The 61,029-nt window shown below is 38.2% G+C and overlaps 2 protein-coding genes across 4 annotated transcripts; both read left to right on the plus strand.

The window, feature by feature from the left end:
* Positions 1-20,160: 20,160 nt before the first annotated feature.
* perp (p53 apoptosis effector related to pmp22) lies at positions 20,161-35,742 on the plus strand. Its single transcript, XM_030155508.1, has 3 exons — positions 20,161-20,549; positions 27,350-27,490; positions 33,137-35,742. Exons 1-3 carry the CDS (start codon positions 20,345-20,347, stop codon positions 33,346-33,348), a joined length of 558 nt encoding a protein of 185 aa, XP_030011368.1. The 5' UTR covers positions 20,161-20,344; the 3' UTR covers positions 33,349-35,742.
* A 10,128-nt stretch (positions 35,743-45,870) lies between these two features.
* tnfaip3 (tumor necrosis factor, alpha-induced protein 3) lies at positions 45,871-58,995 on the plus strand. 3 transcript variants are annotated; one of them, XM_030156076.1, is made up of 10 exons: positions 45,871-46,072; positions 46,263-46,430; positions 48,812-49,196; positions 52,838-53,028; positions 53,230-53,371; positions 53,802-53,972; positions 54,128-54,308; positions 54,957-55,951; positions 56,139-56,344; positions 56,713-58,995. In XM_030156076.1, the coding sequence occupies exons 3-10, from the start codon at positions 48,890-48,892 to the stop codon at positions 56,992-56,994; spliced, it is 2,475 nt and encodes an 824-aa protein (XP_030011936.1). In that variant the 5' UTR covers positions 45,871-46,072; positions 46,263-46,430; positions 48,812-48,889; the 3' UTR covers positions 56,995-58,995. The 3 variants fall into 3 exon arrangements, with proteins under 3 accessions (XP_030011936.1, XP_030011934.1, XP_030011935.1); XM_030156074.1 differs by lacking the exon at positions 46,263-46,430; XM_030156075.1 differs by lacking the exon at positions 45,871-46,072 and having other exon boundaries at positions 46,115-46,430.
* Positions 58,996-61,029: the final 2,034 nt, after the last annotated feature.

The following is a 61,029-nucleotide window of genomic DNA, read 5'->3' on the forward strand; positions in this document are numbered from 1 at the left end:
AATTCATACCTTCAGTCTTCACTTTGCCTCACAGTAAGTGTTCCGCTCTTTAGGTAAACATGAAAACATGACTTTGACTTGAGTAGCAGTTCAAGGTTGAACCAAAGTTTTGGGGTGTCACGTGATCATGTGACGTCATGACGTCTCGGTCCGTGAACATTTCTGTCCGCCATTGCCTGGCTTCGCAGCAAAGAACCGTCTCCACACGCGAGGAAACTCAATTAAACAGGGTAAGTGCTTGAATTTGTGTTGTCTAGTGGTGACATATTTGTTTTTGATGAAATTAACATTAGGTCAAAGAACCGGGAACTACTTTGCAGACGACTGGGTGTTTTGTGCCGGAGTATGAACTGCTAAGCTAGCTAATATTGCCGTCTCCAGTTGTTGCTAATATTTTGCGGTCGCGTAAGTTAAAAAAAACTACCAAACATATTATAATATTCGTGTCTAGATAGTGCTTAATTCAGCTGAAGAGGCCTGCCAGTGTCTGGACTTACTTTATCGATGGCGGAGTCGCAGCCCCGCACAGGTAAACAGCTGCAGCCAAGCCAAAGTATAGACTGGAGGAGAGGGGGTGCTCCGGGGACAGACTTTGCCGAGCGGAGGCCGAAATGCGTGACTTACACATCCATAGTTTTAGTAGGCAGAGAACAAGGTAAGGTGCTTTTTACCAGTTCACTGTATTTTAGCGGAGGTGATGCGCAGCCCTCCGTCGTGTCCGTGACTTCGTACTCGAGAGCTTGTTGCGGACCTAGGGTGATAAGTAGAGGAGGGGTAATGTTTCTGCCTCATGGCATGGACAGGATCGGACTTTCTGTCTGTGTTTAAGTTAACGCGTACATGGGATTGTACTGCGATGCTACAGAAACGACGAGAGGAAGAAAGCGCGGGGGGATGCGAAAAGTGAAGGAGCACCCACTTTTGAACCCGCACGTGAACGCTACGGGTTGGACATGCAGCACCTGACACATTCAGTCTGTGCCAGGGCTGATCATGACCATCCTACTCAACAGGGACGTTCACAGGTAGACCTGAGGTGTCCCTCAAGACCTGCCCCTCTGGCCTCGGTGCCCATCTGGCGATCTTTTTTTTTTTTTTTTTTCCCTCATTCAAAGAAGACAATAGAGTCCGCATCAACATGATATTATAATCATATTTTAACATTAAGTTAAATCCAAATAATTCCCAGTGCCTCCTGTCCTTCCCCAGTCCTCCTCCTCTCTCCTGCTCTGCTTGTGTTCACTCATGCTACTCAGTAGCTCTGCTGTTGCTGATCACACATCGCATGGCCTTGACTTTTTCCAAGAGACAAACTGGTAAGAATAGCGGTGCCTGTGACTTACAACTGTTTGTCCTGTTCTCCACAAGTTTGGCTGGTTAGTGTAGCCAGTAGCCCATCACTATCGCGTGTCAGCTGATTGGCTGTGGCAAGTGGAGAGGTCACAGAGGTCACGGCCGGTGATGCTAATTCAGTGCATTTGATAATGTGAGGAGAGATGGAGGGGCCAACCAGCAAATCGACGAAAATCCTCTGCTACTTATTTGCATGAAAACTTGTGAGTACCCGGTATATTTCCAGAGTCACAAATCTATAATAGCCTATTAATCCAAACTGTGTCTAAAAGTGCGTATTGTTGTGGTGTCAGGCTGAACAGAGGCAGTGGAGTTTGTAGTTTGTGGGGAGTGGACCAGAGGAGCAGATCAGAGGTGAGCACCCAGACACTAGGCTTCATGTTACATTGGCATTGATTGGAGTATTACACATAATATTAAAGTTAATTCAAATCCCCTTTTTTGGAAATTATTGGAATGTGAAGTTTCAGATTATTAAATTATTGTCAGAGTCATTGTTTGTCATTATAATAAGTTACACAAGCATGAAAAAAATCTGTATGTCTACAACGTAGGTGTCCAACATGTGGCCTGGGGACCAAATCCGGCCCACCAAAGGGTTCAATCCGGCCCCTGGGATGAATTTGTGAAATGCAAAAAATTACACTGAAGATATTAATTATCAAGGATGTTCAAATCATTTTAGGTCATTTCAGTCTAAAGTGGATCAGACCAGTAAAATGCTATCATAATAACCTGTAAATAATGAAAACTGTCAATTTGTTTCTTTTTTTTTTTTAACATAAAAAAAGTAAAATTACACAAAAAAGTTTAAATTTACAGACGAGCTGTTTACAAAAAATGTGAATATCTGAAATGTCTTAAGAGAAGTATGTGGAATTTTAATAATATTCTCCCTGTTAATTAATGTTTTGTGTATTTGTAGATCCACTGCGATCTCTAAGTTGTGATTCACTTGTATAAATGATAAACTGAGGTGTAATATTGTTAACATTGCACTTATTTTACTAACAAATTTTCAGGTTGTTCATATTTGTTCATGTTATGTTCAAGTACAATTCGTAGATGTAAACATTTTCATTACAGAATTTACTTTTTTCACTCAAAAGTTCTTATCCTATTATTTTTATTATTTTACTGGTCCGGCCCACTTTGTATTAAGCATATGTGGCCCCTGAACTAAAATGAGTTTGACACCCCTGGTCTACAATGTTCATTGTAGTGTGCAATTTGATGTTTCTTAATCATCAATTGCAGCAAAATGCCAAGAAAGGAAAGAGTAAAGAAACAGAGGGAAAGAGACTTGCAGCAGGCAGCCCAGAGTACCAGCTCTCTTTTGTCCTGGATCAATCCAAATGTCCGTCCTTATGCACAGTTGTGTCAGTTGTGCAGTCCTAGATTGGTTCTATGATATTGGTTTGTTCAGGCTGATAGAGGTTGTTCAGTAAATTAGTGATTGTCATGGTTATGTGACTCAGTTTTGGCTTTGTAGATTTTTACACGGTTGGGTGATTCATAATCCTCCTCTAGTCTTTTTTTTGCTCCTGGACACTTAAGGCCTATGCTCATTGTACTTTACAAGTAGAATGTTTTTTGTTTTTTTTCTAGTTATTTGGTGTGAAGAGTGTAAGACCATTGCGGTAGCAGTACATTGTTTTGTAGAATGCTAACATATGTGTAATACTGAATAAACAGTGATGGCAAGTTATTGCGGACCAGTATTTCTGAAAACACTGCAGATCAGGATTGTCGGACTTGGGAGACGGGTGCCCTTTTTCGTTGGCTGAGGACCTGCCCCTCTAAATGTCTATGCACACCACTGCTACTCAAGATTCAGTGTTCAAATATGCGAATTTTGGGATAGGGCACATGCGTGCAGGGTATGGGTTGGGTCTGGGTGGGGATCAGACAGAACATGAACCAGCTCGGGTAGGGTTGTGTTGGATTTTTTGTGCTTGTTGTAAACTCTTGCACCCTGTGAACCTAAAGATAGGAGAGGCTGCAATGCACATTTTAAATCCAGTGTCCGTTTTGCTACGATGGCTATATTTTCTGTTACAGTCCCTTAAAAACCTTTCAAATGTTGTTAAGTTATTGTATACTACTTTTTTTAATTTATGTATTTATCTATTACATATTTTATGTGTAGCAATAGTGAGAGAAATGATTGATGAAAGAGAAACACTACATACATATGTCAGAGATAGTTTAAAGACCACAACTTGTAGCTATGGGAATAATAATCACTGCCTCCTGAAAAATACATATTATTTCCTTTGTATTTACAGGTGTCCTCTTTCTGGAATCATTCACCGCAGCAGACTTTGGTAGGTGATCCACATGCACACCAAGCAGTGAATATTATTTGTATGTATGAGGGTGACAGTGGTGCAGATGGTAGAGCAGGTTGTCGGGGGTTCGATTCCCAGCTCCGGCAGATGCAGACTGTCATTGTGTTCTTGGGCAAGACACTTCACCCACTGCCTGTGTGAGTGTAATGAGAGCGTGAATGTGTGGTGGCCGGAAGGGCTGATGGCGCAGACTGGTTACCTTGCTTCCATCAGCCACCAAGTATGGAGTGAATGAAAAATAACTACAGTGTAGCACTTTGAGAAACTTGTAATACAGGCTTGTAAAGCACAATGCAAGTGTATTATTATTATTATGAATGTGAAAATAATTATGCCTTACACTAAGGCTGTGCAATTAATCGAAATTCAATTACGATTTCGATTATTACACTCAACGATTACAAAAATTATATAATTGGGAAAAAACGATCATTAATTTTGAGTTTTAATTCATGCACACGCAAGCTACCATGAGCTGCTGGGCCCCGCCCCCCTCTAAGCTACAGCTTCCAGCTAGCTGGCAGGTCCCCCCCGCCAGGACAGTTGTACCTAGCGGTCTGGAAACATGGCAGGAGAATCACAGCAGAAGCGCTTGGTAAACAAAAAAGGCAAGTCCAATTCAACTGTATGGAATCACTTTGGGTTTGATGAAGAAGATGAAGAGCAAAAACTCATCACATGCAAAAAGTGTTTGGTAGTTGTGTCCGCACCGACAGCTAACACAACAGACCTTTTGAACCATCTAAAGTTGAACCACCGCCACCTTTATGATAATCTGATGAAAAACCAAAACACAAAAAAACAACTCCGTCTACAACTTTGTCCGCAATGCAATCTTCAATCTCCGAATCTCTTTACGCTGCAACTCCCTACCCCTCCAAATTGGAGAGACACCAAAAGATAACAGACTCCATTGGTCATTACCTGGTTAAAGGTATGTGCTCCATTAACACCACAGACAACTGGGGCTTCAGACATATGGTGAAAACACTGGACAAACACTGTGTTTTGCCTTCAGGACATCATTTTACACCAGCTGACACTACGTTGAACATACTTGAATTTATAATTTGCACTTCACGTGAGATGTTTTTTTTTTTTTATTGCTATGGCAAATCTATAGCAGTTTAATTACAGTACACTATTTGTTTACAAAAGGGGACATACTTAAATTTACAGTATACTTATTTGCATTCAAAGTTTTTTTTGTTTCGTACACAAGTGAAAATACTTTGTTTTAGTGTTTAAAAGCTTTATTTATGTTTATGTATATTTTACATTGTTTTGCAAGAAAAAAATAAACAACTTTAAGGTTAACAAATAATAGTTTTTAGTAATCGTGATTTCAATTATTGCTAAAATAATTGTGATTATTATTTTTTTCTATAATCGAGCAGCTCTACCTTACACTTGTATTCCACTTTTCAAACCTGTGTCACAAGCTTCTCAAAGTGCTACACTGTAGTCATTATTCTTTCAGTCCATACTTTGTGATGGTGAGCTACTATTGCAGCCACAGTTGCCAGGGGCAGACCGATCAAAGCGAGGCTGCCATTTTGCGCCATCCATCTCTGTCCATCACCAACCACTAACTCACACACTACATTCATACAAGCAGTGGGTGAGGTGTCTTGCCCAAGGACACCACGAATATGAATGACTAAACTGATACAGAAATTCATCTCTCAAGTTACAGGTTTACGCACACTATATAAACATAAAATTAAATTAATATTTAGCCAGTTTAATGAATGTCATCTTCCTACTGAAGAAGTAACCACCAATAGGCATAAATATTTAAACTATATATGTAGAAGTATGATCCTGCATAATGAAAATTGTATTAAGTTGCAAATGGCTGAGGTGGATCTTTTTGTATGTTTCTTTCCTAGTTTGAAGTGAATGTGGAAATGCAAAGACTGTGGTACTTCTGTTTCACGAAGATCTGAACTTCTTAAACATTATAAGCTTGAGCACAGACACTATGGACGTCGCTATTCCTATCCTTGCATCTATTTTAATTGTCCATGTACCTGCAAGACTTGGAAGGCACTTTTGACTCATTTGTCCAGATTTCATCAGCCTTCTTCACAAACTGAAGCGACCATATTGAAATGCCTCATATGCAGCTACAATCAAACCTCAATGTTAAAAGACTACTTTAAACATATTTCACGTCATCTTCTGAACAGTGAAACAGTAGTTTGTGTCTGTCAGGGCTGTTTGTACAAAACAAATATTTATGCTTCGTTTTGAACACACAAAAGCAGAAATCAAAAGGACTGTTCAGTGAATGACTTAAAACCTGGAATTCTTGAAAAACTAACTACATGTCCTGATGAAACAAATGGTTCTGATCATAGCATTTTTTCCTGAGCCCTCAGATGATTTCAGTACCGAAGATTTCAATGATACGTCTTTTGATGGGGAACATTTAATTGACTTGACACATAACGTTGAGCTCAAACTAGCCTTTCTCTTGCTGAAGCTGGAACATATTTATCTTGTTTCTAGTGTTGCTGTTGATGAACTTTTGCAAGAGTTTGACAATTTGATAAGTACTTCTTCTGTCCCTCTTATCCATCAAAGTATAGTTCCGCACTTGCGGAATGGTAACAGTCATGTAGATGAAACAGTTGTAAAAGACTTAGTATTTGCTCTTTGTAAATCACATCCAATTACAGCCTCTCTTGGAAGTCAAGGCCCTCTTTTCACTGCTTGGAAGAGAAAGGCATACTATAAAAAACATTTTGATTTTGTTGAACCAGTGCAAATTGTACTTGACCCCCAAAACAGAAAATCATTTCAATACATCTCTTTACTAAAATCCTTACAGCAGATTTTAAGTTGTGAAACATTTTTGGATATTGCCATTAATTTGAAATATCCCCATCAAATTCAGTCTGGTAAAAGTCAGTTCAAGTCATTTTATGATGGGAATAATTACAAAGAAAATTTGCAATTGTCAAAAGAGTGTGCTATTTCACTTTTTTTGTATGTAGATGATTTTGAAATTTGTAATCCTCTCGGTACCTCCAGAAAAAAATATGAGGTCTGTGAGGTATATTGGACATTGGGAATCTTACCTGCTAGCTGTCACTCCTCACTGTCTAATATATATTTAGCTGCACTTATTCATAGTGAGGATGTTAAATGTTACGGTTATGAAACTGTATTGAAGCCCTTGGTACAGGAACTTATTATATTAGAACAACAAGGACTGTTTATTGCCAAATTGGGGAAAAATGTGAAAGGCTTTGTTCATTGTGTTTCAGCAGACAATCTGGGAGCACACAGTATTGCAGGATTTGTGGAAAATTTTTCTGGCAGATACTTATGCAGATTTTGTACTGCAGAAAGTTCAGATATTCAAAAAAAAGAAGTGAACTCAGGAGCATTTTGTTTGAGAAGCAAAGAAATTCATGCATCTTGTCTTAAAGCTATTGAAGAAAATTTATTGGCTAATCATTTTGGTGCAACAAGGAAGTGTGTGCTGTCAGAAAATCTGTCATATTTCAATTTGACACAGAGTTTTCCCCCTGATGTTGTTCATGATTTGTTTGAAGGGATCATACCTGTTGAGATTGCTCTTTGTCTTACTGTATTAATTTCCAAAAAATATTTTACAATATCCAATTTGAATGAAGCAATAACATCATTCCCTTTTAAATGGACTGATAAGACAAACCGTCCCCATCTTGTGCCCCAAACCTACACAATAAAGAGATCAGTTGGAGGAAATGCGCATGAAAATTGGAGCCTTTTAAGATTTCTTCCTCTTTTAATCGGACCCAAAGTTCCTGCCAGTGAACCTGCGTGGCAAGTAGTCTGTGAATTGAAGGACATTGTAGATCTTGCTGTTGCGCCTTTTCACACTGAGGACTCAATTTGTTATCTAGACTTTAAGATATCAGAACACAGGACAGTATTTCAAGAACTATTCCCTCATGAAATAATTCTACCTAAACATCATTTCTTGGAGCATTATCCACAGCTGATACGTCAGTTTGAACTGCTAGTTGCACTATGGACTATGAGACATGAAGCTAAACATAGTTTCTTCAAAAGAGTAATCCGTCTTACAAATTGTTACAAAAATGTTTTGTATTCATTAGCACAAAGACACCAATTTCAGACTGCACATAATCTGCACATCTGTAGGTTTCCTAAACCGTCCTTTGAGGTCAGTGAAGTATCAACAGTACCCATTGATGTTATTAACGAAGATATAACATGGACAGTGAAACAGAAGTACCCACAAATAGAGACTATGAACCCTGCAAAAATGTTTCCTACAATGGTTTAAACTACAGGATTGGAATGGTGTTAGCCCATGGATCGCTGGCTGGACTTTCAGATTTTTGTGAAATTGTTCATATGATTGTTGAACAAGAGACTCTGCTTTTCATTGTAAAAAACTTGGATACCTGGGACATTATCGAGCTTATGACTTGGTCACTTCTACTACTAGAGTGCTAAAGCTTGTTGGCGTGCATGAACTGACAGATCATTACCCTCTAAATTACTACATGGTTGGTGGACGGCGCCTCATCTCACTGAAGAGATGCATACATGCATAAGGTTGTATATAGTATATTGGTGTGTGAATGGAATATATGTTTTTAACTGTCTATTTTGCTGCTTTACTGTTCTTTTAAATACAGTATATACAGGGTGGGGAAGCAAAATTTACAATGAACATTTAGTTGTTTTTTCTCAGCAGGCACTATGTCAATTGTTTTGAAACCAAACATATATTGATGTCATAATCATACCTAACACTATTATCCATACCTTTTCAGAAACTTTTGCCCATATGAGTAATCAGGAAAGCAAATATCAAAGAGTGTGTGATTTGCTGAATGCACTCGTCACACCAAAGGAGATTTCAAAAATAGTTGGAGTGTCCATAAAGACTGTTTATAATGTAAAGAAGAGAATGACTATGAGCAAAACTATTACGAGAAAGTCTGGAAGATACTATTAAAGAAGAATGGGAGAAGTTGTCACCCGAATATTTGAGGAACACTTGCGCAAGTTTCAGGAAGCGTGTGAAGGCAGTTATTGAGAAAGAAGGAGGACACATTTTCTATTATGTAAATTTTCTTGTGGCAAATAAATTCTCATGACTTTCAATAAACTAATTGGTCATACATTCTCTTTCAATCCCTGCCTCAAAATATTGTAAATTTTGCTTCCCCACCCTGTATATATGTGTGTGTGTGTGTGTGTGTGTGTGTGTGTGTGTGTGTGTGTGTATATATATATACAGGGTGGGGAAGCAAAATTTACAATATTTTGAGGCAGGGATTGAAAGACAGTACCAACGGAAAAAAAAATCGTAAGGACGCGGTATGAAAAAAAAATGAGATTTTGGTCCAAATTTTTTTTTGCTATAAAAAACTTCTAAATAATCGAAAAGGCATCAAATAGTCACTTGTGAGGTATTTCAGACATTTTGAAACCCTTTTGAAGAGGGTCATTTTCGACCACCGGTACAAAAAATCGTAAGGACGTGGTATGAAAAAAAATGAGATTTTGGTCCAAATTTTTTTTTGCTTAAAAAAAAATCTAAATAATCGCAAAGGCATCAAATAGTCACTTGTGAGGTATTTCAGACATTTTCAAACCCTTTTGAAGAGGGTCATTTTCGACCACCGGTACAAAAAATCGTAAGGAGGTGATACGAAAAAAAAATGAGATTTTGGTCCAAAATTTTTTTTGCTTAAAAACACTTCTAAATAATCTCAAAGGCATCAAATAGTCACTTGTGAGGTATTTCAGACATTTTCAAACCCTTTTGAAGAGGGTCATTTTCGACCACCGGTACAAAAAATCGTAAGGACGCGGTATGAAAAAAAAATGAGATTTTGGTCTAAATTTTTTTTGCTTAAAAACACATCTAAATAATCCCAAAGGCATCAAATAGTCACTTGTGAGGTATTTCAGACATTTTGAAATCCTTTTGAAGAGGGTCATTTTCAACCACCGGTGAAAAAAATCGTAAGGACGCGGTATGTAAAAAAAATGAGATTTTGGTCCAAATTTTTTTTCTTAAAAACACTTCTAAATAATCGCAAAGGCATCAAATATTCATTTGTGAGGTATTTCAGACATTTTGAAACCCTTTTGAAGAGGGTCATTTTCGACCACCGGTACAAAAAATCGTAAGGACGCGGTTTAAAAAAAAATCAGATTTTGGTCCAAATTTTTTTTTGCTATAAAAAACTTCTAAATAATCGAAAAGGCATCAAATAGTCACTTGTGAGGTATTTCAGACATTTTGAAACCCTTTTGAAGAGGGTCATTTTCGACCACCGGTACAAAAAATCGTAAGGACGTGGTATGAAAAAAATGAGATTTTGGTCCAAATTTTTTTTTGCTTAAAAAAAAATCTAAATAATCGCAAAGGCATCAAATAGTCACTTGTGAGGTATTTCAGACATTTTCAAACCCTTTTGAAGAGGGTCATTTTCGACCACCGGTACAAAAAATCGTAAGGAGGTGATACGAAAAAAAAATGAGATTTTGGTCCAAAATTTTTTTTGCTTAAAAACACTTCTAAATAATCTCAAAGGCATCAAATAGTCACTTGTGAGGTATTTCAGACATTTTGAAACCCTTTTGAAGAGGGTCATTTTAGACCACCGGTACAAAAAATCGTAAGGACGCGGTATGAAAAAAAATGAGATTTTCGTCCAAATTTTTTTTGCTTAAAAACACTTCTAAATAATCCCAAAGGCATCAAATAGTCACTTGTGAGGTATTTCAGAAATTTCGAATCCCTTTTGAAGAGGGTCATTTTCCACCACCGGTACAAAAAATCGTAAGTACGCGATATGAAAAAAAATGAGATTTTGGTCCAAATTTTTTTTTGTTTAAAAAAACATCTAAATAATCGCAAAGGCATCAAATAGTCTCTTGTGAGGTATTTCAGACATTTTGAAACCCTTTTGAAGAGGGTCATTTTCGACCACCGGTACAAAAAATCGTATGAAAAAAAATGAGATTTTGGTCCTAATTTCTTTTTGCTTAAAAAAACTTCTAAATAATCCCAAAGGCATCAAATAGTCACTTGTGAGGTATTTCAGACATTTTGAAACCCTTTTGAAGAGGGTCATTTTCGACCACCGGTACAAAAAATCGTATGAAAAAAAATGAGATTTTGGTCCTAATTTCTTTTTGCTTAAAAAAACTTCTAAATAATCCCAAAGGCATCAAATAGTCACTTGTGAGGTATTTCAGACATTTTGAAATCCTTTTGAAGAGGGTCATTTTCGACCACCGGTAAAAAAAAATCGAAAGGAGGTGATACGAAAAAAAAATGAGATTTTGGTCCAAAATTTTTTTTGCTTAAAAACACTTCTAAATAATCCCAAAGGCATAAAATAGTCACATGTGAGGTATTTCAGACATTTTGAAACCCTTTTGAAGAGGGTCATTTTCTAAAATTGGTAAAAAAAAAAAAAAAAATCATAAGGACGCCTTCTAAAAAAAAAAGAGATTTTTTTCCAAATTTTTTTTTTCTTAAAAACACTTCTAAATAATCCCAAAGGCATCAAATAGTTACTTGTGGGGTATTTCAGACATTTTGAAACCCTTTTGAAGAGGGTCATTTTCGACCACAGGTACAAAAAAATCGTATGAAAAAAAATGAGATTTTGATCCAAATTTTTTTTTTCTTAAAAACACTTCTAAATAATCCCAAAGGCATCAAATAGTTACTTGTGGGGTATTTCAGACATTTTGAAACCCTTTTGAAGAGGGTCATTTTCGACCACCGGTTAAAAAAAAAATCGTATGAAAAAAAATGAGATTTTGGTCCAAATTTTTTTTTGCTTAAAAACACTTCTAAATAATCCCAAAGGCATAAAATAGTCACATGTGAGGTATTTCAGACATTTTGAAACCCTTTTGAAGAGGGTCATTTTCTAAAATTGGTACAAAAAATCGTAAGGACGCGGTCTGAAAAAAAATGAGATTTCTTTCCAAAATTTTTTTTGCTTAAAAACACTTCTAAATAATCCCAAACGCATCAAATAGTCACTTGTGAGGTATTTCAGACTTTTTGAAACCCTTTTGAAGAGGGTCATTTTCGACCACTGGTACAAAAAATCGTAAGGAGGTGAAACGAAAAAAAAATGAGATTTTGTCGAAAATTTTTTTTGCTTAAAAACACTTCTAAATAATCCCAAAGGCATCAAATAGTCACTTGTGAGGTATTTCAGACATTTTGAAACCCTTTTGAAGAGGGTCATTTTCTAAAATTAATACAAAAAAATCGTAAGGACGCGGTATGAAAAAAAATGAGATTTCGGTCCAAAAATTTTTTTGCTTAAAAACACTTCTAAATAATCCCAAAGGCATCAGATAGTAATTTGTGAGGAATTTCAGACATTTTTGAAACCCTTTTGAAGAGGGTCATTTTCAACCACCGGTACAAAAAATCGTACAGACGCGTTATGAAAAAAAATGAGATTTTGGTCCAAAATTCTTTTTTCCTTAAAAATATTCCTAAATAATCCCAATGGTATCAATTAGTCACATGTGAGGTATTTCAGACATTTTTAAACCCTTTTGAAGAGGGTCATTGTCGACCACCGGTACAAAAAATGGTAAGGACGAGGTATGAAAAAAAATGAGATTTTGGTCCAAAATTCTTTTTGCTGAAAAACCCTTCTAAATAATCCCAAAGGTATCAAATAGTCACTTGTGAGGTATTTCAGGCATTTTGAAAAACTTTTGAAGAGGGTCATTTTCGACCACCGGTACAAAAAATCGTAAGGATGCGATTGATAAAAAATGAGATTTTGGTCCAAAATTTTTTTGCTTAAAAATACTTCTAAACAATCCCAAAGTCATCAAGTAGTCACTTGTGAGGTATTTCAGACATATTGAAACCATTTTGAAGCGCGTCATTTTCGACCATCAGTACAAAAAATCGTAAGGGCGCGTTATGAAAAAAAATGAGATTTTTGTCCAAATTTTTTTTTGCTTTAAAATTCTTCTACACAATCCCAAAGGCATCAATTAGTCACTTGTGAGGTATTTCAGACATTTTGAAACCCTTTTGAAGAGGGTCATTTTCCACCACCAATACGAAAAATCGTAAGGGCGTGATATGAAAACAAATGAGATTTTGGTCCAAAATTTTTTTGCTTCAAAAGTAATTCTAATTGATACCAAAGGCATCTATTAGTCACATGTGAGGTTTTTCAGACATTTTGAAACCATTTTGAAAGGTTCATTTTCGACCACCGGTACAAAAATCATCAGAGAGGAGGACGAGGCCGATTCAACGGCGACCGGAGAAAAGCGGCGGTCGGGTGGGACGGGGGCGGAACCGGGACATGGAAAGCGAAAAGGCCGAGACCCGTGTCTCCGCCCGAGGTGTCCCGGGAGAGCCTTGGGGCGACGGACCTTGGTCCGACCGTGAGGAGCACAAGGACAAATGGGAGGACGAGGACGAGCGGGACGAGGAGGAGGAGGAGGACGAGGAGAGCGGGGAAAGGACGAAGCGAAAAGAGGACGGGGAACGGGAGAAGGCGAGGCGAGCAACGGCCAACGACGTCTCTGCTGCGGGGCCCCGTACGAAACGACGACAAGACCTTGCTGAGCGCAAGGCGACTGGCCTCGGCTTACGACGACAACGACTCCCGCGTGAGGCATTTCGCCGTCCGAGAGGTCCCGGGAGAGATCCACCGCTGACCTCGCTCCGACTCTGACGAGGGAGAAGGAGAAGAAGGAGAAGAAGAAGAAGACGAAGAAGACGAAGAAGATACAGCAACAGAGTGGGAAAGATCATCCTCAGAAGAAGAAGAAGAAGAAGAAGATGTAGACGTAGATGTAGAAGAAGAAGGAGGAGAAGGGGAAGGAGAACAAGACGGAGGAGGAGGAGAAAGGGAGACGTTCCTGTCGAGAAACGGGTAAATAACTTGGTCCTCTACGCCGTGCGAAACGGGCCCATGGTGACGACAGCGGCAGTGGCTGCTGGAACGGGAGTGGGAGCGGGAAACAGAGCGGGAGCAGGAGTGGCGGCAGCCCTGGCCCCTGGGACCCACGGCCTCTGCGGTTTCTGACGCCCGAGACGTCGTCTCGACGTTCCGCCTCTTCCTCACGCTGGAGATAGACGAAATCATCCTGGAGGAGACGAATCGCGAGGGTCTCAGGAAACACGGAGACAGCTGGAGGCCTATGGACGAGATCGACCTGCGCACCTACGTGGGTCTGCTCGTCCTCGCCGGTGTGTACAGGTCCTGAAGCGAGGCCACTGCCAGCCTGTGGGACGCGGACAGCGGGCGATTTTCGGAGCCACCATGTCGCTCAGAGTCTTTCACCTTTACTCGAAGCTGCTGCGGTTCGACGACGGCGAGACGAGAGCGGAGAGGCACGCCTCGGACAAACTGGCGGCCGCGAGGAAGCTCTGGGACGCGTGGGCCGAGCGCTTGCCGACCCTCTACAACCCAGGCCCTCACGTCACGGTGGACGAGCAGCGGGTTCGGTTCAGAGGTCTGACGCCGATTCGAATAAAAAAAAAAAAAAAAAATAATAATAATAATAATAATAATATGAACGAATAAAACGAACGAAATGAATTAAAACAAAAGTTTTATTTTTAAATTGTTTTTTTTTTTTTTTTATTCCCATAAAATAGTTATTTTGTTTGTGTCCTTTGCCTTTCGTTCTTTCTTTCTCCCCCCCCTCGCGCTCCGCTCTCTAACATCTTTCGCCGCCGACACCCTAGGCCGATGTCCCTTTAGACAGTATATGCCAAACAAGCCAGCCAAGCACGGGATCAAGACGTGGGTAGCCTGCGATGCCAGATCCAGCTACGCTTGGAAAATGCAGGTTTACACCGGGAAGCCTGCAGCTGCCAGGGCCGCCACCGCCTCCGCTGCGACGACGGGCTCGGAGAAGGATCAGGCCGCGCGCGTGGTGTTCGACGTGACCGAGGGTCTGACGGGTCGTAACGTCACCTGCGACAATTTCTTCACTTCCTACGAGCTCGCCGTGAGGCTCCTCCGCGAGAGGAACAACACCCTGCTCGGCACGATCAGAAAGAACAAGCCCGAGCGAGGGGGTCGCAGCTTCTTCTACTTCTACTACTACTTGTACTTCTTCTTCTTCTTCCCATCCCGCAACGGATCCCGTTCCCGACAGCAAGAGGAAGAGGTGTCAGTTCTGCCCCTCCAAGAAGGACTGCATAACGCGCAAAGTCTGCCGTTGCTGCCAGAGATACATATGCGGAGGTTGCGCCATCCTGTACTGCCCGACGTGCGACGAGTCCTGCTCAGCCCCGGAGCACAGGTCAGTGTGACCCGAGTACAGATGACCGGGGTCTGTGTGACCCTGAGTACAGAGGACCGGGGTCTGTGTGACCCTGAGTACAGAGGACCGGGGTCTGTGTGACCCTGAGTACAGAGGACGATGACGGCGGGAAGAAAGAAAGAAAGAAAGAAAGAAAGAAGAGGATGTGAGGAGGCTGCCCTCTCCCGCGCTGACTTTGATACCGGGCTTTGTTTTGGAGAGCGGGCCTGTGCGACCCGGAGGAGCCCCCCCCGGAGTCTTCTCATCCGTTAGCGCGACGGACTCGCGCTTGGCCTTGGTGCCACAGCTCCCCCGCGCCGGCCCCCTCCCCCTCCCTCTCCCCCGGCGCAGCGATGACTCGCGCTCGACCTTGGAGCGCAGCGGGTCTGTGAGACCCGGCGCTAGGAGACGGGGCATGCGCTTAGTACCAAGGACAACGGGAGGGTTAAGCAAAAAAAAATTTTGGACCAAAATCTAATTTTTTTCATATCGCGCCCTTACGATTTTTTGTACCGGGGGTCAAAAATGACCCTCTTCAAAATGGTCTCAAAATTTCTGAAATACTGTATTGTATTGAAATATGAAATATGAAATATTGTATTAATTGTCAGCCTTGTAAATACAAGCTGGACTGACTGTACATATCCTGACCAAGGAAAATAAAATCCTCACTTTGTGCAGTAACCTACACCTGGCTTTTCAGCCTCTGTGTAACAGGCTGAGTACAACGGCTGAACCCAAAAGCAAGACCACGAAACAGACGTGAAGTCTAGTGTGTTTATTAAACACTTTGACAATGAGAAAAACACAACACAGAATAATTAATAACTCTGTGAAGCCACTGAGTCCGGGGGTTGACGTCTGGGCCGCGAATGGAAACGGCTGGTGACCAGCGTGGCCGAACCAGGAAAACCCCAGCGGAACCCCAACTAGGGACAAACAAAGGGAGGTCAAAAAACAGGCCAGGTCATACACAGAAAAGCAGACAGTCAAGCAACGGTACATGGGGGACGGGCAAAAACTCACGGTCAGTAATCCAGGCGAATGGTCGAAGCACAGGTAAACGGTGGAGGCTGAGGTAACAAGGGGAACAGGCAGAATCAGAGTCGGGTACACGAACCAGGTCGTAGACGAAAAGGCAGAACAGGAACGGACAGAATCGGTGGTCGAAGGACGAAACGGGTCAAAACGGGCAGACAGACTGACAGGATCCAAAACGCTGGTGAGTGAGCACAACAAGTTGTAGAACACAAACTGGCAACTAAACAGGGGAAGACTGAGGGTTTAAATACACAAGAGGGCGGGAAGACAATTGGACACAGGTGGATATAATCAGGGAGGAGTCAGGTAATCAGGGAAAAGGTGAACACGATCAGGGAGAGGAAGTAAAGACAACAGACAAGACACATGAGGGAAACTTAACAAAATAAAACAGGAAATGACAAACAAAACAGACAAGACAGACAAAGTCCAATAGCCGACATGACACTCTGTCCATAATAATATACTTTATATAGACTAAATGTCATCTAAAATTAAAGTTTATTTGCAACATAGCATAGCAATCTATTACTTGATCCAAAAAAAATTAATTTTAGCAAAAAAACTTTCCCAGTTTTGAATGTCTGGGATCACCAGAAATTTGTGACGTTAAAATGGGGTCATGAGCCAAAAAAGGTTGGAAACCACTGGGTTAGAGACACTTGTTTTTATGTTCAGTTAATGAAAGGAAAGGTTAAATAAACAGAAAAAATTATGTAGGAACTGCCACAAAAGTCACACTGGGTCTATATGTGTTAAATGTACATATTGTTAGCCTCATAGCATAATTATTGTAGGAAATTCATTAATCAGATAGGGGTAGTCATTTGTTTACCTGGTTTACTAGTTTCAGCTACTTCCTGTTGCCTTTGTCAGAAGCATTACATGATGTTGCTGTGACGTGTCTTATAGGCTGCTCAGGAGTTTGCTTGAATTAAGCAAAAGAATATCTTGAATTAAGCCAAAAAATCTGCCAATGGAACAAGAAAAAATTATCTTGTAAGATTTCTTAAAATAGGATTTTCAAGATCTATTGTCTAAAATTAAGTTCTCATATCTCACTGGAAAGTTACTCTTTAGGTGATTATGTCTTATTTTTAGTGTCATGAGATATTTTGACCAGAAATGAGAAAAATACACTTGGTAACATTTTGATTTTTTCCAGTGTAGTTATATTTGGAAGACAGTATGAACCTCTACCAGACTCATAGCATTATTGCCTAAGACATATTTGTTTCAGGACATGGCCAATGATGCAAAATGAATCAGAGTTAGGAGAGTGAAGTTACACAGATATCCCAATTTTGGCAAAAACATGACTCAGGCAATTATACTATGAGGTTTACGATATGTAGTAGCATGGGCTAAACAAAAGGATCCAAATCAACACCTTATGTACCTCCCTTTCACTTTGACCGTTCTGCACTGATAAATGAATCCGTCCACACCAAGTCACATTAAGCATCCATGCAGGTTTAGATTCATAACAATGTACTCGTTATCTTCCTCATTAGGTGGTTCTATCTTTACTGGAGAAGAATGTTGAATTCAGGACTTTTTCTGTAAGTGTTCATTTATGGGTTGAAATAAACCCTCTCCTGCTTCTGCTCAATAAAGTCTATGAAACACCTCTTGGATTAACTGGAAAATGTGGGAGCAGATCTGTCTGAACTCATGAAAAGTAGACTTTAGAGGTGGTTCTCATAGGATGGTGATGATATAGAATATGATCCATTGCTGCATTAAACTTCCAATAGAATATAAAGCCAAGGTGGGAGTGAGTCACATGCACAAACAATGAGTTAGTGTTGTGTCTTAACCTTTAAATCTCATGCAAATGCTAAGTTTCTGTGGTGAAAATCTAGACAAGTTGAGCCCCTTCTAAAAGTCAGATGAGACAATCAAGTCACTGTTCAGGTCACGCAACCAATGAGTCAAGTTGTACATGAAAGACTGAGCTCTCAACAAGCCTTTGAAAATGAATAACAGTGGAGCTCCGATATTGAAATATAGATACACATACAGACATAGATATAGGTAATTTTTTGTGTTTTTCTTCACACAAACAAATTTTACATCAAAGCTGAAAATTAAGGTTTATTTTGTGTGATTTTATGTATTTACTGCAGGACAGGGTGTCATACAGTAGTGGAGAAAGAGTTTATGGACACCTTTAAAATTTTACACTATCTCAAATATTATCATGAAATATTTGAAATAATTAGATGAAATGTAAGTAAAATCTGTTTTTATGTTTCAAAAGATGTTGCTGCATCAGAGACACAAATTATTTTTTAAAATTGTTAACAAGAAAAAATACCAAAACTAAATTCATGACAGTTTCAATGTGTCATGTGGACTGGTACCTGGAGAGGTGCCAGCTTGCCACTCGGGCACTGCCAAGTTGCCCTTAAGCAAGGCACTGAACCCCCAACTGTTCGGGGTGTGTAACCATATGGCTGCTCACTGGCTCTGACCCATTTCTACACATTTATATACAGGGTGGGGAAGCAAAATTTACAATATTTTGAGGCAGGGATTGAAAGAGAATGTATGACCAATTAGTTTATTGAAAGTCATGAGACTTTATTTGCTACAAGAAAATTTACATAATAGAAAATGTTTTTATTCTATGTGTCCTCCTTCTTTCTCAATAACTGCCTTCACACGCCTCCTGAAACTTGCGCAAGTGTTCCTCAAATATTCGGGTGACAACTTCTCCCATTCTTCTTTAATAGTATCTTCCAGACTTTCTCGTAATAGTTTTGCTCATAGTCATTCTCTTCTTTCCATTCTAAACAGTCTTTATGGACACTCCAACTATTTTTGAAATCTCCTTTGGTGTGACGAGTGCATTCAGCAAATCACACACTCTTTGACGTTTGCTTTCCTGATTACTCATATGGGCAAAAGTTTCTGAAAAGGTATGGATGATAGTGTTAGGTATGATTATGACATCAATATATGTTTGGTTTCAAAACAATTGACGTAGTGCCTGCTGAGAAAAAACAACTAAATGTTCATTGTAAATTTTGCTTCCCCACCCTGTATATATATATATATATATATATATATATACACGCATATATTGGTCCTGTTTGTGCATGTGTGTGTTGAGCATCAGTGTGTGTACAAAATAACAGAGTGAAAAAGAATTTCCTCAACGAGGGACTAATAATGACATGCCTTTCTTTCTTTCTTTCTTTCTTTCTTTCTTTTTTTTTTTTACATTGAATAATTGCATTAATTGGAAACAACAGTTTTTTCAGATACACATTTATTTATTTCATGGAATGTCCTTTAAAGTGGACAGAGTTTTTGTTTGATGTTTGTGTGTGTGTGCGTGCGTGTGTGTGTGTGTGTATGTGGGTGTGTTTTGTTTTTTTCCCTTTTTGAATAAAGCTGTGAAACTCTTGTCCACTACAGAGGACAAACATGCATTGCTGGGTCTCAGGGCAATAAAATTTTGAATAAAATATTTATTACCTCTTCTCATGAACTGATTGTGACAATGTGATTTATACCCAATAAATAAAGTGCAACTTGGACTCAGTATGTAATCATATTACCAGGTCAAAGGTGATTACTGATGAGTATAAATAGGAATAAAAAGAGAAATATGTCTGAAAACAAATTGATTCCAACTTTATATACAACAGTGGTATAAAACACTGACAAGAACCACTTTAATGTTCACTAATCCTGTTTCTTTTCATACTTTTATTACTTTTTGAGGTAATACACACATCACCATGTAAGGTTTTGAAATGATAATCTTTGTTTGTAGTGCAGTGTTTTCAGTGTAGTAGTAGTACCGCCAACATTATCCTATTGGCTGAGCTGTGCTGCCACCTAATGGTTAAATCCATACAATGCACCTCCTCACCTCTCCTGTCTCCTTTTCTGTCTTGCCTCACCCATTCACACATTAATCCAGACCTACCAGTCGCAGTTTCAGACATTTTCAACAAGTGTGCCCCCTCTAGAACTAACCTGCGTTGTTTGGGTTTGTGCGTAAATGCGCACAGGTCAGACATATCCGGTGTGTGTCTGTGGGAGTGTAATATGACACATTTGGGGCTGGGCCTGTCTGATATACACCTCTGTGTGAGCCAGGGAAGCATTACAGGTTCGGGTGGAGCTAGCTTTTGTTATCTCTTATAGTCTGTGCGTTGACTTTTCCCTCTGCGTAAAGACGCGCTGAACGCATTCACCGGACGGACTACTTCACCGCCGCTCGCCCTTTTTTTTTTTTGATCCACTCCCAGCTCCGGCTACACTGATCCTCGGTCATGTTTCGTTGTGGTATCGCCTATCCCAGATGCAGGTGGATTCTGCCCCTGCTTTTGCTCTTCGCCCTTATTTTTGACCTCATCGCCATCGCCGCTACTTCGGGATGGGTCGAGGACGAGGACGCCAAGTCTCATTACGCCAATATGTGGGATCAGTGCCGAGGCAGGAACGACCACTGGGACTGCAAGTCGCTCATGGAGTTCCGTAAGTGTCCACAGTGTTAGTTAGACCACATAAAAACACAATAACAGACGGCTCAAAACACTAAGGAACACCCGAGAAACAGTGTCCAGACTTTACGCATCCAGGCTCAGGATTTGGTTACGTGCGTATCCTCACGTCCTGACGCGGCGTAAAATGTAACATTCGCCTGTAACCTGAAGGACTCGACCTCTAGCAACAGCCAAAAAGTCCAGGCTGAAGGGAGGAGGGAGGCCTACTGTCACACACTGCCACTGAACTTTGCTCCTCTGTGGTATTCCACTTATTCTACTCTTATCACTTCTACAGAAAAACCTCCAAACAGAAAAAAATGTTTCATTCAAATGTTTAAGACTATTTTACATTTAATCAGACTGTTACACCTCAGATGAAGTCATTTTAAATTCCATCATAGTGTATTTGTGTGATTCTTGATCACATAATGAGATTAAAACACCCACAACATAAACTCACTCTCAATCCAAGTACAAAAATACAGAAAATTCCTCAACCAATTTGTAGCTGCAACACATAATATTCTAATAAAATGCATTTGTTTGAGTCAAGCCAAACATTTGCTGATATGGGAATCAGAGTATTTTTCTCCTTTTCTGTTTTTCGTGTCAGTGTCAGTCAAGTCTCTTTGTGTTTTGACCTGTAAACAAACAACCTGAATATGTCAGATCCAGCTGAGATATGGGTGACTCTGACACAAACCTGACACTTCAGGGACACAGTAGGCGATGGATTTCAAGACAATATAATCACAGACGAATATCTGGCAGTGGTGCATCTAAAAAACAGAGACACAGAGGTTAATAACACAACTAGAGGGATGTAATAATTTATCCTGTTGCAATAATCCCTATGTAAAGTCAAATAAAGGAAACACAAGACATCTAATGGTTATAATTGCTCTGGTGTCTTGTAAAATATTATAGTTTTGTAGAAAATGCACAATTTCTTGGTCAGATTTTAATAGTCATGATAATTTAATATGAGCAGTAGATGTGTCTCATATCAGAGTTTTTACTTTACAGCTACGATGGCCAAAGAGAAAAACCTTAAGAAAACAAAACTAAAAAAAATCTTGCTTTTTTTCCCATTCTGCCAGAAAAGAACAAGATTTTTTTTTTTTAGTTTTCTTAAAGTATATTTTTCAGATAGGCTCTGCCATTGCTACCACCAACACTAAATGAGCACTATATTCAAAAACTACTGCAATATTACTATGATCGTCTCTAAACATTATCAGAGTAATAAAAGTGAATTTTACACATAAAAATAGTGTGGAACCTCTGCTAGTTTTTGGATATTTGCATCCTCCACCTCAAAACAAAGAAGTATTATAGTAGTATAGTAGTAGAAGTATATAGACTCCTTTTCAGATGGCACAAATGTTTTTCAGTCTGCACATGGAGGTTCTCAGGTTGTATTTGTGCCGTTTCACACCCACGGTCACCGATAAAGACCATATTGTTACTTTATCACAATGGGGAGAAGAGAACCTGCATCAAGTAGTGATGTACAAACATTTGCCGTAGATGTTGTTTAACTAAAACAAAGATGACGCTCATGTAAGAAGTATTTTCCAGCTGCTCCTGAAGAGACTAGAGCTACATTTTGGTGTAACAAGTAGTTTGCTCTTTGTCCAGATCTGTGCGTTGCTACTGTTTTGGCCAGATCTCCTGTTCTCTCAGCAGGACTTCAGCACTTAAACAAAAGGACGAACGCAGCTGCCAGAAGAGCACTGGCTGAGACTTAGTTTGAGAACATTTTTGCCCTGCGGTTCTTCTGAGCATTCCTGCTTCTTGGCTGTGAGCTAAATACTTAAGGATATCTTTCTGGTCCAAATACTGTGGAAGTTGTCATGATTAGGACAGTAGGAATGAGCAGATGTGCTGCAAGACGTCATGGATTTTGGCGTCGTAACAGACAGACCTCCTGGTACATGTTTTTAAGCCGCTTCCGGTTCAGATGGGATCATTGTATTCCCAGGAACTGCCCGGGAACGACAAGAATGAACATGTTTTTATTTTCCAGTGACTGTGTAATAGGCAGAGCATATAATTGGTGGATGTGTGATACATAACATTTGGGTTGGGCTTCATAACTTTTCATCATTAGACAATAGAACTTTACAAACTCCAGTATTTATGTGGAACTAGATTGCTGTTCTCATTAGCAACACCAGACATTTCCCATTATGTTGTGATAAAATACACCACATTACCGCTGATATATACATCATTAGTACATTTAATTTAAATGAATTGAAACTACTGCAGCTGCAAGAGATTTTTTACAGAGATTTGCAGACTTGAGCAGGCGTCCCTAAGCGTCCTCCGATCTGCCTGTGTGAAAGTCTTTGAGAAACATCAATCCTGACTCTGAGAACAGGCCTCTGTGCTCGGCATGTGGGTCAGTGTCTGTGTATTTGTGAAGTAAGTGGGTTAAGTAAGAGTCCACAAGGCAGGCAACCCTATACTTTAGACTTCAGCAGAAACACACACAGAAGTGGTTGTGTCTGATGACAAGTTGAACCTGTTATAATGTTAAACAACTACGAGGCGTAACTTTAATCCAGAGATATTATGAAATGTGTCGATGATGAATCAGCTGCAATGTTTTCCATTTTACTGACAAATCAACCTGCCTCCGTATCTTAAATACAATCCAGTGTTAACGCTATTAGGTTTGTTCAGAGGATGTCTTTTGTTAATGAAGTCCTGTAAAACTGTTAATGGGTCCATTTAAAAGGAGAAAGTACATGGGTTTTGTCAATGTAATCAGACTAATGGGAGGTTTTCAGATTCTGCAAACAGTGCTTGAATGCATCTTTTAATGGGAACACATGTTAATATGAAAATCAACAATAGGTTCTAGTTCATTGTCTGTGCTGTAGTTTATGACCTCAAACACACCCTACCTTCCTGTTCATGCCATAAACTATGATTTAAAAAAAACACACAAAACATGAGTAAAGGTTTCACATTATGCATTGTAACTTTTACACAAATCTGTCATAATTCACCAGTGGATTCATGAGATAAAAAAAAATGCTTGTGTCATTTGAGGGAATAAACCTTTACATTTTTTTTGAGAAGTCCAACTGCGTCACCATTAACCTAGCATGGTATGTTCTTTTATGTAATGGTTCCTTTTTATTTGCAACATTTACTCATTCCTCATTCGTCAACATTTACTCATGGCTTGCTTTTAACCCTAAAAGAAAAAAAACCTACATTTTTCTCTATATTTAACCTTTCTTAAGTGATTTATCACCCCTTAGTATAATATTATCCTCTGTATTTTGTATTTTTCAGCGTAAATCTTGTATTTTCCTATATTTAATGGACTAATCGATTTGATGTTCATAAGAGTAAATTTGAAAGTTATTATATCAAAACAGAAAACTGAAGAAAATGTGACTTTTTCATCAAAGTACATTATTAACTGAACATAAAAACAAGCATCTACAACCACTGTTATTTATTAAACTACATGTGTTTTACTGGTGAATCATTGTTGCAGTAGATGACAGTGTTTCCACATTCACTATAGAGCCTCTGAAGCTCCAAATGGGTCATATCTGATGATGAAAAGCTGAGAAATTACATTTTACCTAAATTATTTAAAAGTACTGGCAGGATTAGTGGTTCAACAGTTTTAGATCAGTATGTGTTTGGTCACCAGAGGCTGTTCAGGTCTCTGAGGTTAAAGACACATATCATGAAGACGGATAAAAACAAATGGCTGTAAATGCTGCAGCTGTTATGTGCAATGTACTGTATGAGTAATATATTTATCTCTGAAGAACTGGATGAGTCTGGATTTGCAGTAATTTGACGCAGAACATGACAGTGTTTCTACCGTGGAAAAGAAAACAGTTGTGTTTCAATCTCTATGAACAAACAAGTGAACCAGTTGAACTAGTCAGGTGTGTGTCTGTGTGTATGAGAGAAATGCCTGAGGCTGAGGCAGGTGAGGCATTACTGAACATGCACACACACACACCCTAACACATAAATGTGAATAATTTAGGGCGTGGGCTGATCCAGTAACAGTAGTCTGAGTGTTCAGTAGGCTGGGCTATAGGCTCAATGTACTTAGATTATCTTGAACTGCACTTAACATAGCTTTCCATGTCAGTGAATGTTGTTTTGCATGTTTTAAAGTCTAATATGTTCCTTTTAACAGCACCACCCGGTACTTTCAATACATTTTGCATTTACATTACATACTGTAAAAGCCACACACGGTCGGTTTTAGATTTTGGGAGTGAATCTGTGGTAGAAACTCCTTATAATTACACAGGCCATGTCAGAAGAACATGCAGTACCAGATGATAAAGAAAGGGAAAATGAAGGGTGTGGCATGAGTTCAGGCAGTTTCTCTCCATCTTGCTTACATGCAAACACACCAAAGTAATTATTTTTTAAATACAGTTGAAAAAGCACAAAAAATATAGAACACTGATGCCACTGCTTGAGTAAAAACATGATATTTAGAGAAGTGAAGCTACTAATGTATATAAGAGGGAACTGAGGTACTTCAGTTTCATAAAATTTTAGAGTATGGACTTAATATGTCTCTGCTGGAGATTACTGAATATTTTACAAAACCATAAAAAATATGGTCAGCTCAAGATAGAATCCATCGTAGATTAAACTAATGGTGTAGCAATATTAATATCAGCAGGACTATGCTGTAGTTAAACGCATCAACATCTTCTTCTTCTCTTTTCTTGTCTTTTTTATTGTAAGTGGATCTGTGTATTGTTATTTTGTATCCTGAACTTTTTTTAAGACGACCCCAGGAAGACTGGCCTGTCATTAGTGCATTGGCTAATGGGGATCCTCAATAGAAAATAAATTGAATAAACAGAAACAGATACGCCATCAAGTGAATGTTAAAGCATTAGTAATAGTAAGACAATTCTACAATCAGGGCTGTAAATAATGAATATTTTCATTTTGGATTAAACTGCTGAATACTTTCTTGATTAATGAAAAAGTTGTGAAAGTTATGAAAAGTGGTGTTACAGAAAGGTTGAAAAAGGACGTCCTTAAATTTTTGGTTTGGTCCTTAATAGAAATGATGTTCAGTTTATTATCACAGAGGAGAAAGGAAACCAGAAAATATCCAAAATGATGAAAGATGGAGTTAAAAAAAAAAAATCAAAACTTTAACCAGGTAATTAATAATTAGTGCTGGGCAGCGATAAAAATTTTTAATCGCAATTAATCGCACGGATTTCTGCAATTAATCATGATTAATCACATAGTTATATTGGGGGGGGGGCGTTTGCCGGCATCAACAGTGTGTATTTCCTTTCAGTGATATTTCAGACTTGAAGTACTCTGGTGATAAAAATAATTCCACATTGCAGTGCTTCCAGACAACTGTGTCCTTCTCGACCCCTTGCTTGAAAGGCAGAATGGCATTAACGGGAGATTTTAAAAAATTGTCGGCATTATTTAATGAATGCGTTAACGCGGTAATAATGCGTTAACTTGCCCAGCCCTATTAATAATTAGTGTATTAATCATTTAATTTACTAGTTGACTTTGTACAAATTAATAATATGTATATGTTTATGATAGTAAAACCCACTATTGTAATAGAAATGGACAATAATTAGAATGTTAGAATGTAAGTAATGAAAATTTACCAGATTTTCATCACTAAAGAAGAAAAATGAAGTCAAAAGAGTTATAGTTCCTATAGTTTCAGGTTTTATGAATTAATGAGAGTGGGTATTAGTCTAAAGGTATATTTTTCTCTGAGCTACATGTTCTCCTTCAAGACACTGTGTGCATATATTAATATATTCACTTTTCACATTCCTTTTATTAAATGATACACCGATTTATACTGATACCAGTATTTGGAATGACATTTTGGCTGAGAAACGATGCTGATACTGATGTTTCTGTCTGTTTCTTTATTCTGTTTTTTTGTTTGTTTACCTCATTGACAAATACATATTCATTAGAAATATAAAAAATAAGCCTGTTATCCCATTATCTTTGAATGAACACAGATTGAAACATACAAATATGATAAAAACGTTTACTATAACACAGCAGGAAAACATCTGTATCATTGTCATTCAATCCTACAAATACATAAGAATAAATCTACATTAGTTGTTTGAGGTATAGGCCATTAAACAACACTAAGTAAATCACAGCAAATACAATTATAACAAGTATTAAATAAAAACTACCAGGTAAAAACACAATATATAAAACACTAAACATAATATAAGGCACTTATAACACAGAGTACTGAGCAGAACATCATCTATACCATCTGATATTGATAAATATCAGAAAATACTGGACAGTATCGATGATCAGTAGACTTAGTTCTATCATAACATTTATTAATCTCTTATGTAAATCTGCATAAATCCATATAAAACATTAGACAAGCTGCACTTCATTTGTTTTCTAATTCATCTCTTCAAAGTATGTACGATTTTGCACATTTTATTTCTGTTGCAGATACTGTATATTGTTTTATTAGAATACTCATGTACATTCTTGACTTTACTTTAATCTCTTATACGTTTTAACCTTTAGCATGTGGCTGCTTCTTTCACTTTGCTTGTTACGATCAGTTTTTAATCCTTATTTTCAGGTACATCTGAGTTTATTCCGCCTTTCTTGAAAAGGTCCAATTTTCGCTATGTATTTTCTGAATCCAAGAGCAGTAACACAACCTATGATCTGAATATGATGGGATTTATACATTTTGTCTGTGTCTAATTTGTGTGTTTGTGTGTTTAACTGCAGCGTGGGCCCAGGCTGTAGCTGCTCTGATGATCATCGGCTTCCTCCTCCTCCTCATTGCCTTCATCATCTCGTGTTCGGCTCTGTGCTGCACGGTTGACTTCACACTTCTGCCGGCCATAATCGTACTTCTGATCCTCGTTGGTAAGATACACACACACACACACACACACACACACACACACTAAATGTACAGACAAAGGAGTGAAAGTGGGAGTGGCTACGCACACACGCTGATGAGTGCATGTGTGATGAGAAGAGGTGTGGTGGGTGTGGTCAGAGCAGAGGGAGTGGAGGAGTTAGACCTTTTCCCATGAAAGAGGGAGGGGTGGGGTTTTGGTGTGACGTTACTATGGTAACAGCTATCTGATTGTGTTGACATGACTGACTCACACCAAAACAGACGCACAAAGCAAAAATCAAACAGCTCCTATGTGACAAAATAGCAGGTTAATGGTTGACACTGTTCTCACATCAGCTCACCCAAATTGTTTCAGTCAGATTATTAGAATAAAATTATAAATAAGATTTAAATTATTATCAAAGTGACAGTAAATCTCTTGATTTTTTTTTTAACCCTTTCATGCATGAATTATGAGAACCTTAATCGAGATTTTTTTTCCTGAGTGTTTTTATTCCTCTTTAGGCATGAAAAAACCCCCAGTGTGATTGAATTTTTTTTTTAAATCAACCTGTTTTTCATGGAGTTACAAAAATGTCCACTCAGCTACACTGTGAATTTTATTCTTGAAGCAAAGAAACATGTATTTAAAACCCAATATCATAAAGTGATATGAAAACAGTGAAATGAAACCATGTTTAATGCAGCTAATCTGATGTTTTCTCACATTTTAACATATTCTAATACTAGTTATTACTCACTTCATGGAGATAATATGCAAAAAATAAATATTAACAATTGATTTCCACTCAAGAACCAATCAAGAACAGCAAAGTTACAATAATGGTATGAATTGCAGTTTATGAGATGTTGCATAAGTGTCCACTGTGTTGGTTGATATGGAACTAAAACAACAAAACCCATGAATATACAAGAGTAAAGCTGTAGAGTAACTGTCCACTGTAGTGACCACTATGCATGAAAGGGTTAAATTCACACGCACAGATGTCATTAAAAATATGTTTAGTTTGTACTCTATGTAAAGATTAACTTAGTACCTTTACGGCTCAAGGAACATATCTTCATAAAGCGCTGGAGAAAATGTCTGGACAATAAACAAAAAATGCATAATTAATACTGTGTGTCATTTAAATATTTTTTGTTTAACCAGTGACCCCTAGTTTCTGTGTTGTATTGTCTGTTGATAAGACAAATAAATATAAAGTATTAAAAAAAACATCTAGAAAACTTCAAGTTTTCAGTATCAAGTGATTAACTGGTTTGTAATAAAAAAAAACATCAAAAATCTGGGCAAATATTAAATGTTATTCCTGATACACTTAAAAAAATATTTTAGTTCATTTTAGATAATTTCTTTCTCTGAACATATCCATGATGAGAATAATCCCCTCATTCTTTTAGAGATAAAATTTTCAGCACACAGACAATTACATGACTCTAAAATTTTTACATGTGATTTTTCTAAAATTAAAAATATGAAGAATCTGTCAAAAATATTATCCACAAGATGTGTGATGCATACACAGCCCCTTAACAGAATGAATCAGAACCATAGTCCAACTCTTAAAAATCCCATATGGTAATTCATCACATTTGGATATTATTTTGTTTCTTTTCTAAAAATAACTGTCACATGAGACGGTGCTAAAAACAGAAGATAAAGTATAGCAGAGGGATGAGGAATAGCTGCAGCTTCAGAAATCTGATCAAATACCAAATCTTTCTACTGTCTTCACTGATGAAAACTAATCAAAATGGAAAAAAAAAACCAGTAGTGATTTGCTGCGCATGTATGAAACAATACTGTCACACCGTATATAACGTCGTATCGCACAGCTGTCCTCTGGGAAATGATCAAGAAGAAGAAGAAGAAGATGGGTGAGTTGCTTGTATTTTTGCGAGCAACAAAGACCTGACAGCAGCATGAAAGACATATGAAAGAGTGAAAATAACCGTCATTCCACCAAACACTCAGTATTATTTTGTTTAAAGATGATTTTTTTGCTGTAATACTTCTTATAATATAATAATATAATATAATACATCTTCAATTCTTGACTTTTCCTTGTAAAATATAACATTTAGTATCATCGAGCCTGTTTACATGACCATAAAAATCTGAAAACTGGGAGTAATCAGATAATTGTAATAGTCGGATCTGATGCATTTACTTGCACTTCATAAATGGGATAATCGTAAAACCCTAGTTTACATGTTTCAGTAAATCATTGGATTGCTTTCAGAGTACGTATGTATGTAGTGACAGTTGACTTAGACTTCCTATTGTTATCTTCCGCTCACATTTAACTATGTCACTTATATTTTCTGTGATTTTTTTTTTATTTTTTATTTTTTTTGACACATGCCCATTTGTAAAAGGACAAAATAAATCTGATTTAGGGGTTTTTATGCATAAAGACTTCTGAGTATTGGGGAGAAATCCAAGTGTTTGTCATCATCAGATTACTGCTGTTTATATGATTACTTGAATAACCCGATAACTCTAGATATTAATATAATGATCGATAATGTGTCGAGTTTTAGTGTGCATGTAAATGGGCTCAGTGCTTCTGTTAGTTTAGAGAGGGATTTGTCTGTAACTTCAGTATATTGTCATTATTTCCAGATAAATGATCTGCTGCTGCAAATGACAATATTTTTGTGGAATCTGTTGGTAGTTTCTGGAACTAACAAAAGTGTTTATATTACCCAAATATATATTTAAATAGTAAAACCAGTGCCTTTTCAGAGGTGTGTATTTTAATGCAAAATATGAATTTGGTGGAATGTAAAGTCTTTACACTTCAGTCGCTGAAAGCAAGTGAAAATGAGTTGAAAAGGAGTAGTTATTCTCACATAACATTCCTGCAAGGCAAAAAAAAAAAAAAAACCCACAGCACCTCAAACTACCAAAAAGAATCAAGGGTTCATATGATTATTCACTTCACAACTTCATTATCATTCCGAGTTTTGCCACAGAATTGTTTTTAAATGTCAGAAAATGGCTCTTGACACCACAAAAAATGAAAGCTGAAAGGTTGTGAAATGCAGTGAATTGTCTTAAAAGGTATGGTTTTGTCTGTAAAATGCTGTCGAGTCAAAGATGACACATTCTCCTTAAATGAAGACAGTGTTTTTTAACGTGATGTGACCAGTGTAAACCAGCTAAACAGGTTAGTTTGTCACACCGCTTAAATCCAAACAGTTCTGTCTTTGACGGTAAATCAGATCATTATCAGTGACTGTCAGCACAGGTTTATGCAAATTAGCATCACGCCTTTCCCTGGAAACTCTGACATAAAACTACCAACCCTAGTGCTGTTTCACCTCCAGATCAGGTCTCTGTCTGCAAAAACTGACTCACCTCCATCTCACAGATGTTACGCTGATGTAACTGTCACACTTTTGCGTAAAGATATTTTCCGCACCCTGCTGTCAGTATCGCTGCCGTCCATTTGTCTGACTGGCGCACTGTCTGTCGCCTCCTGTTTCACACAGTCTGTTTTCTGGTTGATATTTTTCAATAGGTTTAGTATTTATAGTTAATATAAAAGCATATATGTCTACTTTTTTAGTAGTTGATATATATATGAAAACAGGGATTTCTATTATTTTGTCTGATTTACATCTTACTTATTCACCATACAAATAGATACATATATAAATATAAGAATTTCTCAAACTCTTAACCATGCATAAAAATCATTTGAAATGTGAGATAATTTTCCTTAATAAAACAGAAGATTGTTCTCTGGAAGTGTTTAATAAATGTTTAAGAGAAACATGGGGAGAGTTAAAAGATCTAAATGTACATACAACAAGATGAAAACATGGTTAAAAAAATTATGACATAATTTTGTGAATTTGGTTCATGAGGTGACGCAATATTTATCTAATATTTAACTGATCTAATATTTAAAGGTGGTATAGAATGTAACATTTCTCCATTCAAATATAATATTTACATGGTATTTTGCAACACCAGTAATCCCAGTAGAGAGTTAATTTATGAATGTACTTTAATAAACATCTATCTACTATGGTGTCAAATTCACCAAGTTACTGTGTGGGAACTTGGTGATAACGCTATATTTATGATTCTGGCAGTTTCATAGTGTATCACAGACAGCACAGACCATAAATTTAAATATATATAATGATAGTGATATTAACTAGATCATTCTCTAAATATAAACTCACCCAAAGACAGTGTAACATACTTCAACCCACTGTTGTAGTGCAGTGGTTCCCAAAAGTTTGTACTTGTTTATGCTTACGTTTTTGCTACTCTATAACTGTTTTTACATTCAGTTATAGATATCTTTGCTGAAAAAGTCATTTTTTTCTTTAGTTTTTTTTCTGTTGTGATATAATAACCTTTGGATTCTCTCTGAACTATTATGAACATCCACATGATCAGTGAATTAAATATTGGAAAGTATATTTACACTGAAAAAAGCAAAGTACAGAGGATAATATTTTAATAAATAGTGATAAATCACTTCACCCATAAAGACCCAGTGCCACTTTTGTGGCAGTTCCCGAATGATTTTTTTTTTCTCAATTTAACATTTATTAAGTGATTTATCAGCATTTATTATAATATTATCCTTTGCACTTCACATTTTTCAGTGGAAATCATGTATTTTCCTATATTTAATTTTCTATATTTAATATAGATGCTTATGAAAACTCAGAATAAATACAAAGGTTATTATATCAAGACGGAGAAAACTGAAGAGAAAGTGACTTTTTCAGCAAAGATATCATTAACTGAACATAAACCAAGTGTCTCCATCCACTGTCATTGATCCAACTCCATGGGTTTTACTGGTGAATCAATATTGTAGAAGATGATGGTGTTTCCACGTTCACTACGGAGACTCTGAATGTCCAAATGGGTCATATCTGATGACCATGAAAAGATGACAAACTGTATTTTACAACAATTATTTACATGTATTAATAGGATTAATGGATCAACAGCAATGAAACAGTTTAGTTCAGTAGATGATTTTGGTTGCTGGTTGCTTTGTGGGTCTTCATGGGTTAAAAAAAGGTAAACAGAGAGACATTCATGTGGGAACTGCCACAAAAGTACCACTGGGTCTTTAGGGATCAATAGATAATTTACCCTTATAACTCATATTCAATAGTATATTATACATTTTTCACACTTGTGTTTAACAGTGCAGAATGACAAATAAAGTAGAGGTTGACAGATATGGGTTTTTCTAAGGCTGATGCCGATTTTAAAAAATTTGCTCAGCCGATTGCTGATATCTACAACTGATTTTTGATGTTGGTATTTAAGGCCGATTTTTTTTTTTTTTTTAATCATAAAATACAATTGAAACACTCAGATAATTAAGATTTTTATGCAGCAATATTCATGAAACTATTAATACACGTACACATTGTCCTCTTTTAACATTTATTGAACTTGAAGTGCTGCCCACACAGGTGTCTGATCAAATATCTTATAACATTTTTACTACTGATCAAATATTGGCTTTCAAAAAAAAAAGAAGGCTGATGGCTGATATTGGAAAAAAATCTGTCTATCAGTCTACCTCTAAAACAAAGTGTGTTTCTAACTTCAACACCTTGCTGATCCTCTAACCTCTGTCATGTCTGTCCCTGTGCAGTCATTCTGCAGGTCATCGCTCTGATCATCTATCCATCCAAGTTCAGTGAGCAGATCTTCGAGGGTGACTACTATTACACCTGGGCTTACGGCTTCGGCTGGGGGGCCACCATCCTCTGCCTCGGCTGCTCCATCATCTTCTGCTGCCTGCCAAAGTACGAGGACGACATAACCGGAATAGCCAAGACCAAATACATCTACCAATCTGACTAAAACCCCCGACCCAATGCGGCCCCTGACCCATTCCACTCCCACCTGGATCTGTGCTGGCCATTAAACATTTTACACTGTACCATTTCACCAAAGATGGACGATGGCTCAGTTATGTGTGGATTGACAGTGGGAAGCCGTGTTCTGCTGTACAATCTGAGAGTGAAGTTAGAGGCAGCGGGGTGATACTGTGGACTCTGTTTGGATCGTTAATGTACAGATCTCTATTTTCAATTAAGAGTTTGTATTCTGTTGTGGGGTTTTTTCACATTTCAGTTAAACATATTCCTCGCTGTGCTTTTATTTTTCACTTTAATTCTCAATGCAATATCACCCAAGTGCACTTAAGCTTAAGGGATGTCATTCTGCTTTAAACCAATTTATCTCATAAAACTTTAAGAGGAATCCGGGCTAAACACTTTGCACAGGACGCAAATGGAATTGATCTGTCCCATGTGTTAACGTTGCATTTTTTTCACTGTGTGTGTTTAGGTTTGGTTTTTTTAGTTTTTTTTTTTCACTGTGTGTGTATGTGTTTAGTTGTTTTTTTTACTGTGTATGTTGGTTTGTCACAGTTGAGAAAGAATAAAACATGATTATCCAGAAGCTGAATGTACTCAGACACACATTAAAATGTATCTTAGGGGTCATATTTGCACCGTAAAGGCTTTTTTAATGATTCATGTCAGCTATTTGTCTCCAAAATTTTGTACTTGTATTTACTAAAGGATAAAACTGTGGGAGTTTGCGGTGCTGTCATCTGTTTTGAGACACTATCATTACACTTTGTGAGAAGACACTACAGTGTGATGTGTGACATAATACTAAGTATATAAGTTCAACAAGCGTTTTCGGTGTTATATCCACACTTAATGGAATTTTCCTGCAGCTTTGAGCTAATCGTGGGCTTGCTGCGTTGATAAAAATGTTATATTTCTGAGGTGTGAAGGGAACAATTTAAAATGAAATTCTTAATATTTTATCCATTTTGATTCTTGCCTCAAAAAGTGTTGAGTGAGTTTAAAGGACGCTACTGTTTTTATTCTATCACAGTTATATATTATTTTTGTAGGTAGCACCGAAAGATCCATTTCTAAAGCATTTTCAGTGCAAATTACACAAAATCACAGTGTTTGTTCCATGCCAAAATGTGCTCAAAATAGCATCAATAGTCTGAAGAAGATGATTGAAATTATGATCTTTATGTTTCTGCAGCGTTTCCCTGTTGGGATGCAAGTGAAGGATGAGAACATAAAAGTGGAATTTTCTATGAGAAAGACTTCAACCATGAAAGGCTTGATTTGTCAAAGTCACAAAACTAAACATACTGACTTAAGATAGACTTTGAGGCCTGCACATTCTGTTTGAAAGTGGGTCCTTTAGGCTGATACCTGCAACAAGTAAAAACCTCTTTGGGTTTAATCAGGTATATACACTGTTCATTTAAGACACAAATTAAAAGAAAAAGAACCTATACAAAAACTTTAATAAACACATTCCAGGGGAAGTGTAAATGTACTGCAATAGATGTCAAACTACAAGAAAGAAGCGATATATGAATTTTTGTCTGTCAAAAGTAAGAACTGTTCCAGGTGAAAAACATTTTAGTCAGTGAAATAAAAAGAGACTAAATAGTTGTAAATAAAACCATATATTCCTCAATATGTTACAAGTTAGACGCTAAGCCGTTGGGGGTTTATATGATGCTCTTTAATGAATCATCATCTGGTTTGATAAGACAGGAAGGGTCAGGATGTAGAATCTTATATAACACTGTATTAAATATGTGCCTTAGTTTACACACTTATTGTTGTGGAGGCTTTAATCATTTTTACATCTTAATTTAGTTGCACGGACTGTAATTCAGTTCATGTTGAGACTAAATTCATGCCTGAATGAGACCAAGTTGTTTTCTTTTATTACACTGAACGGTTCAGAGCAAAAAAACATTTTGCAAGTATTGTAATTGTCAATCACATTCACAAATCATTCTTATTATTTTTATTTTTATCTTTTTTTTTTCTTTTTTTTTTTTACCTTACCCACTAAGCAACAAATCGTTCCATGTTATTTGTGTGATTTGTTTTATTTTAAAAAACAAACAAACTGTTAACATAGTTTATTAAAACTTAAAAACAGAAAATATTTGTAAAACATGAGACACTAAGGACAGGATTGTTTCATAATCAGATGTAAATTCAAGTAATCTTGTTGTTTGCAACACCAGCTTTGTCAATAAGTAACAATATTGTGTATGGGTCTATATTGTACTGGAGAATGTCTATTAACATTCAGTCATTTCTGGAAATCTGAAAACTGTATTTCTGCTGTAGGTTGAGTTAAGTTTGGTAGTCTGTGTTTTTAAGCAATAAAGAGTTTCTTTTTTGGAAAAAGCTACAATTCAGAGTTTGTTTGTTTTTTTTAAATGACAGCACATGGTTTAAAGGGAAAAAAGAAATAAAATGATTAGATGGAGGAAGAAAACCAATGGAAACAGAGATAATCTATTTGTGTCTGCTGGTATGTAAACTGTTACTCATAAAAAATATACTATTTTGTTTTATTCAGACAAGGAATAGTTTTTAGATGTTATTCCTTGTCTGAACAAAAGAAAATAGTATATTTACATAAACAGAAGACAAAATGAAGATCTTTAGCCTGTTGCTCATAAAGTTAGAATAAAATATCTTTACTTCTTCTCATGAACAGATTGTGACAATGTGATTTATTCTTGATAGATAAAGTGTAACCAGGACTCAGTATGTAATCATTGCTCCTGGTCAAAGGTGATTAATGTGTATAAATAGGAATAAAAAGAGGAATTTGTCTGAAAACAAAATTATTCCAACTTTTATGCACAACTGTGTATAATGCAAATGCAGTAAAATGTTTCAACAACATGCACTGCGCAGTAAAGATCGTCACTCCTTTGATAAAAACAAAAACAAAACTAAACTGTCAAAGTCTAATTGAACACATTTTGTCAACTCTTTTTAAAAAGAATCTGAAGCAATCTGATCTGATCCAAATGCACAGGAAGCTGTTGTTGTTTGTTCATGCAGTCATGAAGTCGGGTAGATTTTTGCATATAGAGTTAGTGTTATTATTCACATTCGTTCGAACAGAGCTCATAAACAACACACCGATGTGAGTCATGGGTTATGACATGCATACACACCCAGTGAGACACACCCTGAGACGGGCCTGAGACTTTGCTCAGCGTGCCCTGACAGCTCTGAGGTTAGCGAGAAAGGAACGAGAAAGAGCAAGAGTGCATCAGGGTGGGAAACACAAACGACATGAGAGTGACAAGCAGTGAGACGGTGGAGAGGACAGACAGGAAAATAAGAAGAGGGAAAAGGAGAGGTGGAGAAAGACAGATGAGAAGGAACATGTTGAAGAACAAAGTGTCAGTAGGGGAAACAAACAGACCAGGTTTTAATGACATTGTACACATTCCTGCTCATATACTTTGTTCAAACATGTTGCACAAGTTCTATACCACAGCTGTCAAACATACGGCTCGTGGGCCAAAACCGGCCTCCAAAAGGTCCGATCTGGCCCACGGGATGAATTTGAGTAAAAATTTAAAAATTACTCCAAAGATATTAACAGTCAAGGGTGTGGAACTTGTATTAGTTCAGGGGCCACATACAGCCCAATGTGACAAGTAAAATAATAGTACAATAATAGAATTGATTGATTGATGTATTTATTTCAAACATGAATGTCAAACAGAAGAAAATAAATAAACAAAACACTTAAACATAAGACATATAATACATATTCGAAAAGGAGTGAGAAGAAGTACAACTTATAAACTCCCACCCCTTCTCCTTATACAGGGTGGGGAAGCAAAATTTACAATGAATATTTAGTTGTTTTTTCTCAGCAGGCACTACTTCAGTTGTTTTGAAACCAAACATATATTGATGTCATAATCATACCTAGCACTATTATCCATACCTTTTCAGAAACTTTTGCCCATATGAGTAATCAGGAAAGCAAACGTCAAAGAGTGTGTGATTTGCTGAATGCACTCGTCACACCAAAGGAGATTTCAAAAATAGTTGGAGTGTCCATAAAGACTGTTTATAATGGAAAGAAGAGAATGACTATGAGCAAAACTATTACGAGAAAGTCTGGAAGATACTATTAAAGAAGAATGGGAGAAGTTGTCACCCAAATATTTGAGGAACACTTGCACAAGTTTCAGGAAGTGTGTGAAGGCAGTTATTGAGAAAGAAGGAGGACACATAGAATAAAAACATTTTCTATTATGTAAATTTTCTTGTGGCAAATAAATTCTCATGACTTTCAATAAACTAACTGGTCATACACTGTCTTTCAATCCCTGCCTCAAAATATTGTAAATTTTGCTTCCCCACCCTGTATAATTAATAACAATAATAACCTTCCTCGTCTAATCATATCTATACACTATGCCATAATATGACTGATACTTACTAGTAAATAATTAGGTTTCTGGCTTTATATTATTATGAGCAAATATAATATGATTTACATAAACACATAATACATTAATACATATATGTAAATACATATTCATACACAGATCTATACACACATATACACCTACATATACACACACACATACACACCTATACATACATTTACACACACTTACCACATACTTGTACATCTTTATCACACCCAGTGATCCCCAAGCCCTCCCTCATCCCTGTACCTCTGAAAAACTGTGTCTTTGTACTTCTTTTTAAATTCTTTCATGTTTGGACATTGCTTTAACTCTATATTAAATCTGTTCTACAGTCTCACCCCGCTGACAGAAACACAAAAACCCTTCCTAGTCGTGCGTATTAAGGGAATTTTAAAGTTAATTTCCCCCCATAAATCATAACCCCCCTCATGAATACTGAATAATTTCTTTATATTTGTTGGTAGAAGATTATTTTTAGCTTTGTACATTATTTGAGCTGTTTGATAGTCCACAATGTTTGTGAACTTGAGTAATTTTGACTGTAAGAATAATGAGTTTGTGTGTTCCTGGTAGCCAACATTATGAATGATCCGAATTGCTCTTTTGTGAATAATAGTTAGTGGCTGTAGTGAGGTCTTGTAGCTGTTACCCCAGATCTCAGCACAGTACTGTAAGTACTGTAAATATGGTGAAACTAGGGAACAGTACAGAGTGTGAAGTGACTTGGGATCCAAAACCTTCTTTGCTTTATTTATTATTGCAATGCTTCTGGAGACTTTGGTTTGTACATGTTTGATATGAATAGAATGCTTTTATTGTCATTATATACATATACAACAAAATTAGAAGACAACTCTCTTGTGGCGCAAAGTACAAGTATAGAAGACAAATAGATTAAAAAAAAAACAAAAAAAAAACCTATAACCTGTAAATAACAACCCCAAATTTTACCCTTGGTTTAATATGCCAAAAAGAAAATTACATCATAAAAATATTTACACTTACAAACAATCATTTCAAAGTCAAATGTGAATAACCAGAACAAATATGAACACCCTGAAATGTCTTAAGAAAAATAAATGCAATTTTAACAATAGTATGCCTGTTACTGATATGAATGAATATTAAATGTTCTATGCATTTGTAGATCCATTGTGATCTGTCAGTTGTGTTAATAATAATCTGAGACTTAACCCACAAAGACCCAGTGCTACTTTTGTGTCAGTTCCCAAATGATTTTCTCCCTATTTAACTTTTCTTAAGTAATTTATCACTATTTATCATAATATCATCCTCTGTATTTTGTAAGTTGATGCCTGTGTCTTTATGTTTCCTTTGACTTTCCTTACATTTTTATCACATTTTGTATTTATAATTTACTAGAGAGACACCAACTACCAGCAAAAAATTCCTTGTAGGGGTTGGCAAATAAAACTGATTTATATTTCTCATATATTAATCCTATTTTATTCTGCAGTGTAAATAAGTCACATTAAGAAAAAGAAAAAAACAATTGTAAAAGCAGTCGCATGAGGATGTTTGAATAAAGGTTAATAATTCAACAGGATTTTTGCATAAATCATATTGGACATGTTTTTAACTTTATGCACCTAAAGGAAGACTTTATCTGATTGGTTTATTGTTTAAAAACAATTTGGTTATAATTGAAGTGTATTTTACATGTTTCTTTGATTGTTTGCCTGTAAACATAACTGAATTTGTGCATATTCAGTCACTAAAGTATTCTTCTGAGAGTAAATCTTAGGGGCGGGTGTTTTAATTACTTTGAAGGTGAATAATCGAGGCATTTTAGGTTGATTTGTTGTGACATTATTGATAAGATCCAATGCACTGCACCCAAACCAAAATTATAATAATAATAATAAAAAAAAAACCTGACTAACCAAGCACACTTATTATTACCTCCGCCAAGGAGGTTATGTTTTTGCCATGGTTTGTTAGTTAGTTTGTTTGTTTGTCTGTCTGTTTGTTTGTCTGTCCGTTAGTGTGCAACATAACTCAAAAAGTTATGGACAAATTTGGATGAAATTTTCAGGGTTTGTTGGAAATGGGATAAGGAAGAAATGATTAAACTTTGGTGGTGATCGGGGGTGGGGGGGCCCACGGGGGGGGGGGCCACTGATCGTTAGTGTGCAACATAACTCAAAAAGTTATGGACAGATTTGGATGAAATTTTCAGGGTTTGTTGGAAATGGGATAAGGAAGAAATTATTACATTTTGGTGGTGATCGGGGGTGGGGGGGCCCACGGGGGGGGCCACTGATCAGCCTTGGCGGAGGTCTGCACTCTCCGAGTGCTTCTAGTTATTATTATTATTATTATTATTATTATTATTATTATTATTATTATTATTATTATTATTTTAAACACTTTTTCAGACTTGAAATGAATTAAACAACGAAGTAAAACTTAAATCCCCTTTCATCCCACCCCAAAATAAAAAAAAAAAAATCCATTATGCTTACCAGTTTGACCAATGGACTCATCAATTATTCATGCACATCCTCAGTAAATGTAGTCACTATATTGTGTGGTTTATTAGGACCCCTGTTAAATATGTTTTAGGGTACCCTTTAAATAAATGCACCATTATTGTTTTTGGAGTCATGATATTTATTGGACCTTACTATTGTTTTCAGCTGCATCAAACATCAAACTGTAAAATTATATCAGTTTTCTTCAGTTATTTGACAAAATGTGACAGGAATATAATATCATATGCACATCCTGTTGTTACTTTAGGCCAGACACAGGAGAAAGACTTTAAAAAATGCAGAAATTATTTGTATTTTTGATTAAATTGAAGTTTTAGAAGAAGTTCCTGTGTAGAACATGTATTTTTTTCTATTAAATGTCACTTTATCCTCATGTATTTCAACATGATTGCCACTAGAGGTCAGGGTTGCTCAGTAAATGAGCTACTGTGTGTGTGTTTCCTCCACATATTCAATTCAGTTTTGCTTTTTCTCAAATTACAAAGCAAAAATCCTAAATTTCAACATTACTGCTTTCACAGTCTGCACAGAATACAATAACCCTCATCCTCAGACAGGCATATGTCCTTTTCCGTTTGTGAGTGGTCACAGTAAATTAGTATGAACATTTACTCCTACACAAACCTAAGTGACAATAGAAGTGATTATAAGTGTCCAATAGTGGCTCCAAACATGAGACAGTCTGACACAATGAAAAGTTAATAAGACATTAATGTCAGCCCTACATTATACTGTGTCAAGAATCACTTGAGGAGTAGGAGTTGGTTTCGATCCACCTCCGAGGTGCTTTCCACAGTGAAGAAGAGCCAGAAGAACATTGAGATGTTCCCCTTCACAGTTCTCCTCAGGGTTCTCCCCACTGTTCTGCCACCTCATACCAGGACGGGGCCCAGAGGCTTTTGGGGCTCTGATGGAACGATCTGGGTTCAGAAGTCACTCTGAGGGACTGGCCAGACCGTCAGAACAGAAGAGACGTATGAATCTGAGGGGTACGTGTTGAGGTCTATGGATTAATGTAAAGTACCAGGATACATGATAGAAATTGACATGATTGTACTTGGTATGAACTGACCCAAAATGTTTTAGCAGTCATATTCAGTTCTTTTGGATTTTTTTGCTGAATATTTTTGCTACTTTCTTAAACTGGGGAAATAAAAATGTAAAATGAATTTTTATGCCAAATAAAGACAAGCATTGCAATTTTTACAGCACTGTAAAAAATATTTTGAAGCTTTTCTTTATGATTTCATGTATGGATCACTACAAAATACAGCAACATATATTGTTAGGAAAATATAAACATATGCTGTAATTTTTTCACCAACAATATAAATATATTGTGTATATATATATATATATATATATATATATATATATATATATATATATAGTTATTAAAGAGATATGATATGTAATCCACAAACTTAGAAAATGATAAAAACTCGTGGATCAGGTACAACTTTAAGAGCTAAATATTACTGTTGAGCTAAAGCATCCACTGATCTAAAATATTTCATAACTGTTGAACCACTAATCCTATCAATTCATTGAAATAATTCAGGTAAAAATCTTTTAGTGTCATCATATAAGACCCATTTGGACATAGTCAACATGGAAACACTGTTATCTCCTGCAGCATTGATTTACCAATAAAACCCACGTAATTTGATGTATGCTACAGGTTGTACATACTTGTTTTTATGTTCAACATATGACATATTTTGCTGAAAAAGTCATTTTTTTCTTAATTTCGGTTAAATTTTTTTTTAGCTTTTATAGACATTTACATGATGAGTAAATTAAACACAGGAAAATATAGAATAAATTGTGATAAAATCCCTTTCTTGAAGGTTCCATTTCCTTTGGAAGTACCAAAAAATAGTTCTAGGTCTGTAAGTGTGGCTTGACCTAAAACCATATTTTGTTAGTGCACTGTTTTATCAGAAAAGTCAACTTGATCAAATATAGCATTTACGCCTCTGTAATTTTAAAACTATTTTAAGAAGTTAAAATCAACACAGCAGGAACTTAATAAGTGCTCTGAAATTTCTTATGCCATGAGTAAAATAACAGAAGAGGTAGTGGTCTGGTTTGCTGAATCAGAGCGTTGGTGGAGTGTTCTGATTCCTGTGATGAAGCTGAATGGGTCTGAAATGCTTCATTGAACAGTTCTCATGACTCATGTATTTGTCTTTCCTCTGTAATGTTCGAGATTTAAAATAACAGCATGAGAAGTGTTAAAACTATCCCACCTTGTGATATGGAACAACAGAGGGCCTTCTGTGGGGTTTTCCATGTGCTGATGACTATGACTTCGACTTGGACCAGGTAATGCTGATCACCCCGACCGGTGACTCAGCCCACATCTGACCTACTGAGGAAATTTTGGACATTTTAACTCACAATCAGCATTATTTTGCTTCCGAATGTTATGGGACTAGTACCAAGAACAGATTCAAGTTGTCTTTAAGAGTTTTTTTTAACTCATAAATGCTTTGAATATTTATTAAAACACAATACATGGATCAGTTTCACATAGAGGGAAGTGTCTCCGGGCTGGTTTTGAATTGATATAACTGATGCAGTGAGCTCACTCTTCATGAATCTATGTTCTCAGGTGATTAGTTTCTGTTCCCTCTGAGTAAAGAGGCCGTTGTTTGCTTTTTGGATGCCACACAGGTCATAACGTCTCTCCACAGGGAGGGAGAAGGGAAAGGGAAAGTGAGGAGTGACTCAGCACACAGGTCGCTTTAAGATTGTGTAAATCAGGTGAATACATGCTGTCAGTGATAAGATATGGAAAACAGTCACAAAATGTTTTCCTATAATTTATTTTACAGCTTTGTCCACATTCAACCTTTTTTTAATAGTTGTATAACCAGATTCACAACTTAGTGTAGACAATATCACATTTTGATTAATATTTAGATCAAATTTGTAGAAATGGATGAAAATGATTCTTAGTAAAACTACTGGGGATTTTTTAAAATAATACAAAAAATTCTAGAACTACACAAAAATAATACTTACCTGCAGGCATATATTACATGAAATTAACTTACAGTATAAAACAGATATGGAAGGACCTCAGGGCGTTGATACTTTTTTAAAAATTTCTGTTAGAAAACTCTCATGCCATCCTAATGAAGTTGATTAGACAGAGTGTTCAAACCTTTATTCATATATGATCTTAGAAAAGTACCATTTAGACAAAATAACCACATGGTATTAACCAAGGTAACACTTTTCCCAGGACAGGAGACAATGACATCTCCCAGACAGACCTTGTATTGTTTTTTTTTTCTGACACCTATAAAACTGAGATCTTACAGGGACAGTCCTTTGAGTTTGGATTTGTTGATGACTGATCTAAGAGTCGCAACTCTATTCTCCTTCTTGCAAGAATAACTCAGCTGATGCAGTTCACTTCCTGGTTACGACTGATATTTTTCTAATATTTTCTTTCACAAAAACCAAACATTATAAGGTGTCTGATATTTTATGATTCTTGCTGTATAATATTATGCCTTTAAACAGTTTCATTTGACATTTTTTTGTATTGTTATTATATTAAAATATCAATATCAACAATTAAAAATCAGTTGTGTTCCACCATTTGTATGACTAAAATAATAACTGAAAGCATGATAAGTTAAGTGCATACACGCATATGGATCTCCCTGGTTTATTTATTCATTTTGATCTATCATCCATCTATGATTTTTCAATGAAAGAAATGATACTGCTTAGTTAATAGAATAGTCTCTGTTAGGTTTCCATTCTATCCATTTATGTTTTGCAATAACACTTTACTTTTCAGATTCTTAATATTCTTAGCAGATCCATCTACTTTGCATCTCTATGTGAATTTTTCCCAGAAACAGAAAAAGGTTTATTCACAAAAATGCTAACCATTTTCAGTTAAACTCTGGAATAGATTAGAAAGTAATGTGAGAAAAGGCATTTATTTTTATCTAGTTATCACCAGCCAGTCAGATGTGACACATAGCAGAGAAAAAGGAAAACCACATAATTTTGAGTGTGTTTCTGCTGTAGGTAATATTATGGGTAGACAGTGGTTCAATTGGCGTGCATCACCTCTTGTTGTTTGGGTCTGATAAGATCATCTGTTTACCACCATAACTCACAGGTGCAAAGATAACTGTGTTTATATGTATAAGTTTCAGATATGCATTAGGTGAATTACAAAGGTTGATTTCTTTTTAACTTTAGGCCAGGGTTAGTAGAAATAAATATATACTTAACCCTTAGAGGAAATGGAAACAAAAAGCACCTACTGATGTAAAATGTTTTATAACTTTTGAACCACTAATTACATCAAAATGTATAAATAATAATTCAGGTAAAAAGCAATTTCTCAGATTTTCAGTGACATCAGATATGACCCATTTGGACTTTGAGAGGCTCCGTGAAATCTTATCACCCTCTGTAAAATGCATTCACTTCTAAAACCCATGTAGTCTGACAAAAAACAATGGCTGTTTTTTTGCTTTTATGTACGATTTATGATATATTTTGCTTTATTTTTGTTTGTTTTGATATAATAAGCTTTGGATTTACACTGATTTTTTATGAAAATCAACATGATTTCAAATTAAATATATGAAAATACCTGATTTTCACTGATGCCAGATCAGTGAAAATCAGGTAATAATAATAATAATAATAATAATAATAATAATAATAATAATAATAATAATAATAATAATAATAATAATAGATTTTATTTATAAGCGCCTTTCAAGACACCCAAGGACACTGTACAACAAGATAAAACAAACAATTCATAAAATACAAAGAAATAAACAGATAAAAGAATAATTATTATATATAGAAATGAACATGTAAAATGGAGAGTAGGTATTTTCCTATATTTAATTTGAAATTGTTGATGCAGATTAATATTTTAATAGATCCTCAGAAAGGTTGAACATAAAGAAAAATTAATTTGGAAATCGCCTCAAAAATAGTTTAAGGTCTTTAAGGGTTAAATACATTATTACGCATTATATTTATTTTGCTTATTTTTTTCTTCTCAATCAGTACATGACATTAGTGTTTTAGAGCCTGATTGTAAACAGTAGAAACAGTATCACCTGATGGTTGCACTCCTAACATCCAGTCAGACAGAACGGCTCTACTCACTACCAGGTGATGAGTTGTTGTTTTGTTTTCCTGACTCATTTTCGGGTGTGATCTCATGGGTATCTTAATGATTTATTTCTGAGGCTGTCTCATGAAATAGAGTATGACGCGACCTGTCTGTCTCCCCCAGTGACGCTCCTTTGTGCACAGTAGGTGGGATATGCTTTTCAGTATTGAGTCAGACAGTTCGAGTCAGGTAGAGCTCCCCCTGGCGGCACAGAGAGAGAGCGAGAGAGAGAGAGAGAGAGAGAGAGAGAGAGAGAGAGAGAGAGAGAGGAAAATGGGTGGACGGAAAGTCCCCGTGTGGAAATCCCCTTGACCTTTTTTTTCTTTTTTTTTTTTTTTTTTTTTTTTTTTTTTTAGTTTTTTTTTTTTTTTTTTTTTTCTTTACAACTAGCGGACGTCTATACTCTTTTGAAAGGCTTCGCCAAACTGCCAGAGCTCCCAAATAGATCAGATAGTGAAGGAAAGAGAAGGTTGAATGGCGCCGTGGACCGTAGCGGTGAGGCTGAGTGAAGTGGCTGACAGAGGACTAGCCTGAGCAGCAACAAGGCTTTGTTTTTACCCCCGACATATTACACAGGTAAGACAGCCGTCCTCTCTCTCTCTCTCTCTCTCCCTCTCTCTCTCTCTCTCTCTCTCTCCCCTCTGCCTCCCCCCCTTCCACCTTCCCCATGTGGACTACATTTCTTATCACGGGGGTTGGGACTCGGTGGGTACATGACGCCTGGGCCTTGTGTACTGTGTGCTGGTGTTTGTGTGGGGACATGGAGGAAGCCTGAAGCCCGCTCGCGACAGTGGCTTTGACAGCCATTGTTTACAAAGACGTCACCCTGAAGCGGATAGCAGGGCTTTGCACCGGCCGAATGGAGCGTCGGCGCCGCCACACTGTGCCGATCCCCGCGGTGTGAGACACGATTGAAGCCTACATTGTTTCAAAGGTAGTTGTCATTGGAATTACGTAAGCCTTGAACGTCAGCAAAGTCTCCTGTTATTGTGTTTTTGTGTAGCCGGCCATCCTAAACCGCAGCGTCCGCCGCTGTGCCACTGTCTGTGTGTCTGCCCCGGTCTGCCGGCGGTGCCGACGCACCAAACAGCGATTAATGATTCCTGTCAACATGCACACTGACATCCAGGTGTCTGTTGTCTGCTCCCTCATGTGACTGACTAGCCCTTTAGCATGGCCTAGTGTGGCGGTGCACCTGCCGCCGCCGCCGCTAGTGCTGCTGTTGTCGGACCGGTGAAGGCACAGGGGGCACTTTCAGATGGGAACTTTCAAGGTGTTGTACATGTCAACTCCTGACTGACTGACTGACTGACTGGCAGCTGGTACAAGTTAGAAAGTCAGCAAAAACTCCAGGCCTAGTACTTGCTGACCATCACTTTCTACTTCCTGATTTCTCAGAATGTGCTGATTCTCTGTGTTTTGGGCTGAAATGTTCCTTTAAATCCTACACCAGGGGTGTCAAACTCATGTTAGTTCAGGGGCCACATAAAGCCCAATATAACCTGCAGAGGGCCGGATCATCAATATAATAACATAATAATACATAAATAATATCAATTCCAAAATTTGTATGTCTTATTTCTATGGTTTAGAGTGGAAAATGTAAGATTATATTATTAAATTTCTACATCTACAAACTATCTTTTAAAAAAAATGGACAAACATGAACCATGACCAAAATGAAATTTATTAAGAAAAAAGTACAATTTTAACAATTTATGCCATTATTTGGCCTCAGCTTCTCATTTTTATATGCTCATTACAACATACAGATCACAGTGCATCTACAAATGCACAAAAACATTTAATGATAGACAGGATATTGGTAAAATTACTCTTAAATCTCTTAACACATTTCAGGTTGTTCATATTTGTTCAGGTTTTTCACATTTGTTGTAAAAGGCTAGTCTGTAAATGTTAACATTTTTGTGTAATTTTACTTTTTTTTATACTAAAACACAGAAAAATATGTGGTTTTCGTTATTTATACTTTATTATGATAGTATTTTACTGGTCTGACCCACTTTAGATGGAATTGAACTAAAATTATTTTGACATCCTTGATTGTTAAAATCTTCAGTGTAATTTTTTTATTTCACTAATTCATCCCGCGGGCCAGATTGGACCCTTTGGTGGGCCGGTTTTGGCCCCCGGGCCGCGTGTTTGACACCCCTGTCCTACACACAGAAAAACGTCTCTTTCTTTACATGTGTGTTTAGATTTAAGATGGGGGTCAAACCTACGGCCTGCGGACCTAAAGCGGTCCGCCAGAGGTTCAAGTCTGGCTCAGGGGATGAATTTGTGAAGGACAAACATTAGACTGAAGATGTCAACAGTCAAGGGTGTCAAAGTCATTTTAGTTCCAAACTACATCATTTTCGCAATGTTATGCCTGTTACTAAATGTTTTATACCTTTCTAGACCCACTGTGATCCGTAATGCACATGTATACAGAAGTTGAGATATAATATTGTTAAAATTGCTCTTACTTTTCTTAAGAAGTGTCAGGTTATTCACATTTTTTGAAAGGATAGTTTGTAAATGTAAACCTTTTCATAATGTAATTTTGCTTTTTTGCACTAAAGCAAAGAGGCAAAATTGGAGTGACATTATTTAGAAGTTATTACATTGTTACTTTACTGTTTTGGCCTGTCTGAAGTGAAACTGGGCTGTATGTGGCCCTGGAATAAAATGAGTTTGACACCCCTGGTTTAGAAAATGATCATTGTGAGCAAAAAGATCAGTAGGTATACTTGACTAATCATCTTTTTTGTCTTCATACTTACATTTCTGTATTTCATATATCTCTTTATTTGTTACTTTGGCTCAGCAGATTCAACACTAGTTTATTGACAAGGCAACTGGTCAAGGTTCTGTTTTTTAACACTAAATGAGAGGAACCTTCAAGACGCGAGTGGGTGAAGGGGTCTTTGGGCAGTGGCCCACAGTTCTGGTCTGGAAAACACCAGTTTATGGTTGAAAGGCTTTTGTCTCAGTTGGACACTGGGCCAACCTTTGGGAAAACCGTCAACACGATAGGAGAATTAAAAGAACAAACAACAACATAAAGAGTTTATTGTTGACATTATTCCGCTGGGCCCATTAAAATCTCCGAAGAAAAAAGCACCAAACAGTCTCCAAAGAGTGATGACCCTGTGTTGTCGGGTGCTTTCCTGAACGAAGTATGAATTAAATTGTGTGCTCGATCTTAATCATTAAGGAAGGGGAAACTCCACAGAAAATTTCCCACCAGTCTGTTGTAAAAACTCTACTTTACTGTGAAATAACATGTCCTCTCTCTTTCTCCTCATCCAGTTTCCACATTGTTCAGTCGTTGGCGGTTGGTGCCTCCTCTTCCTCCCCACCTTCCACCCACCTGGCCACCCATCCGCCATGTCGCAAGGTCAGAACTTCCTCCCTAAATTCCTGTTTGTGTCCAACCTGCTGAAGGCGGTGAAGATCCGTCAGCGCGTTCCCAACGATGTAGTGAAGCCGGCTGCCAGCGGAGGCCTGATGCACCACCTGCGGGGTATGCACCGTTACACTCTGGAGATGATCGCCATGAACCACTTCCCGCAGGCCTTCAGGGAGGTGGTGCAGGCCGCCATCCTGGACCGAGCCATGCAGGCGTCTTTGGAGCAGGAAAAGAAGCTGAACTGGTGCCGCGAGGTGAAGAAGATGGTGCCGTTACGTACCAACGGTGAGAAAGATTGTGCCAAAGTTTACACAAAGGGCTGACAGAGGGCTCAAATGTTTTATTTTTCATGGGTCTAGTGGGGTTTTAGGATGTTGCACCAGGGATTATTTATACATTTCCTGAACCGTAAAAATAGAGACACCTGAAGCAGTTTTACAGACCATTTATAGAACTGTCATCAATATTTGTTCCTTGATTTCAGGAATAGTGCGATCATTGTTGTTCAAGGGGGTGGATGTTTTGCTTTTGTTTCAGTTTTCTATGATAGAGGAGGTGCGTTTTTGTGAGATGTAAATTCTGAGATGTCATTACTCACAGGGAGGGTTACTGTAAATGACAACAATCAAGGAACTCTGGTTCCGCTTTCATATACTCATTTAGCAGCCCCCTTGGTTTTTACTCAGCTTAGCAGCATTTTTAAGTTCAGCTCATTGCTAAGTCATGTTTTCTGTTACGTGAATGTCATAACATGGGAACATCCCAGGGCAGGCCAACATTTAGACATAAGCCCCATTACTTCTGATCATAGCTCTATACCGGGAAATTCTCTGGCGTCAATTACAGGACTGTTATTTACTGTCGATGATGATCAGACCCAACTATTTCCACAACCTTTCATTTACAACTTAAGGGGTATGTCCCCTCTTTTTCTGTGTAGGTGTATGTGTATGGAATGTGAATGTCAGTGGATCTTCAAACATCTCGAGTTCTTCTAGTTCCCCACCTGCCTGACTGATGCTGCTGCCTTTATGTCTGTCAGATATGTCGCAGCTCACTGGACCTGGTGAAACCACATGTGTCCAAATCCAACCATGTGTCACTGTCACTGCTGGTCTTTTTAACTATCTTCTTTTGCTTCAACACATCTGCTGTATATATGAGATTAGTGTCTATTTTTAGATGAGAGGTAAAAACAGGCATAGTACTCATACCAGAAAGAGGAAGTGGAAATTGAGTTGGGGTCAGAATGATTTAAACTTGTGAGTTTCCAGAGGAAATCATTATTTCTTCATAATGAAGTGATTAACACTTACCAGCAAGAAATTCTTGTATAGATCTAATCTCAACGTTTACTTTGAATAGTCAATGAGTGGATGAGGAACTAATTGGATGTTCTCATACAGGCAATGAGCTATGACTGAATGAGTTACAGTAACCTGCTTACACATGGTTCCTCTTCAGAAAGACCCTCAACTGACTAATAACACCGTCCATTTTCCACTGCCAGTAACCTGGATGGAATTTCCTGCTTTGTGATGTGATGTCAAAAAGTTTAGACAGAATTTAGAGGCACACCATCTATCTCTGAAGGACTCAGACATGACTTTGAGCAGAGGACGGACAACTCGCACACACATAGAGGACTGAGTGACGGCTGCTGAGTCACTGGAGCTCAGCGCACACACATAAACATACAGAGATACTGCATGAGGGAGCACCAGTCCACCGATGACACCAACACTGTTGTGTCTTGGATTAGCAGTCCAACTCATCTTGGACTTTTTTTTTGTTTTGTTTTTTTTGCTGTTCGTCTCATTTCTTTCTCTGTGGTTAGTTTTTACGATCATTCACAAGACTCCAAAACCTCTCAGCACCTTTAGTTTCTCCCAAAACCAAATATTATTCCCTTAAGATCACAGTCAAGAAATAAACAATCTAATAAAATTCCCACGCTAAAAAAAAGGAACACTATTCACTGTTCTTTGCTTTTTTTTCCACCCAGTGAAGAAACGCTTTATTGAAATTCAGTGCGTCTACTGTCTTAAATGTCTAGGACACATCCGAGGGTTTTTCCCAAACAGCATCCCATGTGTGTCATGTGTCCCCGACAGACAAGATTTGTTCAACAACAATTCACTGACTCTACATAGTAGCTGCAAGGACACACACTCCGACAAGTTTTAAGTCCTATTAAGTACATAGAGGTTTTTCACAGGATATGTACATCTTTATATTTGATATGTGATCTACTGTGGTGTGATATTGCATCTTTGGTCTTTATCAAAGCAGATGGCCGACAGACAGGATGTGAGTCAGAACAAGCAGTTTTCAGACAAAGATCACCGAAGTGGATGATGTGTGGCATGAGCCTAAACTCACACTGGAAAGCACGTTGTTGCAAAGTTGTGGTCAGTGTCACCTGGAGGGTGACCAGATGAGGATTAAACTCTGGTCCTACTCCTACGCTGGTGTGTTTTCAGGAAGTGTCCCAGCTTGCGACAGAGGAAGCATCTATATTTAGACTGATAGGACAAGCAGACTGTCTTTCATCTTTAGTTGTCAGGCAGCTCCATTCAGGGTCAAAAGTCTGTGTGTCTTTGTGCGCAAGGGGAAGTGATTATACAGTCGTATTTGTGCATTTGTGCCTGCGCTTACGTGCCTGTATTGCTGCTGAGGATGGTGCTGTTGAGGATGCCTTTTCTGACTAGAGAGCTGTGCATTTTATGTTTTTGTTGAAAGTGATGCAAGAGTGCCGAAATGCAACAACATCTAGCTAGACTGAAATAGAACCGGATGTTTTTTTTCCACCAAAGTACAGTGGGATGTTCCTTCACATGACTGAAAACAACTGAATCTCACATTACAGTCGTCTCTTGCTACAGGTAACATTATTTTCAGAAATCCCATCACAGTCAGGCCTATCAAATGACTCTTAACACAGAGCTAATGTCAGTTTTGAGGCCTCATTGTGGAGGGAAACCGTTTTAAATCTGACGAAAAACCCTGGACTGAAACGTTGAAAATGAAACAGTAATGCATAACAGAGTTACACAGGGAAAGGTGTGTGTGTCTTGGAGGTGTGTTGGAACATTTTGTCAGGTAAACACAGACATACTGATAGTCGTAGAGTATATGGCATACGTTTGTGCGTGCTTGTGCTCATTAATCACAGCCTTCATCGGGCGTTGATAGCAGTTGTTCAGAAGATAACATTCCATCCTGTCCAAGCTCCGCCCCTGTGGAAAGTCCAGGACCAGCTGAGTAGCATTGATGAGCTGGGATCATAGGAGGGGAACAGTCATACACACACACACACACACACACACACACACACACACAAAGGCAGAACTTAGTGCAGGGAAATTCCTGTGTTTAGTGGGGCAACAGGGTATTTCAGAGCATATTCACAAACATGGCCTCTCCTGTTTCACAACGAGAAAAAGACCCAGAGTTGCAATAGGAGAAGTAAAATCCCAGGGTTCTTAGTTGCTCAAACACATATGCTGAATGTGTGTTATTTTCATGGAACTGTAAAAAGAACATTATTAGACATGTTCTTTGCAGATTACAAACAAAAAGCCTTTTAGTTTTCAGAGATGTATTTCAATAAAAAGCCATTTTTCCTAGTGCAGCGTTGTAGAAACAGGCTCTGCATGTTGCGTGTGTACCTTCAGAAGTATATAAGGCCATGTAATAGTCTAGACACCAGATAGTGCGACAGCCTGGAAATCCCCAGACTTGTGTTACGTTTGTGTGCGCACATAACACAGTTGTTTGTACAGATGTGTATACTTTTTATACACTGCATTTACATTCGTGCATGCATGTGTGTTTGCACAGTTTTTACAGTTTTATCCACAACGCATGTATACCTCACCACTAATATGTGTTTTTTTCTGTCCTTTCTCTGTGTTTACCAACAGGAGATGGGAACTGTTTGCTCCATGCAGCCTCTCAGTACATGTTGGGTGTTCAGGACACAGATCTGGTGCTGCGGAAAGCCCTTCACGGTGTTTTGAAAGAGACAGATACTGGCATATTTAGAGCTCGCTTTCAGGCAGAACTGGTTCAGTCCCAGGAGTTTACCCAGACTGGACTCCGATACACCACCACGGTATGAAGAGACAACTAAAAACCCTATTTTATATTACTTTTATTTAGACTGTGTCAACAAAATCTTTAAATATTTCATAATTTATTCTTCATTTTTCTTCTTTTACCACTTAGAGGTCCTATTCATACTGATATTTATGTGACTTTTTAAAACGAAAATCTTCTGTATGTTTGTAATCGTCCTGCGTATGTTTGGCTCCAGAACTGGGAGGAGGAATGGGAAAAGATAGTTAAGATGGCCTCTCCGGTCTCCAGTAGCAATGGCCTTCAGTTTGACTCTCTGGAGGACATTCACATCTTCATCCTCTCCAACATTCTTCGCAGACCTATCATCGTCATCGCAGGTACTTATTCATCTTTAAGAGAGTTTAATATTTAATTTTTGCTCCCAAAGAAGGAAAGGTAACTCAACTGCTTTTTAAAGTTGTTCTATAGTAGAACAGATAAGGCTCTCAAAAACATGAAACTATTTTAACCATAGGTGAATATGCACGGTTGCTGCTCTTATATATTTATCTAAATATAACTTGCTTATGTCAAGGCTATTTACTACTATTACTATTTACTACTGCTATATAAAGTGGTGCACATTAACCAGAAATAATTCTTCCTGTGAAATTTTGGTTGTTTGCATCAGTACTTGGCTTTAATCCTTCTAGATCATCTTTAGAAACTGACTGAATTACTGACACTTACTTGAGACATTTGATTCTTGAAGATTTGTTAGATTTTTGTTCAGCAGCATTTACCCCCATATTTCCATTTTTTCCACAGATCAGGTGGTCAGGAGTATGAAGTCAGGTTCCTCCATTTCTCCGCTGAATGTGGGTGGGATTTATCTTCCACTACACTGGCCTCCCACTGAGTGCTACAAATACCCAATTGTACTCGGCTACGACTCGCAGCATTTTGCTCCTCTCATCACTATCAAAGACAGTGGCCCAGGTAAGAGACAGAGGACACAAAGACGGCCAGACAACAAAACTCAAATTTGGCATTATGCAAGAGAAAATGAGAGGCCTATTATCAGTAAAACATATTTGAATATCATGTTTTTTCCAGTTTCTTATGAATCAGCTGTTGTGGTCTGAATTTTACAGAGATTCGAGCTGTACCGCTGATCAATCCAGGCCGGGGTGGCTTTGAGGAGCTCAAAGTTCACTTTCTGATGGAGAAAGAACAGCAACAGAAAGACAGGCTTCTCAAAGATTACCTGCTACTAATTGAGATCCCAGTCATCGGCTTGGGCTACGATGCTACACGTATCATCAACGCTGCACGGTACATAGAAACGACAAATACTAAATGTCTCACTGTGAAAAAATAAGTGAGAGCAAGTGGGAGCTTGAGAACCTGAAAACCTCACATGGTGTTAAGAATGAACCTTGGTAACACATAGTATTATAGTACACATTCAACATTTACTAGTTGCTTAATAGCATACATGTCAGTAGCATATATGGACTTAATTATCCATTATAAAACACTTATCGCTGCTTTACTCTGCATGACGGTATTGTACAGTAACTCAGTAACAGTTTTCACCCAATAATCTCCTAATTACTGCTTACTGATAGTAAGTAAATATATCTTGGACATGAATCTTAATGAATATTCCTGTGCTGTTAACACCTGAACAAATAACATTAAATTCTAATTTGTGGTAAACATCTTTCCATCTTACAATCATTACGCAGTAATTAGGAGGTTATTGGGATGAAAATGTTTAATATCTCAATAGATATGGAAGGTGGTCTAGTAGAATAAGGCATTTATACATTTTTTATAATTACAAATTCAGAGCAAATGTTCCATGAATATGTATGTTAATAATCAAGTAGTTACTAATGAATGTGTATTGCCTACAACAAACTGCACTTCAGAAAGTGCAGTTATATCAGGGAGTTAAATATATCCGTCTTTTTCAAGGCTGGATGAGGGCAACCTTCCTGAAGACATGAACCTGATGGAGGACTACCTGCAGCTGGTCAACCACGAGTATCAGCGCTGGCAGGAGGACAAAGAGCAGGCCTGGGCCGCCCAGCCACAGCGTCCTCCACCCTTCTCTGTTTCCCAACTCTCCCTTATCGAGATCCGCTGTGCCACACCACGCTGCACCTTCTATGTCTCTGTTGACACACAGCCTCATTGCCATGAATGCTTCGAGAAGCGGCAGGCCACTACCGGTGGAGGAGCGAGGATAGAAGGCGTGGTTCAGACAAAGGGTGGAGGGGTACAAGGGGTTGGGGGGATGGGGGGATCAGAGACTGAGGTGAGTTCCAGAGGAGCCAGAAGCAGCAGTCCCCCGTCGTCCTCTTCTGGGAGAGGGGTAGTGTTGTCCAGTCCTCGCTCTGCCCCACCCACCGCTCCCAGCCTCAGCCTGTACAGTGAAACACACGCCATGAAGTGCAAGACACCAGGCTGCCTCTTTACCCTAAGTGTGGAGCATGATGGACTTTGTGAGCGCTGCTTCAACTCCAGGCAGAACCATGGACCTCCTGGAGCTGGAACGGCTGCTACAGGACTTCCAGGCCCTAATGGGGGGCCGATAGTCGCACACACAGGCCAGGGCTCTGGCTGGACCCAGTGGGGGGGTTGTGAGACAGAGACAGAACGTTGCAGCATGTGCAGACAGGAGGCGTTCAGGATATTCAACGGCCTGTGTCCACCCTGCATGCAGAGACAGCAGGCTCCAGAGAGAGGGGAGCCGCCGCAGAACAACCCCAGGACTGAGGCCTCATCTTCAGCTTGGAGTCAGGCCAGGGACGCTGAGCGACCCTGCCTCACCCTTACCCCGGGGCACACCTCCGCCTGGCAGGCACCTCTGGCTCGGCCTTGTAAAAGATCTGGGTGCCAGTTCTTTGGAACGCCAGAGAAGTTGGGTTTCTGCACTATTTGCTACGTAGACTATCAGACAAACCACCGTAAGTCCATAGACTAAACATGTCTTGGCTTTTCTTTTGCTTTTAGATTTTTTTGTTAAATTTGTTTACATTTAGCAATATATCCTTAGTTTTTAACATTGTTCCACATTAGTCCAGTTTCACAGTGTAACACTGTAGGTAAAGTGCTGTGCTTATTGTAAAAGTTGCTTCTATGTCTTTGATCCAGACCTGACTCCTCCTCCTGCACCGGTTCAGAGCCGGCATGGTGTGGAAGCAGGTTTCCAGAATGCCTCACGGTGTCGCGGGCCTGGCTGTGGAGCGGTTGGTAAGGCCATGCTGGAGGGTTACTGTGACAAGTGCTATGTCAAAGAGCAGAGCGCAAGACTCAACCAAGTGGCACACCGCACACCACACTCTCCTCCTCTGGTCATGGTAGGAATCAGTCTAATGTCAGCCTCTGCTCCTCTATTACACTTACACTTTGTTCTCTTAAGTATATCATTATTTTTGGTGTATTTTTCACTGTGTTGCTGGTACACGATTATCTCACATATGAAAACATTGAGATGACCTCCAGAAATCTGTTCTAACCAAGACTTGGATTCTTATATGTCACCTTATTGACCTTGTTTTGAGAATAATATACAAGAGCAGGTTGTGTACGATTTTTGTAAAATAGTTGTAAGAATATTTACCCGTCCAAATTACTGTGAGAAACTGCAGTGTTGTATTTCAAAATTTTGTGGTTAATTTATTTTAACTTTGCTTCTCTTTCTCTTTACCTGTATGTCTCTGCACAGCGTGACCGAGCAGCCAAACCCAGATCTTCACAGCAATCCCAGACCCAGGCCCAGACTCAGTGCCGTCGAAGTGGGTGCAGCAATGTGTCCCCGGGTTGCACAGACCTCTGCCCAGAGTGCCACACGCGTGGCCAGGGCAGGGAGGGAGGCAGGCGGGCGCAGGCGCCCAAAGAAAAGTCAAAGCAGCGGTGCCGGACACAGGGCTGTGACCACTACGCCAACCAAGAGAAACAGGGCTACTGCAACGAGTGTGACCACTTCAAACAGATTTACCGCGGCTGACCCCATGTGCAACGATGACGATGGCGACACATCGCTAGCACGCTAGAGCCGCCGCCCTGCTCTGGGCGCCCATGCCAGTCAATGCACCTCTGATACTAACTAACCAACTAACTAACTAGCTAGTGACTAACTAGTACCTTATGGCCTGAAAATCGACCCCTCCCCCATGTAGAATGTGAAGCGAGAGTGCGTGTACGTGGGGGAGGGGGTGAGTGTGTGTGTGTTCACATTAGACATGGCCTCCAGAATACCTCTTTGTGCAATTATTATCATCTGACGTGCCGTGTGCAGTTACACGGTGAGAGGTGTGGCTACATGTCAGAGCAACTGACTTTTGTGTACAATATGTATTTAGAGGTACGCAGTGAATCGTGCCGGACAAAATGATTGTATGTTGACATAACAAGAAGCATCTGACATTGCTTTCTAGACCACAGCCAAGGATTTATACCCCCTGTCAGTCTGTTTGTCTGTCCGTCTGTCTGTCTGTCTTAATCCATCTGTATATCTGTCTGCCTGTCTGTCTAGCATTTGCTCTACAGAGTGAGGGATGCAGTAACTGGGGATGCCCAGCAACAAACCTGTGGAAGTAGAAAGCAGAAGTGAGCCCAACTAGGCTAAAAAAGCATTTTCAACTTCAGTGAAGTGCATAATAGGAATTTAAATGGTAATTGACACCGTTGAGCTCAGTTCCTCAAAATTACACATATGTTTCTCTTTAAAAATTACAAAAAAGCCAAAAAGTCAATTACACAATAATGAAGAAATAATTCTTCCAATTATCAGACACTGTTAGTTTATATAATTTTTGTCAAATAAGCATTTTTTCTTGGTTGATACGGAAAGTAAGGAAAGACCAGTGCAAGACAGACAGGGCAGGCCCCTGCTAGTTTTGGTGCTACATGTACAGAAATAAAAGCCTCTTCATTGTAGCCAACATGCTGGCGGTGTCAGCGGGCAGAAGGCAGAGAACACAGTAGAGACAGGACTCATCTTCTTTCTATTCCGCCTTTACTTCCTCTTATTTCCCTTTTCCTCTCTAAACCAGATCTGTTGCCTTGGTCCTTGTTTTCCTGTTTACTGACCACTCTAGCACCTAGAAACACACATACAGACACAAACACAGATACCAACACATGCACATGAATGCACGCACAAATGCTTTTGCTCCTGTCCTATCAAAAGGGTGTTACAACCATAGAGAGAATTCAGTACATCATGACATCTCACACACAAACATGCACATAAATACACACACACAGCTCTGTGAGATTGTATCTGCCCCACCTTAGTCTGAGGTGATGTAGGCAAACAAAATGTATTCCTCTTCTTTGCTCCACCCACTGGATGTGCCAAGGCGACAATTTCAAATGTTCAGACAGCAATCCCATTGCCTGCTTTGGCCAATCTTGTTTATCTGAATGTGTTTGTGCTGCTGCTATAGCAGCACACTATTGGGGCTGATCCTCGATAAATTTTGCCTTTAAGTAGTGATTGAAATTTCATGGACCAGAGGGGCCTGATCACTGATCCTGGATCAGTGCTCCCACTTATAAATGCTTTGTGAATATGGATCATGGTCCATATTGTCGGACCTTCCAACATGATGCCTCATCTCTAATACACACATGTCCACAATGCACATAGTTGTGCATCTGGAATACAACTGACATTCCTGTTTTTGTTTTGACATTTTTTGGGGATTTTTAATGTATTTTAATATATTTGATTTGGTTTCTGCCAAAAATACACGTGCCATCAACCACCAAACAATTGTTGTTACCTCCTTAAATATGGACAGCCTGGACCATTCTACACTAACTAGAGTACCATAGGTAGACATCTCCAGCTCTCTGTAACCACTGAGTAAAACCTCTGAAGCTCTATCATGACAAAAGGCCCTGATGGGTACAGTTTTTCTGTAAAAAAAAAAAAAAAAAAAAAAAAAAAAAAGTTAAAAAGAAAAAATACTACTGAAATAACTTGCCAACCAATCATTTTTCACATTAACCTCTTAAGTGATATCAGATGTATGATATCATTTATTTCTGTCACATCTTATGCTGAAGATCTTCACTGCTGTAGGCAGATGTCCATCTGTGGCTCTAGTTAGAAAAGCATAGACAAACAGGCTCTCGTTCTGCCTTTTCATTCAACTGTATCTAAAGCTGTCGGGCCAGCCCATGTGTTGATGGCCTGTACGTAGAACTCTGTGTGCTTTAATCACCTCTAGATAAACCTTAATCAATTAAAGGCCAATTAGTGGTCGGCTCATCAATATCCCTCCACTCTCCGGGGTTGAGGGGCTCTAGTGAGTCTGACTGGGAGGAGATCATATAAGTTGCACATGACTTGTCTAAGCTGCTGAGGCATTTAGGAATGGTACTCCGACTTGCTTAGGGACATTCCAACAGTAGGAAGAGCATCCGCTTAAAAGCAGAAGGTGTAACAAAACATGCAAACAGTGTGGAAGTTTTCTTCGTGTGACCTTTCGACAATAGGGTATTGTATGAAAAAAAGCCTGGTTTTATTTGTTAAGTATTTATTCATATCAAGATATCTGTATTGTGTGATTCAATAATTATTTATATGTTGTCCTGAAATGAAATTATTTTTTATTAAGAAATCTGAAAACAGTCTTATGTGGTTCTTTCTTGTGTGTGTGTGTGTGTGTGTGTGTGTGTGTGTGTATGTGCGTGTGGGTTTTTTTTTGTTTGTTTTTTTACAAGAACATATATCAGTTTGTACATTCACACAAAGTTCAGGCCATCAAATACTTGGGTTAGGTTTAGGCATGTTATGGGCAGGGTTAGTCTATAGGAAATTAGTTTAAGTCATTGTAATGTCACATACACACATAGAAGCCCAACATGTGTCTGAATGTGCCCATGTTTGGAAGCTGCATGGACAAACTTTAGTTTAATTTAGTTTTTCTATCTTTTTTACCCTTTTCTTCTATTTTTAAGACTTTGCTTCAGGGTTGAAGTTAGTGATGGTTAAAGATGGGATAAAAACTGTCATAAACAAAAGCATAACATTACTGTGTGCATGTGTGTGACAATATGGATTTCCACCACCACAGCATATGTGTGTGCAACAGAGCCACTACCCTACAGGTACTTTCACATACAGTAGGCTTGTGTGTGCTCTTGGAGGACTCCACACATTGCACTCTTGTTACAGCATTGCCTCTCTCCACTATGTGTATTGCCTAATGCTGTTTTCTGCTAAAAGGCAAGTAGCTCACAGATGGCATCAAATCATCTCCAGTGTAGGAAGTACAGTAGGTACTGCAAAAGTCATCAGATAAGTGATCACCGAGGCCTGGTTTAGATGTGGCAGAGTGCACCATTTTCCCATGCTTAACTGGGTTATCGCATGTTCTCTGTCTTCTCTACGCCTCTGTTTCCTTTATTCATTGTTACACATTTCCATACAAAAAAGTTCAAAAAACAACAGCTTTTAGGTGCTTTTTTGTCACTGTACAGTGTTTTTTTTTTTCCAGCCTACTCATATGTTTTAAAAAAATAAACCCCAACCCTTAAAAAATTACACACACACCTCATTTAAGTGGAGTGGCTGACACAGTGGGAGGGGGGAGTTTGGAGAGAAGGGAGATGGCAGTGACTGTTGGGGAATGTGTAATAATTATATATAGGATAGGGCAGAGGTGACATTTAACACATGTGGGAGTGTTGGGTTGTGTGTGGGCTTCTCATCAACCTACCACAGATTGATGGGCTGATGTGGTTTCCTGGAAATACCCCAGTGTGCAAACACTCCCCTTTTAAACTGTTCATTTGCACACATTACTGTTTCACTAGTGAATCCTCCACTGGTGCAGTGTAACAAACCTTCCCCTCCAAACCACAGGAACTACAACTTGTGAAATGTACTGGTGCAAAAAACAAAACAAGTCTTCTCTGACAGGTTTATTTTTGATGTAGTTATAACAAATACTGTTCTTTAAAACAGCAACCAGAGTGATACCACCCCTCTGACTCTAAATTATGCTATGCAATATTCATACTATAG

This window comes from Sphaeramia orbicularis, chromosome 15 (genome assembly GCF_902148855.1).
Source record: "Sphaeramia orbicularis chromosome 15, fSphaOr1.1, whole genome shotgun sequence".
NCBI lineage: Eukaryota > Metazoa > Chordata > Actinopteri > Kurtiformes > Apogonidae > Sphaeramia > Sphaeramia orbicularis.

Coding starts and splice junctions, on each gene's coding strand:
- perp (XM_030155508.1), top strand. CDS start 20,345: ATGTTTCGTTGTGGTATCGCCTATCCCAGATGCAGGTGGATTCTGCCC. Junction 20,550..27,349: donor CAAGTCGCTCATGGAGTTCC/GTAAGTGTCCAC, acceptor GTTTAACTGCAG/CGTGGGCCCAGGCTGTAGCT. Junction 27,491..33,136: donor CGTACTTCTGATCCTCGTTG/GTAAGATACACA, acceptor GTCCCTGTGCAG/TCATTCTGCAGGTCATCGCT.
- tnfaip3 (XM_030156076.1), top strand. CDS start 48,890: ATGTCGCAAGGTCAGAACTTCCTCCCTAAATTCCTGTTTGTGTCCAAC. Junction 53,372..53,801: donor ACCTATCATCGTCATCGCAG/GTACTTATTCAT, acceptor TTTTTTCCACAG/ATCAGGTGGTCAGGAGTATG. Junction 53,973..54,127: donor TATCAAAGACAGTGGCCCAG/GTAAGAGACAGA, acceptor TGAATTTTACAG/AGATTCGAGCTGTACCGCTG.